This window comes from Pygocentrus nattereri, chromosome 18 (genome assembly GCF_015220715.1).
Source record: "Pygocentrus nattereri isolate fPygNat1 chromosome 18, fPygNat1.pri, whole genome shotgun sequence".
Classification (NCBI taxonomy): domain Eukaryota; kingdom Metazoa; phylum Chordata; class Actinopteri; order Characiformes; family Serrasalmidae; genus Pygocentrus; species Pygocentrus nattereri.
In genome coordinates this window covers 33,454,567-33,515,514 of record NC_051228.1, presented here as the reverse complement: position 1 = coordinate 33,515,514, position 60,948 = coordinate 33,454,567, and the positions used below count along the sequence as shown (strand labels likewise).

General features: G+C 40.0%; 3 protein-coding genes across 5 annotated transcripts in view; 1 reads left to right on the top strand and 2 right to left on the bottom strand.

Moving 5' to 3' along the window:
* Positions 1 to 961: 961 nt before the first annotated feature.
* Positions 962 to 36,604, bottom strand: robo4 (roundabout, axon guidance receptor, homolog 4 (Drosophila)). 3 transcript variants are annotated; one of them, XM_037547561.1, is made up of 19 exons: positions 36,224 to 36,604; positions 25,400 to 25,726; positions 23,298 to 23,455; positions 22,887 to 23,007; positions 22,067 to 22,205; positions 21,809 to 21,936; positions 21,378 to 21,493; positions 20,037 to 20,268; positions 19,357 to 19,478; positions 17,344 to 17,515; positions 15,518 to 15,712; positions 15,385 to 15,427; positions 15,010 to 15,119; positions 12,264 to 12,587; positions 11,551 to 11,649; positions 10,226 to 10,364; positions 7,477 to 7,713; positions 5,614 to 5,948; positions 962 to 3,352 (listed from the first exon to the last, which is right to left on the bottom strand). In XM_037547561.1, the coding sequence occupies exons 1-19, from the start codon at positions 36,432 to 36,434 to the stop codon at positions 3,126 to 3,128; spliced, it is 3,435 nt and encodes a 1,144-aa protein (XP_037403458.1). In that variant the 5' UTR covers positions 36,435 to 36,604; the 3' UTR covers positions 962 to 3,125. The 3 variants fall into 3 exon arrangements, with proteins under 3 accessions (XP_037403458.1, XP_037403459.1, XP_017546824.2); XM_037547562.1 differs by having other exon boundaries at positions 962 to 3,349; positions 36,224 to 36,603; XM_017691335.2 differs by lacking the exon at positions 36,224 to 36,604 and adding an exon at positions 30,537 to 30,786.
* An 8,765-nt stretch (positions 36,605 to 45,369) lies between these two features.
* tmem218 (transmembrane protein 218) lies at positions 45,370 to 56,423 on the bottom strand. The gene is made up of 3 exons (XM_017691288.2): positions 55,984 to 56,423; positions 53,940 to 54,042; positions 45,370 to 47,027 (listed from the first exon to the last, which is right to left on the bottom strand). The coding sequence occupies exons 1-3, from the start codon at positions 56,091 to 56,093 to the stop codon at positions 46,893 to 46,895; spliced, it is 348 nt and encodes a 115-aa protein (XP_017546777.1). The 5' UTR covers positions 56,094 to 56,423; the 3' UTR covers positions 45,370 to 46,892.
* Positions 56,424 to 58,391: 1,968 nt separating this feature from the next.
* Positions 58,392 to 60,948, top strand: part of pknox2 (pbx/knotted 1 homeobox 2) — a 134,609-nt gene continuing 132,052 nt past the window's right edge. Inside the window, exon 1 of the mRNA XM_017691334.2 lies at positions 58,392 to 58,414. The gene's annotated coding sequence lies outside the window, so the exon portion shown is untranslated. The remainder of the gene's footprint in view (positions 58,415 to 60,948) is intronic.

Genomic DNA, 60,948 nt, shown 5'->3' with positions numbered 1-60,948 from the left:
TGATGTCCAGCAGACGGCTGTGCCCCACATCACTCCCCTTTTCTTCCTGCTGTGGGGAGGATGGACCCCTCCTATTGGGCATTCCAGCCCCAGACCCCATGCTCAGCTGGACGCCTATCCGCAGAGAGGAGCTTTATTTTAATTTAGGGAGGTGACAGATACACTGGAGAGAGATGATTACACAGGTGTTGCATGCTAATGTCCATTTAATGGCATCATTTGTAGCTTTGGCTTATCACTTCTGAGACCTGCTCTTGTTTGGCATTCATAACAACGGGCAAGTTCAACAAACCTTGTCTGTTTAAATGATAGCACGGCTTTCGGAATGAACTATGAACGAAACAAGACATTGCATTGTCGCTTTCATCAAAGGCAAAGCGAACCGGAGAATGGTATCAAGCGGATTTGCGAGGTCAAACTAATTGTTTCATGTGGTATAAATCCCTGAGGACAAATTGCTGGGCTGCTGTGAGAAAAAGAATAGGAGCGAAATGAAAACAGTGGTGTGTGTGTGTTTGTGTGTGTGTGTGTGTGTGTGTGTGTGTGTGTGTGCATGTGAAAGAGTTGCGAAGTGCTGTTGCATGATAAAGTGGGTCAATGGATTACCAGCAGGCTATAAAAAGATGCCTTTTTGGCCATGTATGTGTATAAGTGTGTGCGCATGTAAGGGGGAGGTGTCATTTTGTGCCAAGCATATGGCCATGGGGAGTGAGTGAGGGGGACGGAGGATAATCCCCCCAACAGCCATGCCACGGTTGCGTGTGTGTGTGTCAAGCCAGTGCTGTGTGATCCGAAGCTGTTTGTTTGTTTGTTTGTAAGAAGGTTTAGAAGCCTGTAATAACATTCGTTGCCTCTAAACTGACCGCACACACACTAACACACACACACACACAAACACACACACTATGAGCTTGCAGGCCAAACAAACTACTGGTGTGATAAGAGAGGACAGCTACCAGCCTTCGCTATCACCAAGGCACACTTTATTTGTATTAAAAAAGCTTTAAGGGGCAAAATGTGGAATTAGTAAATATAGAAAAAGTCAAATAATATTTTAGTAGAGCAATCTATAAAAAAACAGCGAAGAAATAAGGATAAGACTTTACTGTAGGGCAGTGGTCATAAGGCTACATGACTCCTATATAAGCCTGCCATAACGTCATCTATAACCATATATACCATTTATAAAGGCTTATTCCAATAGACATCATCTATCATAAAGCCTGCTCTCATCAATGCTGATGTCAAGTCAACATCTATATCAAATGACAGTGATGTTTTCAGACATTGTGTTGTGTCTTATTACTTTAGTTGAGCACATAATAACAAACTGTGTAGCTTAGTGTATATCATGGCAATATAACGCTGATGCTCAACTAGACATCAAAACTGGCTAATTCAACCCTGATAACAAATGACACCCATGGAAATAAGCCTTTATAAATGTCAGCTGTCATAATGAGCTTATGTAAGTGTCATGTAACCTTATCAACACTGTCTTACAGTAAAGTCTTATTGAAATAATAGCTGTCAATCTTAATATAATAAAAACAACAGTTAAACTGGGACACTACAAGTTTTAACAATTCAAATAACTAATTTTGCATCAATCTCAGGTGGCGAAAAAAATAAACACAACTACAAGTGTTTCTATATATCCAAAGAATTCAATCGGAACTTCTCTGACAAAAACAAACACATAAAACCTTGTAAATTATTTCCTGTGCTTTTCAAATGGCTATTATATAACAGTATTCAATATACTGCATATTAAATAAAAAGAGGTTTATTTACATGAATAGCAATTCGTTTTCACAGTGCTTTTCATTTTAGCTTGGCCGCTGTAAGCAACCTGAAATACACTGCAAAAACCTCACCGCTTATGTGCTTATATACTTTTTTTCATTTTATTTTCTGACCTTCCTAAAATATCCATCAGAACCATAACTGAAGGTGCATTTGGACGGGCATCATGAATTTGAGCTCAGCACAAAAATGCTGGCAAAGTTATAAGCACAAGTGGCTTAGAAGTTCTATAGCTCCAGGTTATGAGCAAAAACCTTTAATAAAATTGGCAAACAGTGCAGCAAATATAAATATATAATGTCCTGTCCCTACACGCTAGGCAGGCTGTATTAATCAGCGAACAATAAAAATGTTTTTGCAGTGAGAGATGCCATTGGACCATAAATACACCTCTCAGTTTGTCAGTTTGCTGTTCCCATGAGCATTATAAAGCATTTTCTTCAGTTTCTTTCAGCTCTGTTTTTGGGTTTTTGATTGTAGGCTCTCCTTATGTGTAGCCGCATGCTTGTGTGTTGATCTCAGCTCTGACTCTAAGTGTTGAAAGCCCCTTAATACAACTACTCTGCACATATATCCTGCTGACCTGTTGTTTTTTTTTTTAAATATCATTTTAAAACACCAGCCACACTTTACATGTGTAGAACATTAAAAATGATATATATATATATATATATATATATGTATGGGTGAATTAATGAACAAAAGTAATATCAAAATATAAAGCTACAGTTCCCCTCCAGAGCTAAAACAGAATCCATGAGCTGTTTAAACAAGAGTGAGAAGCTACAATCATGAAGGAGTTGTAACCATTGACTGTATATATCATATACAAAATAGCATGATTTCCATGTTCAGGTTCAGGTGAACCCTGAGCTCACATGATGACAGTGCTTGAAATATTGAAAGCAATAAACTCATCCACTCATATAGCTGTAATAAAATGCACTACTTTTAAAATGGAAAAAACATTTTAGGGCCGAACTTGAGAAAATAAGAGAAATAATTCATTACCATTAACTACACAACCTAATTTGGTTCATTGCAATGAATAATTGTATCATTATGACAGCGCTACTAGTGCATGATACATTTACCAGTTGCTGATGACCACCAGAACAAGCCGGCAGTTATGATTTAGTGACATGACAATTTACCAGCTTGTTGAGGACCGTCCGAATGCACCATCGGGTGAGAAACAGAAGCTGCCCTAAGGGACTATGGGAAATGTAGTCCCAATATAAACAGTGTTCTGAGGCTGAGGGAACTGTGAGAAACGTAGTCCAGTGTCTGACTCAGACACATTTTTGTGAGGAATGTGATCATCGCTGTGAGTTAGTCTTGTGGAGGCCCAGCTTGCTGTGTGAGAAATCTCCCCAGTGCTCCTGTCTGGATGATCCAGTGGCTCCTCTGGATGCTCTGAACTGGGCCTCCATCTCCTCCACCCAGGTTGTGCTCCAGTCCCACACGGGTAGGGGGTCCACCTCCCCGAAACAGTCCCGCGGGGGGAACAGCATGCTCAGAGGAGAGCCCGGCGGGGAGAAGTCTACTGTCACACACACGCACATTCACACACACACACACACGCACACAGACACACACACACACAGCTTAAAAAACAACCTAGAAAATTGAACTTACAGCTTAGAAACTTGAAACATCATACAGTTTAAAAACAGCCCTGAAAAGAAATAACACCAAGAAATCAAACCCACTACCACACTGGCCAGTAATTACTCTGCATTTGTAAAATGACACAATCCTAAATAACTGAATACATTGTGTGACTCGTCAATATCTCGTTCCTCTAAAGCACAGTGGCCAAAGCCATTTAATTTTGTTGCGGCACTCATTGAGAGAAAAAGGATAAAGAAAAACAATTTAGTAAATGGGGAGAGAGGAAGTTAGCGTGACCTCCTGTTGAGAAGGGTGATTGATTTCGTGACGCAATAAACAGGCCACTATAGGAGCCAGTTCAATTTCCTGAGAGCATCTATTGTTCCCATAACCCCTCATCTCTACACGTCCTTTAGCTATAGAGTCTACACGTAGCCGATGTTATTAGCTAATTATCTCTCATCTTTAATCTTAAACTCTGTGGCTTTCTGTGCTTCTTCTGTATGACTCAGCATGTGGACTATATGTTGTGTAGTCTTTTTACTTTGGCTTCATGAAGAAATGGTTAAAAACGTGACTCAGTGAAAATCACCACAGACTCAGCAGTAAACTGTCCAAAAACAGAAGAAGAATGAGTGCTGCTCTGAGACTTTAGTGCCACAGAAACCACCTGAAGTGACTAATTCACCTCTACATAAAAAAACTGATGAAACTACCCCATCTAGTGGGCACAAAAGCTACACACCATGTCCTACCTAATAATAACCAGAGGGGGTCAGTAACGTACAGGTAACATTTTGATGGGCTTTTACTTTTATAAGTGAGTAAAACTTCTACTTAAACCTATTTGTTATTAAGGTAACCCACACTTTATTATATTTTAATTGTTAAAATTTAATGCAGATTAAATTAATTAATTAATTCATATTTTCTGTTTATTTTCATGATATTGCAGCGGCGACAGCGTCTGTAGTGTTTAGTGTTTGGTCTCTGACTGTTGAACTTTATTATTTTATTTTAGACCGAAGAATCCCCAAAAAAGAGATAATCATTTCATTATTTCATTGAAGTTTTACTTGAGTATAAGTTTATGCTACTAATAATATAATGTAATATAATGCAACCCAATTCCAAAAAAGTGGCGACACTGTGTTGCTGCCATCAAGTTCTAAATGAGTTCATGTTTTTCACGAAATCTGATATGTGTTCTATGTTCTACTGCGAATAAAATATGAGTCTATGAGATTTGCAAATCATTACATGTCACACACGTCCCAACTGTTTTGGAATTGGGCTTGTATAAGTGTAGTGTAGTGGTTAACACCTCTGCCTCTACCTACGCTGTAGACTAGGGTTCAATCCGCTGCCTGGCTTGACACCCTACACTATACCAATAAGAGTCCTTGGGCAAGACTCCTAACACTGCCTTCACCTACCTGTGTAAAATGATCAAATTGTAAGTCGCTCTGGATAAGAGCGTCTGCCAAATGCCGTAAATGTATAATATAACATCATGATGGAATATTATTATACTAGTATGATTATTGTTAATGTTAATATAGAAAGTGCAGAGAGGATGTGTTTTATATATATATATATATATATATATATATATATATATATATATATATATATATATATATACACACACACCATTTGAATGTTGAGTGATGTTGTTGTTATGTGAAACTAAAGATGATTAGGTATAGTAACTGTCTAAGGGAGACCTAGATAGTTGGCGGAGCTCACAGTGGTAACTTAGTGAGAAAGGTTCTTTCAATACATATAAACAGAAAAGGTAGTGCACTTATCTTGAGAGATAAATGTTCAGCAGTGAGAATACCTATTCATTTGCCACTAACTTCGGAAAGATAACTAGGCAAAAATATTTTTAGGCTGTCTTGATGCACATCGCTGCTGACGGAACAAAACCTTGTATGTCCATTTTTGTCATTTTTCAGTTTTTCACATAATTTTAAAAAGCATGTAGTTTGTGCATTTCATGAAGAATGGACCAAAAGAAATGACCCAAAACAGTTTGGAAAAAAGTCTGGTTCCTTTGACTTACATTAAAAGTGAAGTAGGTTTTTTCATTTCTCCTGCAAAGTTACTATTTTGGAGATACGAGGTTTTCTTCCGACAACAGTGACATACAGATACAGAGTACAGACTGGGTTATAGTTTCTGTCTTGCCTGATAACGTTCCATTCATAGACTCTGATGTCATGGCCAGGACTCGAGCGAAGTTCGCGTCGTTCATGAACGAGCCGTCTGAAGAACTGATGATGCTGGTCCGTGCACTCGGCATGTTTCCCTCAGAGACGGAACCCCACCCATTCCACAGAGACCCCTCCCATTCGCTGTAGGAGGACGAGGGCGTGCTCCTCAGGGCAGCGCTCCTGAGCCCCACTGACAGAGACTCATCATCCACATCCACCATCTCCCGCTCAGAGGGTCCACAGATGTAGCCAAACGTTGGTGTGGGGGAAAACGGACGGGGCAAGGAGGGGGGCTTCTCAGACAGGGAGCTGATGAGGGAGAAACATATCATCATATGGTGAATATGGGATGGGATATGTGACGGTAATTGATTAACACTGTGAACAGAGCACTAGGGCCAGATTCCTAATGTTGAATTTAATGAGCTTTGAACAGTAAGTTGACTAAAAATAGACAGTTTCTGGCTGAATATTTTTCAAGTGGTGGACTAATCCACGAAAACAAATGATATATTTCTGAGCTCAATAAACCCAGCAGCACTACACTTTTGAGCTCTCTCAGTCCAATATGCTGGCAGCTGCTACCCTATCCTAAGAGTTTCCTTTTGTCTTGAACAATTAGGGCCAGATGTATGTAGAAGATGAAAACACATTATGCTACCACAACACATTGGAAGTGAACACTCAGTCCACTAAGTCTTCACCTAATCACGCCAACTGCTCATAGCATCACCATACTAATTGCACTATGCTTATAAGGTACAGGGTTTAAAGGGCCCATGTCCTACATTTGTCTTACCAACTGATAGACTACAGACTGGTATATGTAAATGAGTTCTAATAGGCTGTTCTGTATTGTTACTGCTTCAATATGGACTGAAACACTCCTTGTAACTTCAGAGGAAACGGGCAGAGCTAAACTGTTGGAGGCTGAATAGGCGAATTTATGGAAATGCACATGGACTGTATGACTGGGGGAGGGAATGTATGTTTTGAAACTAACAAAATTCACATACTACATTACATCACTACTTACGTTTAAATTATGACTACATAAAAAAGGGAATGAAAGTTAGTTTGCTGTGACATGGGCCCTTTAAAAAACTTGCAGTGACATAGGAGCCATCAACAAACTTGAAAGCTCAGAGATGAAAATAATGTATTATATATATATTTACATTTAAAAAAAGGATTTGGGGAAACAATAACACACAGATTTCTTTGTATATTCATATTAATGTCATCATGAAAGGCTTCTAACCATAGTCACTGATTTTGTTGAACTTGTGGTTGATCTGAAATATTACTAATATTAATCGCTGGTTATCATCGGTTAATTTAAATACTTCTCTGATCAGTTTGGTTGTTCTGAAAACTTCTGTCCAATGACAGGCTTATTTCTTTTCTTTAAAACATATTGACCATTGTACACTCATTGTCAATTATGTATTTATATTGCTCTTATTGTGTTTTGCTATCCAGCCTTGCCCAGTTTTTTCTTGCCACCGTCACCCTTGGTTTGCTAATTTGAGGCTTGTACGTGGATTTCTCTTAAATCGCTGGTTTTTAATTTTATAATTATAAATTTAATTAAAGTCATAATGTCTTATGAGTCACTCAGCAAATTCTACACATTACACAATACATCTTCTTGGGGCAGACTGCATCGTACTTGTTCCTGAAACCAGGAATAAAAGGCTGAGTACACCTGGCTTGTGGCATTTGTTAAAGAAATGGCTTCTCATATTTAAAAATTTTGATACAAACAAAATCACAAGCATAAATATCTGACTACAGTGGCTCCTGCTCTCTCTGTGTGTATGTGTGGGTGTCTCACCTGCATCTGTGTGGTTTGGGGCTGAGCTCCAGGTACTCGTGGGCTTGAGTGCTGAGCGTGGAGTCATGGCAGTCATCAGTGGACAGGCAGAAGGAGGCGGTGGAAAGGTGGCTGTAAGAAGCGCTTCTCTGAGAGGGGCAGCCGGTTGCAACGGTAGCAGGCCCCTGCAGAGTGGACGCAGCGCACACAGACTGCAGAGAACCTGCGTCCACCGTCAGCTTAGTGGATCGGCTGGACCTGATAAAAGAGATTTAATTCAGGATTGATGTTTTTTTTTCACCTGAAATCTAACTAAACACTGTGATTCATTTCATACACGACCGTTTCCAACCTCTCTTTATTATTACAACTAAGCAGGCAGGTTCATTGGATTGGATTGTACTGTGTATTCAGGAATATTAAAAAAATTGAACTTCAAAGCTTCTGGTTGTTTTGTAGGATGTAATTCTTTCCCAAAGTCAAGGACAGTGTAATATTTTATAATTAACTTCTTATTTTCCACATTAATTCTGTTACAGACTTCCTCCAGGAACAACACACCTCACAGGCTAAATAAGATGTCTGTCATTGCCAAAAAAAAAAAAAAAATGTATCTTCATTACACATTATTTGACCACAGCAGCTATTCATTACATTCTGTAAAAAATTGTGGTGAATAGAAATGTTCCAAAATCACTTGGAAAAAAACTCACTACTTTAATTTACATTCAAAGTTAAGTAAGTTTTTGCTCTCCTGTACTATGTCACGATTGGCCCCTCCCAGCCTTCCATGTGCTTCTGTTTACCTGTACATGTGCTTTTTTTTATTCTTCCCTGTCCTGCCCCCTTGTTTCGAGGCCCTGCCCTTGACTGTTTTCACCTGTGTTTACCACCTGTGTCTTGTTTACCTGTTGTATTTGAAGCCCTCAGTTTTCCCTAGTCCCTTGCTGGTCTTTGTTTGGTACGGTAGTGTTTGGTATTGTTTGATATATTATTTGATGTATTGTTTGAAGTATTCTCGTGTGGTGTTTTTGTTTATTCTGTCTCTCTTTCTTTATGTCTGTTCCCTGTTCTCTACGTGTTGGCTCTCTGACCCTGGACTGTCTTGACCCTGACTTTGGGTTTGCCCAAAATAAATCTCGCTTCTCTCAGCATTTTCGTCTGTCTCCTCATCCCTCCACACCATTATATAATATTAATATTTTTTGCAAAAACATGTTTTTCTATGAAAAGAGATAATATGCAAATGTATGCAAGCTTGTGACATCACACCTACAGATTAAAGAAGCAGGCCAATTAACTGGCTGAATGTATGTGTGAGTGAATGGTATGTTTTGAATATTTGCATAATACAACAAACTCCTTTATTTAAAAATAAAAATGTTAAATTTGCATATTACATATTTTGTTTATATGTAAGTTAAAAATGTGTTGTTTTTATGTAAAAATGTATTTATGTACATCACTGCTGCCGGAAAAAAACTTACTTTTAATGTAAGTCAATGGAACCAGCCATTTTTCCAAGTCATTTTGGATCGTTTCCTTTGATCCATTCTTCATTAAATTTACACACAGTGTACAGGGCAACAGACATTTTCAAATTAAGTCAAAAACTAAAAAATGACAAATTACGAGGTTTTGTTCCGACAGCAGTGTAATATTAATTTTTACATTTACGGCATTTGGCTGAGCGACTTACAATTTGATCATTTTTTTACACAGGTAGGCCAAGGCTGTGTTAGGAGTCTTGCCCAAGGACTCTTATTGGTATAGTGTAGGGTGTTTGCCCAGGTGGGGATTGAACCCCGGTCTACAGTATGGAAGCCAGAGATGTTAACCACTACACTATCCCAACCACAATAGAATAGAAAGCAATAGAACACTCATAGTCATGTGATATCGCGACCAAATCACAGCCGTGACGTTATTTCACGATAACACACTCCCTCTTATGTCCTATTGTTTAAATATCTTTGCATTAACTTTATTGCAACTTTTAAACATTGTAATAGCTTTGATATCTGGGCTGTTGTTATGCAATGTAAGAAAGTTATATAATATAGGCTGCATTTCATTCTATATAAATGAATGTGTCAAAGAATCACAAGTGAGAACTGTGATCTAAATTCTAAGCCAAAAACCTGAGAATCATCATGATTTCTGCAAGAATCATCCAACCCTACAGTGTGGCAATTTGTCCAGTATATACTGACCAGAGTGGCCTTTACTGTGCAGTACATTTGCTTTATAGTTGTTAGTGAATCACTTAAGGCCCCATGCTGTTCTTGGACATTCAGAAACAGATGGGTTTCTATCCATCTCTGCAGTGTATGAAGGTGTGTTATCGGTCCCACTTCCCTTGCATCTAGTCCCCTAATGTCTGTGGTTTCTGGCCACAAGGCCACATTTTAAACTCACACACTTCCAGACTCTCTAATGAGGGAGTCCCTTTTGCACTCTCTCCATTAAAATGGACCTCAAGCTGAATAGGCTTACAGGGACTGTGACTTGCTCTCCCATTTCTGCCTGATGACAGGGCCTGGCTATAGGGAGTCTACAGCTCTATTATGGTGTATGGCCAGCTGTGGGGTATGATAGTTATAATAAACCCCTACTGATTTGACCTGTGACTGAGAGCTGAGGTGTGTAGTTTAATCCCATGGAGAAGGAGAATAATAAGAGACAGTGAAACTGTTACAACATGTCTTCAGTCAGGCTGTCCAGCTTTAAAGTAATGCCCATGTGTTAAAGGGAGATATCTTCTGCTCACCCTTCCTCTGAGCTGACACTCTGGCTGTCCTCCATGGGCAGCGGAGGAGGGCTGGGCAGCATGTCCACCAAGTGCAGCGAGGCTGAGTAGTGCAGAATCCTGGGAGAACCGAACGGCTTCACATTCTCTGATGCGCCACCTACAGTACAACAGTACAGAGGGATGTTTTTTACCTCATTCTTCAGATATGACTAAAATAGCACACTTTGATAAATATATTTAGTCCAAGCTCACATAGATACAGCTTTTACAGCTTTTACTATTAAAGTGAGTATGTGGTGAAAAAAGTAGTTTTCCAAATCTTACATCAAATACAATCAATAAACCATGACATATTTAGTGTCTAAAACTTGGCTTCTTTAGTTGGAAGTACTGATTTTAGCAATATGACATGGACTTTTGCCCATATCATATTGCTTGATGGTATCAGTAAGTCACACAATCTTAGAAACCAAAAAAAAGCAGGTCTTTTTAAAGTTATTTAAAACAGAACAGTTTGATTTAATGATCTAAATGGTCAGTTATGCCAACTGGTGATCTTAATCTTGCATTATTTTAACAGAGTTCAGACAACAGACGCCTCTTGGCTGACAAACTGCATTTGAATTAAAGGGAAATTATTGGATTTTCTCTTTAACATTATTTTGATGACATTTACTGTTTGAAAAATGTGTAAAATACAAAGACACAAAGTGTCATTGACCCATATTCTACGTATCAAATTTGTAATATATTTGCACATATAGTTGCCATACATTTAAATGTTAACATTTTACATTATTACATATATTTCATCCACATTTTTAAATATTCCAATTTACTGACATACATGTGGATATATTTAACTATTTTAAAATGTCATTATTAAATATATCACCTGTATTTTAAAATATATGTTGTGCATACATATATTACACTATGTTTTAATATAAGCAAATGTTTGTATATATCGATGCTGTCAGAAAAAAAAATGATGTATAGAAAAGGTCCAAAATTACTTTGTAAAAATTAAATTTTTTTCTTCTCCTGTAAAGTAACTATTTTGAGAGCTTTTGTTCAGACAATAACAATATTTTTCCTTCCATATGTGTTAACAGCACCCCCTTGTGGAGAACATTTAGCCTGCTAAACATGAGTGAGTGTGTGTAAAGTTAATGATGAATGGGCAAAAACAAAAAAGGCCCAAATTTTTCTGAAAAAACATCTGGTTCCATTGGCTTACAAAAAAAAGTAAAGTATGTTTAAAGTACCCTGTAAAGTTACCATTTTACCAACAAGATTTTGTTCTGACAGCAGCGATATACAGATGAGTGGTTGGGACGTACCTGGATGCTGGCTGAGCCTGTGTTTATGATTGAAAGGGGCATTGCGCACCATCAGGGCCTGTTGATGCACTAATGGAGCACTGTTCACTGCATGTAGCTCTAGAGAGAGATGCAGTCAGACTATTTAGGCCATCAAACATACAGAACCATAATTTTAATTCTTTCTTTCATTAAAAAAAATGCTCACTTACGTAAAAAGAAAGAAAGAAAGAAAAAGAAAGAAAGAGAAAGAAAAGAAAGAAAGACAGAATATATCCTATTATGACAAGCATATCGCTGCTGTTGGAACAAAACCTCGTATCTCCATTTTTCAGTTTTTGACATCATTTGAAAGAACTCATCGTGCTATATATTGTGTGTAATTTTCATGATGAATGGACCAAAATAAATCACGCAAAATTACTTGGAAAGACATCTGGTTCCATTGACTTACATTAAAAGTGGAGTATGTTTTTTCCTTCTCCTGTAAAGTTCTCATTTTGGAGATACAAGGTTTTGTTCTGACAACAGCGATATGCAAAAAGTATACATATACATCCATGCTAACATAAACACTCCAAACGAATAAATACAAATTGCTAAACAAGAACTATTTCACAAATTCACCTAAACAAGACAGGTGCGGAGGGGCGGGGTCAGGGTAATGTTGAGTATTATGAAGGGGCGGAGCTAGGAATGAACAAATGTAAAAAAGCTTTGTTTATCTCTCTCACCTCTTTTGCAGTTCTTCTCCCAGGATTCTTTTCGAACTCCCATATTGGGCTGGGCTGGGAGGGCCCGTTTCCATGGCATCACTTGCCCCTCCTTGGTTACAGGTGCCTTGGCGACAGGCTGACAGATGCGTATGGTCTCTGAGTTCTGATGCTGCTCTGTGTTGCTGTGGGGCATTTTGGGGCGCTGGGCTGGACTGTTAAACGTTTTCAGATTGTTACTGGTCAGATCCACGTAGAAGGTGCCGTAGACGCCACGGTTGTCTGGTACTATGGGGACAGCTGCCTCCAGAGGGCTTGAGTCATTTTTGGCTGTTATGGGTAGAGCTGTCAGCACAGGGGAAGACAGAGGACACATTTACATAACATCCCTCAACATTGATGCTAATTAGGAGTGATGAGGACTGCAGGGATGAATCAAGCTTTAGGAAGCTGAGTGCTATTCTGAGGACAGACATCGCCTGAGAGATTGAAGAATTCAAGGTGAAGATTAAAGGTTCACTCACTTAACATTTACGGGGTTTTGCTTGTTTGCTGGACACATGACTTTAAAGGTTTACAAGAAGACTTAGGCCCAGTCCCAGTTCACTCCTTGCTCCTACCTCTTAGCCTTCTGTTTCGCACGTTCAAATCCAGGGTTACTATGTCCCAATTTTTGTTGAGATAGAGGGGTAGGGCGAAGTCTTAGGGCTACATGGCCCTCCAAACAGAGGTTTTCCAGAGGCACACTCCAAACAGAGTGTAGTAAAAAAGAAAAGAAAAACCAGATGGCTGCACGAACGACCAAAGAAACCCACAAATGTGAGAATTTCCTCCATTAGAAAAATAACAATGACCACTGTATTATCGTAGTTTAATGTCGTTTCAGTGTATTATGGTCGTTTTCTACCTAATGCCTCAGTAGCTAGCTAGCTAACTTTCCCGTTTCACCTTAAATAACCCAGCAGTTCTGGCACAAGTGCCAGTACATTACTGCTGATCCATTTAAGGTGGATTGGGAAAATTCAAACAAGAAGTGAATTACTGACTTCAGCTTCGTATCACCAATGAATTAGCAGTGGGTGATAATAAATAATTGCCCCCCCTCTTTGAAAGCATATGATGCCCTAGATGGAACTAAAGCCCAGCAGTGAGGAGCTGAACTTTACCCTTCTCTACTATCACTGAAGACAGCCCGGGTCGCCTACAGAGCACCGTCAGTAGCCCTGTAAATGAAACAATTTTAAAAAAAAATTTTAATTTGAGGATTCTCCCATTTCATAGGGCAAGATTTCAACCACTACCCCTTGTAACTCAGTTAGGGTGACACTCAAAAACAAGGGGTAGTGGTAAAAAGAAGAAATGGGACTGGACCTAGAATATAAAACAAATATAATAATTAACCACAATAATTCAATTATGTTTATTTTTTGTCACTTTTCCATCAAACTCAATAGAAAGGTTTGGTCAGTTAACCCGCCTAGATCCTGTTCTTTTCACACTTCAACACGCTGCTTAATCACTTCTCACTCAGATATCATTAAAAGACATCTGTAAATTCGCACGTCCTTGAAATGTTCAGTATTGCTCTATTTCGATGTTTGAATGCTGCTGTTTACCTGGATGGACGCCTGAAAGAAATAGTTCAATAGTTGTCATCAGCCTTCAAGGATTGACATTATTCATGCATGAAAAGGTTAATTATTTCTAACCCAAAGCTCATTCAAAACGGCTGCAAATAAATCTGGACAAAGTGCAGATTCAACTTACAGCCAATTCCACAGATACCGTCGAGATGTGTATTATTACTTGAAATTGACAGACAGCTATTGTTATGTGTACAGCCTTGGTTTGAGGAAAGAAAAAGATATTTTACTCCTTCGGGGAAATTGAACAATACTTGCAACAGAATGATTAACAAATACTGTTTGATGTAACCACTTTTAATTAGGTCATTATATAATCCCACATAAAATATAGTTAGGTGTGGGTTAGGTGCGTTCAGATGAAGAGGCATGTCTTTAAGAAGACAGCTTCTGATTTGAACCCAGAGTGGAGGCAGGAGTGAGGCCTAGTAACAGTACATGTGGTGGGGCAGAGGAGCACCCAAATGCCCATCAAACAAGTAGGGAATTGTTACATCCTACTATTGTGTCTATTTATCTTCCCTTTTGAACCTGCTCATCTCAATGCTTGGGTTGTCCAGCTTCACAGCTGGCACTTGGGCAGGCCAGTGAACCCCTTAACTGTAACATTAGGTTGAACACCCTAGACAGGTTGCTTTGTTGTGGTGGGTAGCTGGATCATTCAGGTAAATCAAATGCATAGCAAAATAACAACACCTTGAAATCTAAGGGCAGTGGTGGAGGACTCGAGTCTCCAGATCTCAATCCTGTCTTGATCTCAACATTATTTTGACTGGGTCTCTGTCTACAAAGGACTTGTGACTTTTTCTAAAGACCAGGCAGGTGCAAGGCCTCCTTTGTTTCTGTTTTCCGTTTCTTTTTTCCCGTGAGAACTCAGTGTTTCACATCACAAGTCATAACTGCTGTGGGACTTGCTGTGCAGCGGCCCTTACCTCGTGCACATGTGGCAAACCCTCCAACAGCAGTTATGCGCAATTAATTCTTTGCCACTTAACTATAATACTACCTAAGGCTTAAGGATAATTAGCTACAGTTCTCCATCAGTATATATGAGAAAATGAAGATGAGCACAGCACTAGAAATGCTGTTGGTCAGCGCTGCGGTGATAGCAAATTCAGACTCACTGGTTCTCTTCAAGCCTTGATTCTCCTGGGCCCAGAGGCTCCGGTACTGATCACTGCTGGTGTCTGGCTTCCAGCCTCCAGAGATCCACGGAGAATCTGGAGCTGCCATCCTAACCAACAGATAAGGAACCAACACACTATTTCACACCGACCAGATTTCTTAACAAGGATAATTATTCAGCGATTAATATTAAGACTTTATTGTTATGTTAAATAACTACTATAACTTATTCATACTATGTTCTATAATATACTTATTTTTTACAAAGGTTTACAATAACTCTAATCTAATATTCATTTTCATTAAATTAAATTAACATGTAATAACGGGATTATTTTAACCTAGTTTTAAACATAATCAGTAGCCCTTCATACCTGTGCTTGATTATCAAATCCTCACTAGCCAGTCGGTATAAACCTAAACCAAGAAACACAGCATTGACAACTTTAATCTCATAATATAAATAAAATGCAGTGACAAATGAAATGTCCAGAAGCTGATGCTGACCTGCTCTGTTGTGATGTCCTCCTCCCAGATTGGCAGGTCTGATGTGTTTTCTATACAGACAAACAGCTGCAGCCATTAGTGCGCACCACAAGAGGGCACCAACACTGCCAATAAATATGGGCTCCCTTATTATTGCCAACACATCAGACAGATTCAGCGCATTTTTGTGATATGACGTTGATGGCTGCCTCGACTCTGATAGAAAGAGAGATAGAGAGAATGATCATAGCATTTCTGCTATACTTCGTCTTTTTGTTTACAATAAATGCCAAAAGTGCAGATTCAAACCTTCAGATACAGAAAGTTAATAAAATGTTATAGGTTAATAAATGCTATGTATTTATTGTGTTATAGGAGATCAGGGATGTGCAATGTGACAAAAATGATAAAAATACATAACACTTTTTCATGACACATGATAAGAATTATGATATTTAATTTCTTAGTTTTGATAAATATACGCGATCAGGCATAACATTATCCTTGTTTCTACGTTCATTGTCCATCTTATCAGCTCCACTTACTGTATAGCTGCACTTTGTAGTTCTACAGTTACAGACTGTAGTCCATCTGTTTCTCTGATACTCTGTTACCCTGTTCTTCAGTGGTCAGTACCCCCATGGACCCTCACAGAGCAGGTATTATTTGAGTGGTGGGTCATTCTCAGCACTGCGGCAACCCTGACATGGTGGTGGTGTGTTAGTGTGTGTTGCGCTGGTCTGAGTGGATCAGACACAGCAGTGCTGCCGGAGTTTTTAAACACCTCAGTTTCGCTGCTGGACTGAGAATAGTCCACCAACCAAATTATCCAGCCAACAGCGTCCTGTGGGACTGTAAAAGTATAAGTGCACCTATCTGGTAAGTGGAGCTGATAAAATGGACAATTCGTGTAGAAACAAGGAGGTGATCATAATGTCAAGCCTGGTGGATGTAGTTATGGCAAAAAAGTACCAGCAGTGCCAAAAAAGAGAGAAAACATTGATTTTTATTCAATGCTTCACATACTGCAACAACACTCAATCCAATTTAACAGAACTAATCATGCTGTCTTTCTAATGAAACACAGAGTTGTTCAGGGTTCTTTAATGTACTGACATCCACAATATGATCAGAAAAGCACATTGTAATGCAGTTTGATATAAAACCGATTAATGGTAATAACATTCAAAACCGTAATACTGTCCACACCTAGCCTAGAATTTATAAGTGACTTCAGAATAAAAGCATGGGGTCAGGTGTGATACCTGTCCTTGCCACCAGAGGTCAGCCTCACCCGAATACCGACATTCTCCCTCGTTGCACCCTGACCCCTCACCTGCAGCTCATTTCACCTGACTATTTAAGGACCTTCAATCCACTACTCAGTGCAAAGTGTTGCCAGTCTATTGGCATGCCAAGCCTTGGCTCCTCATTGTTTATGGTTTTGGATTGCCTTGACCCTTTTCTGTACTCTTTGTCTTCTTCTGAATCTCCCTTTGGTGCTTTTGCTGGTTTTGGACTTTTCTAGTGTTTTGGCCTCTGGACTGTTTTTGACTTTGACTCTGGTTTTTGGATTAAATGGGAATGTGGATTCTAATCAGCCTGGAGAGTCTGCCTCACACATGGCTGTATGCGTAGCACAAACCCTGCCCCATCCCTGCCCACTTTACTCTGATAGATGCTTTCCACAAAATATGTTTAGACTTCTCAATACTGTGCTGGAATCATTACACATGTATGTAATCCCATTTGAGTAATTACACAGGGTTAAGATTTGGAGAGTATGATTTTTTAATTAATTTTTTAATAGACTTTTGAATAAATAGATGTTTGAATAATCTGTGTACCTATGAGCAGTTTGTATGGATTGCTCTGGGCTCCAATACCGGCCCCATTGACCGCTGCCACTCTGAGCCAGTAATGCTTGCCAGGCTGCAGTGGGCTGATCTCCAGACTGTGCGTGCCACTGTCAACTGTCCAGTTCAGATACTGCTGATCCTCTTCCTGTACACACCACACCTGAGAGAGGCAACACACACCACACATGAGACTGAGACAGGCAGTTCTTTATGTAACAAGACAGAATGACGCAGATGCTCGCAGGTAAAAGTAGAATGAGAGGCTTTACTAATGAAAACACAACACAAAATCGAAGTCAATAAACAAGCATAGGTCAGATCCAAGAAGGCCGAAAAAACACAGAAGCAAAAACATACAGGCAAACAATCCGAAAAAGGGTCAGTCAACAACAGGGCAAAAAGTCAGCACCAGAAAAACAAAACGGATATGAATGCTCATTAGCTCTATATACAAAAACAATACATTTACGGCATTTTGGCTGAGGCTCTTATCCAGAGCGACTTACAATTTGATCATTTTACATAGGTAGGCCAAGGCGATGTTAGGAGTCTTGCCCAAGGACTCTTATTGGTATAGTGTAGGGTGCTTACCCAGGTGGGGATATAACCCCACTCTACAGTGTAAAAGGCTGAGGTGTTAACCACTAGACCATACCATACCTCAGACCAAAGAACCTAGCCTTTGAGCTGCAGGTGGACATGATCAGTACTCTGGAGAGCTTGAGCCCTGATCGGAGCGTGAGAGTGAGGCAGGAGTCATGTGATCCCCCAGGGGGTTCTGGAAGATGGACTCTAAAGAGACCTCAGAGCCAAAGGGAGTCGTGACATTTGTTGAGTTACCCCGAAATACCAGAATTTTACTTAAATGTTGCGAGTCTAATTACTTTCAACTAGGGTTTGTATGATAGACTTTTATTTTTCATTACTAATATTGAAACCTTGAGTACTGGCTGTACTGGTGTACAAGCTTTTTTATTTTTTATTTTAAACCTGCTAAGCTTTAAATGAGCTAGTTTTGAAGACAACATGACCGCAGATTCTTATTCTCTGTTCCCAGCCCACCGGCCAAAAAAAGGAAATATCAAGTACAGGGCAAAAGTGTCCAAAAGTAGATCATAAAAACTATATTTGCCACATTATGATTGCTGGCACTCAGCCAACCACAATCGTCTCTAAACTTTATTAAACAGATTAAACAGAAATCCCTAAAACAAACCTGCAGTGAGAACGGCAGTGAGTAAAACATCTGACTGAAGCTGTCCTCATCATCTGGAAGATGCTGTCATTTCTATCTCCTTCTTGCAGACAGGTGAACTTCAGGTGAACAGGTCAGTTAGCTAGATAGTTCATTAGCTTAGCTTCTTTATGGTTAGCTTGATAAATTAGTCCGATTTATTACAGTGCTTACATTTGTAAAACGTAACGTGCAAAGACAGAATGCATTCATACAAATGCCATGCTTTGCACAGTTTAAGGTTCTTTATAAAGGATCTATATAGAACAATAGATTCTCCATTAATGAACCATTTCACCAGGCAAACATGAAATGGTTCTATATACAACTCATGATTCTGAAAAGAACCATTCCCTTTACTGAAAAAACCCATGAAGACTCATCTTTTTTAAACATATGTGCTACAACTTAAGCAACCTGAGCTGAAAGCTCAACAGAGGCAAGACTTTCTCTGTCCTGGTTCTATAATAGTACTAAGCCACATGTTCTTGTTCGGATGACAAAGCTAGGCTACCTGTGACTGATGCTGTCATGTGACCTGCTTTATTTTGCTGAAATTTCAGGTTGAAATTGTAACAGAATCTGATCAGATACTAGAATCCGTTTTGACTTAAACTGACTCGCCAATCTGTCTCTGACAGACGCCTGTTATAGAATGGGCAGCATGAAAATGGGACACATACGACTCGGTCAGAACAAAAGTTAGTTTTCAGTGTAATAATAGATGTAGGTTTTAGTCTGTGTGTGTGCGTGTGTGTGTGTGTTACCTGATATCCTTGAATAATCCCATTGTGAGCCTCATGAGGTGGAGGCAGCCAGCTTAGATGGGCTGTGTCGTTACGGTCCGTGGACACCATTATGGACACTTCCTGAGGAGGAGCACTGGGAACTGTGGACAGTGAGCGTAACCATCACTTCATGACAAGTCATTTTCACATCGAGCATCATCAGTTTCATCAAGACGTCAGTCAGTGTGGTCACAAAACGCTAACTAAGCAGATGATTCTATGCATATAACCTAATGTAATATCTTTCACTAATGTGTGTTTTTATGTGACGGTTTGAGCAAAAATCTTATTTATTGTGTTAAGTCATGTAACCACAATAGCAGCCAAGACAGATTTACTTCTTTAGCTTCGAACTGAGACTAATGTAGCTAAAAAGAAAAGTAATGGAAGCTTGTAGTCTAGTTAAGCAATCATAAATAGCTGTGCTTATAATCACCGCGCAACAAAAAAGCATCTCCATTTTTTTATTGTTGAATAGACCAATACAAATCCAGTTACTATTTTGGAGATACTTGTTTTTCTTTGAACAGGGACATTATGTAGCTTCTGAGGCTGAATGACATACCAGCATACTAAAAGCTCTGTAGCATAGTTTTCATTTACCAATAGTATGTTATGCGAATTTAGTCACCACTAGTGAGTCAGTTGTGAGAACTCACTCGTCTCTGGAACTCTCAGGTGTCTGGTGTTGCTCTCTCTGCCGTATAGATCACCCCCGTATGGGCGGACTTTAAACTCGTACTTGTAGCCCCTCTTTAGAGGTCCCACATGTGTCTGGAGTGCAGGCTGGGGCACTCTCTGAGCAGCCCAGTCTGAACTGGCAGGCAGCAGGGAGCGGTACAGCACCTCAAAGCCCTCCAGGTAGTGCGTTGGAGAGGGTGGTGACTGAAGCTGGTGAAAAGGAAGAAAAAAGAACAAATAATATCATTCAACACAGTGTCCATTAATGGAAAAGTGGAACATGATGGAATCACAAAAAAAAGATCTTGCTGGGCTCACAGAGCCAAGTCATTAGAAACTGAAACGCATAGTGCACAGTTTAAAGAAGAAGAAGGAGAAGAAACAAATATAATCTTCTTTACAGTTTATAGTTCACTGTTAAGCTTGTGAAACGCCAGCTGAAATCTCAATTGAAGTCTTCAACTGCCAATAAAATACAACACACTGGAGCAGCTGCGGGACCCTGAGCTCACCATGCCAATAGCCAAGCATTGGCTAGAGACTTATAAAGACCCTCAGCATTGGGCTGTGGAGCAGTGGAACTGTGCACTCTAGAGTGATGGAGCACAATTTAATACTTTTGAGATGAGTCAGTGTGGTGTTTGTGACCTAGAACTAATCATCCAACATAAGTACCAGACCTCAACAATGTTCTTGTGGCTAAAAACCATCATATTCTCACAGCTATGTTCCAACATCTATAATAAAGCCTTCTCAGAGGTGTAGAGGCTGCTACTACAGCAAAAGGAGAAATATTCCCAATTAATCTCTCCAGTTTCAGGAGAAATTCTGGGACAGCAGGTGTCTATAAACAATAATGATATTCAATGTATTTGTCATGTTTTATTCAAAGTTTTATGTTTAAGCGGTTTTTAGTCAGATGGGCTTTTATGTTTGCTTGTTTGTTTGATTACAAATGTCAACTTGTCCGTCATTAAGGTATTTCAGTTTGAGCTAAGCCTGGGAATCTGAAGTAAACAGTTTGACAACTCACAGTGCCATACATATCCCACCTGTGGTGTTTCAAAAACTCTGTGTAATCCATTTTAGCAGAGAAATAATGCTTGTGGAAGGAAAGGCAGACAATTAGATGGTTCCGTATTTCTTCATTATTAAATACAGTATTTAATGACATCTACTGTGGTTAAGGATAAAGCAGGCTATGAGATCTTTTACATTTTGCTCTGTTGTCGCATCAAATGGAAAGATAATTATGGTTTATACAGTAATCTCTATGCTTGACACTTGCTGTGTAATCAGGAATACAGTCTGCAAATTACCTTCCACATGACCTGTGAAACATTAGACGCAGTTCTCAGAACAGTGACGTTCTCCAGACTGACCCGTAGAGCAGAAAGCTCTTTATGCAGCTCCCTCTGGCTGCTGCTGCCTGCATCTGGAACATACAGCACTCAAGCTTAGCCAATAGTAGCTTTTCAAACTTACATATCATCACTAATTATTTCCAAAATGGAAACTCTACAGGATAATGAAACTTTAATATAATGTACATTAATATAAAAAGATGTTTTCCAGTTTTGGACAATTTCAATTGATCCATTTCACTATGAAATCTTGATATAATGTAAATGGCAGCATTTATGTTTAAATGGTGCTAAAGAAAAATGTGAACTACACATTGAAAAAAACATAGCTGTCCAGTTTGGTTTATGATGCTGGGATACTGATTGTTATTTCATTCGTCTTTTACCTTCAACAAACAGCTGAGCGCTGGCTGTAGCCACTCCTACGTCATTGACCGCAGTACAGGTGTACCTGCCCGCGTCCTGCAACGTCACATAGTGGATCTGAAGACTCTGGTCTGGGTTAACCAGATACCTAATACCATTACACAGGGTAAAGAGAACTCTTAGTCTAACAAGCATTAAAATAAGAGCTACATTTTGCCACAAAGAATAACAAAATGCACTGGACTGAGTGGTAGAATGTGTGGGCCTGTGTCTCTGACCTGCCGTTGGGTAGCGCCCCCTGCTCTCTGCTCCACTTCACCTCAGGCGTGGGGTCTCCCTGAGCCTTGCAGTAAAACCGAGCTGACTCGCTCAGCCGCACAGAAACATCCTGCGGCTCAATCAGCATCACAGGCTTCTCTAAGAAGGAGAGGTGTCATGCATGGTCACTTTAAGGGTCTGTGGTCACTTGGATAAAACATCTTAAGTGAATTTTGTGAGCTGAATAAAATCTTTTCATTGAAACGTTCAAGTACAAAGTGAAAAAAAAATCCATAATTGTAGTTTAAGTTTTGGACCCTAAGTTAAAGTCAAAGTTTCAAGATGTCAAGAATTCAACTGAAAATAAATACTTTTAAAGATGATTTGTGCAAGCGGCCACTGCTTTACTACAGCACTGGTTTGATGTCCATTTTTTAACTGAGATCACTGCAATGTGATTGCAGTATTTATAGATCCATACCAACATACTGTAATAGAAAGCATTTTAACCCTTGTGTGGTGTTGATGTGTTTGGTCTGGTGGACCCACCGCATTATTGTCTTATTAAATCAATACAGCCATAACAATTTATGTAAAAATCCTTTAGCAGCTGTAGCCAGTCAGCAGCCTGTCCATGTTGTCCACCCTCACACACACACACATCTATACAAACACATACACACACAGACACACACATACACACTAACAGCAGGCCATATAGGAGGAGAACAGAGTCAAGGACACAGCACCTCCACACTTTTACTCCCTGCAGGTTCAGCCAACACCACATGCAGGGGGTGACCAGTGTGAATGCAAATAGAGAACTATAATGTGGCTTACCCATGACTGACAGCATGGCTGCATTGCTTTCTCTGACTCCAACGATGTTTGAGGCCACACACACATACACTCCGGAGTCCTGCTTCCGAGCCGGAGCTATTATCAACTTCCCATTGAGCTCCTGATCATTAAACAAAGATAAGAGTGGGAAATGATCGCAGGAATAGTTTTGCTCCCCTGCGTTCTCATCACAAGCCAGTGAGCTGGATCCTCTTTGTGACAGACTGTGTATTAGCACCCCCTACTGATAAATCCTGCAGGCTGGCGGGGCATAACCCAACACTCGGATGACAAAATCAGAGAAATTAGCCTTTGAAAGTTAATTGGCGAACTATTTGCCATCTTCATGTATTTTATAACCTTGATATAACAGCAGACACAAATCTAAATGAGTACGATGTAAAGTCTCACAGTGTAATGCTCGTCTGTGGTGTTGATTAGGATGCCATCTTTCTTCCAGAAGACATTGGGTTCAGGATGTCCTACAGGTGGGCTGCAGTTCATCACTGCCACCTCACCCACAGCTACGTCCACATCACTGGGCTGCACACGAAACTCATCACGCAGAGCTGCAAACCAAAACAATCTCTTCAGTGCTCTGTTCTATAGGAACACAAGCATTTCAAGGGCTTTGGAAGTAAACAGAAAATAAAGCTGGCAAAAAACAGTTCCAAAGGAGAACTACTTCTGTTTCCCTAAAGAGTTTTCCAATGAGAGGTTGTTGAACCCGCTACTGTATGTTGCCCTGAAGTTTCCTCAACTTTACAGTGGCAAAGAATCAATCAAGACGTTTGAATAAATCAATAAAGAGCCTGAATTTAGTCATGCTATCTCCTGATGGGCTTTTTTTTTAGGTGGGTGGCAGTTTTTGGGAGCGTGCTTAATTATGTATGTTGCCCTGAAGCAATACTGTGCAACAGTGGAATGCATGGGTTTTTTTGTGTGTGTGTTTATTTGGGAACACTTACATGTTTAGTATTCAATGGGTATGAAATATTAATGACCAGAAGGCCATTATATTATTATCAGTTCGGTCTTTTAGCATAAATATTTTAGAGTATACACTTTTACTAGTATCAGCAGCTTTGTTTAAAAAATGAATCCTGGTTATTTATGAAATTACTTTGATTCTTTGTATATTTTAATAACTTTAATGGCTTAAAACACCATTGATAATGCATTCGATAAAGGGTTGAAAATCTTTCAGTTCATTCAGTTGAAAGGTTCTTTAAGGAATCAAAAGTGGCTTGGCACTGCCCCAAAGAATCCTTCTTGGCATCTTTTCATAGAATACAGAGTACAAGTAGGGCACTTTCCTAAATGAATGCCCTGTCACGAAGCTGCCTTGTTCCCAGAGCAGGATAAAATAGTAGGCACTTAAATGTAAAAGTATCATAATACATGACCTTAATATCTACAATAACAATTAAAGGGTTTTAACATTTGTTTCCTCCTTGTTGCGCATAGTAACCGAGTACATAGCATTTGATTCATTCGGCACACAATTCAGTGAAGAAAGGTCTGCCCTCGTGTGCTGGCAGTGGACATTACTTTGATGTCTCTGTCGGGTGTGTGCTGTGGAATGCAGTGAGCAGGAGTGTGTTTGAGCTGCAAACACAGCACGCAGTTACTGCTCAATTAGTGCACTGTTTGCCCAAGGAAGCAGGGCAAACGATGACCCCAAAATCTTCTGACCCCAGCTAATCTCACAGACTATCTTGATAGTCTTCCGCATGTCCCGGCCACCTCTGACCTTCTGTTTTAGTGCCTGTTTGAATAGTAAGTGATACTGCTGCGCTTCATCGACTTCTGTCTCAATTAAGCAGAGGAGCACCAACAGCACTGATCTCAGAGATAGTCTCTCAGAGAGGGGACAACCTGAACGGCGCTTTGGGTTCCATGTGTATTTTAAACCTATGAATAGCAAATTGGAATAAAACTAAACTTTGTTTCTCCATAATGGAAACTTTAAAAGAGAAGGAAGAACTTTCTTAGCTTTAATGTAGGTTATTGTGAAAAACAAGCATTTATTCCGATTCATTTGTCATAAAATGGTTACACAATGCAGTTGTCTTCGTTGTTTTTTTTCTGTTTTATTTCATGAAATACAAGGAAATACTTGTCTGTGGTAATTAACCATACAGTTTGAGGTTATTATTCTTAAGACTTAATAAGCATCATCTGCTATGAATTATTAAGAAACTACTATAAAGCGTACATCATGGCAGCCCAAAAAAGTCTATCCAATTTTTCTGTTTCTACATCATCACATGCGCTTTATATTGTATGCACATTTTGTGATGAATAAACCAACAGAAATGTTTCAAAATTGCTTAGAATAAAATCTCTTCGTACGAATTTAAATAAAAAATAATATTTTGTATTTTTTTGCCTTTTTTTTTGAACACTGATATATAAAGTTTGTAGTTAGAACCTGAAGCATGGGCCCACGTACTGACCCTTTGAGATCAAGCCGCTAAAACAGAAAGAACTGATGTAGAATTGAAGCCCACCTGCGATATGCAGAGAGGCATTCCTGCTGGTAGCGGTACCAGCACTGTTTCGGGCAACACAGGCATACACTGCTTCATGTGACTGGCTCTTCCTCCCAGGGACCACGCTGAGGAAGAAGAGGCTGCCCTCAGGCAGGATGATGGGTCGTGATTGCCCTTCCATCTTCTCTGGTTCTAGGGGGACACCATTGCGGAGCCACTGGATGGAGGGTTCGGGGTTGCCCTCGGCCCGACACGACAGCGTGGCGGGGCTACCCACCCGCACCACCACATCTGAAGGGTGGTGCACTATTTGGGGGACCTCTTCGTCTGGGTGTGGCCTGGAACCTGAAGAATACAGTGAGAGGTAAAAGATGTTAGCCCAACTGCACAATCAAAAATAGAGTGGTTTAATCCAAAGTCTTACTTTTTCACATACATAAAAAAATGAATGGCATTTTCACACTTAAAAAAACTCGGTCTTTTTTTTCTTTAAAGCTTGTACAGTTGCTATGACAGAATGCACTTGTAGGTGGAGCATAGATTAGTCATCCAAACCTTTGCTAAGACTGAATAATACACTTCTATAACCGAGTAACAGCTCTACCAGTTTGCATTGACGTCCCTGTAGTTGCTGAATAATAAGCCTTAGTATGTAATAAGCCTGGGATATTAAAGGGGAACGCCTTACCAAACTTTGGAAAAAGTTCCACATTTTTAAATGGTTAAAATATAAACAAAGTAATTCAGAGTGGTTTGGTGTGAAATGCTCCATTGTAGAGAAACTCAACTCACCATTGTTCACAATGGGAGTGATAGGAACCAGACATCTGAAGAGTCCAATGCCTCTAAATGCACCCTCACAGAAAGATAATACATGATAACTCATAAATGGTTATGAATATGCTGCGTGATGCCTGAAACATTTTTAATGATAGTCTTGTGCTAAAGTTTTGGCCTAAAATGTCCCGTTAATCCATTTATTTTACTCAATTCATGGTGATGGGGTACAAGCAGGGTGTTTTAAAGCAATAGAAACCATAAAGAAATGTACAGTTTTCAGATTTTCTACTATTTTACCTTCATCAGTATCACTTCTAAAACTTTGACGTCAGGTGTAGGCTCTCTGGTGGTTTTGGGTAGTAAATTAAATGGCTATATATTTGTGCTAAACACATGCCCCTGGTTCCTATCAGCACCACTGCAAAGAAAAGGATTTCCCTGCTTTAGTCTTCATTTTGCTAGCTTGATGATGAGTGAGGGTGATTTCTGTGGCTGTTTAGTGAGGTTTCAGTGTTAACAGTACTCCTGCTATTTTGTAAACCTTCACATACAATATTAGCCGTGGAATAATGTATATAACTGTATATTTTTAACTGGGTTTATGCAAACCATGTGCATACATGGTGTATGCAGTTTTGTTATTTATCTAATTATTTTTTGTTGCTTCCAAGGTAACACATCTCTACAACAAGCAAACTCAAATCATATTAAATATTATATATTATATATCATATTTATCTACAGATTTTAGTGCACAGATTTAGTGCAGGATTAAGTATAAAATGTTCCAAAAGTTCCACATTTATGTTTTCTGATATTAAATTCAGCAAGTACACAGTAACTGTGCATCACATTGTGCCAAAATGTGCTTCTGGTAGAAGATGCAAACTTATTTTCAAAATAACCAACATGTAATTTGACCAGGGGTGGCCCAAACATGACTGTACCTGCATATCAAATAGACCACACTTCTGGTTAGCGCCATGGCACCTAACAGAAACTGGCCTACAAATAGTGCAATCATTTTAATGACAATAACAAAATAAAATCAAAAGCTCATTACTGAACTAAAGTATGCATTGAAACAAATCTCACTGCCTCAAAAAAGACGGTTTCTATAAATAAGCCATTCTCTATGGTAAATAATAAGCATGTTGCCGTGTATCGTGACATCATGACATTGCAACTGCAATATCGCATAACAATGTGCATCATGGCCAATCCTCCGGTTTGACTCATATAAAGTTGATTTGAAATATCATGTAAATACCAAATAGTAAACCCAGTATCATGAATCACATCAAGTCATGTGCTGAGTGTGTTTACACCTCTAGTCATGAACCAAATGTGACTGAGGTTAGATAGAAAAGGGCTCAAGTAAGCTGCACTATGTAAGATTTGGGGATTTGGAAACCTCTCTGGTGAAAATGTGTAAGAATTTACAATACGCTGTAGAACATTTTGTAATGCTGGTTGTGCTTCGGACCCCTTCCCTTCATCCGAACAGATGAGTCTGATGACTGTGACCATGCTGAATGAGTTTTCAATGAATCGAAACTTGGTGAACAGCATGTCTTCCGAGGATGTGATAAGTACTATTGTCATAATATGTTTACCACTATAATGTTTGTTTTTGCATTTGAGGCCTAAACATCCCTTTGAGCCTGTGTGTGAAATGTTTATAGGTAAAAAATGTATGACTTGTTTAGAAAAAACAGAACCTGACGCCTCTGACTTTTAAATGACTACTTCTGGCTTTTTTTCACTTGACTCCTAGTACTTTTTAAAATTTGAGCAGAAGCTGTTTTAAGATTTAAACAAAGGCAATTCAATGGATAGATCAGGCCATGGTTTTCATGACTGGTCTATATGTGGAGCAAAAATACCCCATGGGTCACACTTTATTTGGATGGTCCCCTATAGATGCTCTACTGATACCTAAATCACTAATAAACTTTCTGGTGATGTTCAGTTGATTAATTATCAACAACAGTATGGTTATGGTTATGGTTAGGGTTAGGAGTAGGTGTAGATTTTCACTTGAGGTTAGGATTAGGGTTAGGATTAGGGTTAGGATTAGGGTTAGGGATGGATTTAATAAAATCTTTCATACTGAACTTGAAGTTCACTTACATGTGATAGTTGAATTGTTACTTACAGACAGACTGAGCATTTACAAAGCATTTACAGTGGACCATCCAAATAAAGTGCTGCCCACCCATGCTATATAGAGATTCTAAAGATATACAGTACATCCTCCTTTGAACATCAGCATGTCATCTGGGCCACAGCTCAGGGGACACCACCATGCGAACAATGCAGCCAACCTAAACAAACAATTCCTATTCTTGGCTGGCATGAGAATTCTATCACTTGACATGGCCTGCTGTTGATGAGTAAAATGAGGAAACCTGGAGTTTCCTGTGTGGAGCGGGAAAAGAGTGAGTCTTGGGGTGTTTTTCGGCATGTGTGAGGAACAAAGAGCCTTTACTAACAAATACAATCAGGCACCAACAGAACATCCGTCACCTGTGCACAGAGTCCACTCTAACACAGTCACTGACTCGGCCACTGCTATTACTGGCCTACTTACAATGGCCTCTTTATGTGCTCATGCCAAAACACGCCAATCACATCATCAAGGGAGGGACGTTCTTGAAACAAAGCAGCGAACACTTGATCAAGTTTTGTCCATGTGATCCATTGTCCGGCAGAGCCAAAGGTTTGCTAATAAAACAAGTGTCACATACACTCTTTAAAGTAAAGATGCTAAAAAAAAGGCTGAAGTGATTCCATTGAAGAACAGCTTTTGGGTCCCTAAAAATCCTTTGATGGGACCCATATCATACATTTTGTTTCTTTTTTTTTCAACATTTCTGTAGATTTATGTGCCAAAACAGTCACAATTAATTTCTATATAACCATTTTCCAAACTCTCTTTATCCCTTAGAGATAAACAGGCTATTTTGGTTACTGTGCCTTTAAGACTGATATATGTAAATGAGCTCTCTTCTGATCAGCTGCCCTGTATTGTGTCTCATTCAAAAAAGCAGTCCATGCTGAAACTCTAACTTCAGTGTGAATGGGCGGATCTTGAAAATGGGACTAGACTGAAAAAGTCAGTGTGTTGGCTTTTGTGACATCACAAAAACAATACATTCAAAAGAGGCTGTGATTGAGGCTTAGTTTCCATATATATGGACTAAATAGACTGTAAAGTGAAAGTTACACTTGAAAGTCAAACTTTTTGATTTAAAAAGTGAGGAGGTTCTGTTTTCCACAATACAGGCCCTTTAATGACCTGTGTTTGTTAATGAGAATTGTCAAAGTGAAGAGTCTCCACATACACAGAGGTTCTAGGGCAATTAAATGCTTTATCACCAAACCGCAAGTCCAAGAACCATTTAGGAACCTCACCAGCTGACATGGTCCACTTCCTGTAGCGCTGGTACTTGACATGAAGCCTTGCATAAGACTCTGTCAAAGAGTTCAGCTCTGTCCAGGTCACTCAGGCCAAACGAGCAGCTCAGCAATGTTGATCGGAATGAGATACACATTCTTGGCAAAACTCTCATCAACTATAAAAACATTTCTATTGTCTCGTGGACAGCAATTTCCTGAAAAAGCGGAAACTAACGGTTTATATCACTTCTGACCATTTTATGGGTTGGAAGAATTTCACAACAAAAAAAAAAACAATGCACAACAGCTGAAGAGCATTAAAGCATTTTACACACTATTGAGAAACTCTAAAAAAAACATTAAACATTAATACTAACACTGAACAACAACTCTGTGTTGCGGGAGCTCATACATTTGCATACGTTTTCCAAACCCAGTCCATGTCATACTTGTCCTTCAGACCTCCCTAGAGACCCTTATTCAGCAGGTGGCTTCCCACACTAAACGAATTCACATTTCCTAGTGGAACCAAGACTTAAAATAATGGGGCTTTTATCGGCTACCTAATGAAAAGGGCCAATTTGGCCTGTCCTTCTTTCTACTGTTGGGCTACATTAACTTTGTTTTAGCTGTATTAACGTGATTTCTGTTACATGTGGAAATCAAACTATACGTAAAGTTATTATATATAAATAGTAATAGACACATAGCAGTAAAATGAGTTGACTATAAATCGGTCAAGTACGACTTTATTTTAAGGACACCCCATATAATGTGTGCCATTCACTTTATATGGGACTTATTGTTACTTATGTTGTGAAAATCAAGCCAGTTAAAAAACAGAAATCAAGAGATTCTCACTACAAAAAAGGTTCCAAGAACACAATGAAAAGCAGATTTCCGAACATTAAACGAGTAAAACAACGACACACACACACACACACACACACACACACACACACTTAACTCTTACCTTGAATATAACGGACCGCTGAAAGAATCCAGTAGATCCTGAGAACGAGTTCTCCTCTCATCATGTACTAACAGTGATTGATTCCAGAGAACCATCTAACATCATTCAGCACCTACACGTGGCAGTCGGTGGTCATTTTAAAACAGGGAGATGATAAAGGTGCGTTAATGTGAAGTTTCAGGCTCCCCTCTTTAGTTCCTCAGGTTAAACGAAGCGCCATCCGGATTCGGGACACTCCCCGATAAACTCGGAGCACCGGCGCTTTTTTTCCCACCTGTTTTCCGCCAAGCCCCGCCCCGCGGCGCTAGGATTGGCTGAAGGGTTCCATTCACACTGGTCAGAAGACGTGAATGTGAGCAAGAACCAGCAGCCAATCCAAGCAGCGAATCGCAGTGCAGGGGGCGGGGCTTGACTCAATACAGGTGGGAACAGAAGTAATTCCAGAAAAGGTGACATGCCAGTGGTGGGTTTACTCTCTCATCTGCCAATCACACAGCTAACTCTCAGCTTTGAATCACCAGCTCAGTAGTGCTGTAGCTTCCAGGAACTGTTTGTGAATCTTCCACACCGAATAAATCCTAAACCCAGACCCTGTAGTAAAAGTGCACCTCAGCAGGGCCTCACTTTGTTTGGAAATCCATCCAGATGTAATCACTTAAAATCAAGAACCCAAATGTCATCATTTAATTCCAGGGTGTTTTCCTCAGTTTTGAAAACATGACAACCGTTTACTGTGCCTCAGAAACAGGAAAGCCTCAGAGGCTCTCAGCTCCAAGACAATACATGGAAATGCCTTCAGCTCCTGCAGTGACACAAGCTGACACGTCATGCGAAACAGAGTCACTGCAGTATTTATGGTTCTCAACAGCAGCCTAAACACAATCTTTAAAAAATTCTGTAAGTTAGAAATAATGACTCAAACAGAAGCAAAAGTAGTCTAAAAATGAATCCTCTGCTCAATTGCATTGGATCAGCAGAGGAACTAAAGTTTGCTCTTTCATACGCTTCTCTTTTTGGTTACTTTTGGTCTGAGAAAAGAAGCTTAACCTTGAAAGTGAACATGGCGTGCGCTTGCTGCTTATTACTACTGTATTAAACAGTGATTAGGGTAAATAAAGCATTTATAGAGTACTTGCTTTGCATTATGAAGAGAGTATTTAATAATTAACCATCAACTTTGATTTGTTTCCAAAAGTCAAAATGCACAGTTGAACTCTGGGTAATAGTATTTAATCATTTATTATTATGACCACAATGCAATTCCAAAACATGAAGAAATGTCAAACCTATATTTCATGGTCTTGGTCTAGACTTGGCCTTAACAAGGCTTAATAAGAGTATTATTACTATTGGCTTTTATATTTTATATATCCATCCATCCATCCATTTTCTAAGCCGCTTCTCCGTCAGGGTCGCGGGGGGGGTGCTGGAGCCTATCCCAGCAGTCTTCGGGAAGAAGGCAGGACACACCCTGGACAGGTCGCCAGTCCATCACAGGGCAGACAGACAGACAGACAGACACAGACAGTCACTCACACACTCACACCTAGGAGCAATGTAGCATGTCCAATTGGTCTGACTGCATGTCTTTGGACTGTGGGAGGAAACCGGAGAACCCGGAGGAAACCCACGCAGACACGGGGAGAACATGCAAACTCCACACAGAGAGGACCCTGGCCGGGGAATCGAACCCAGGCCCTCTTTGCTGTGAGGCAACAGCACTACCCACCACGCCACCGTGCCGCCCTATTTTATATATATATTTATATATAATTTTATATATATATTTTTATATATTGGCTAAGGGCACAATAATGAACGCTTAAATGTTGTGCAAAAGATTATGATACATAATGCAAGTGCCCTAGTTATTGCTGAATAATGCAGCCAGTTTAATACCAACTACCGGCTTGGTAAGGCTTAATTAGTGCATCACAAAGACATTATAATACCCTATATATGTCAAGAATTAGTGATTCAGTGTGAATTGCTAAAGTGGAACCAAGCAGAATCAGAAATCCATCAAATCCATCAATGTCCAAATGTTTATAGACACCTGCTCATCTTATGTGCCTTTATAAATAATGGGTATTAAAAAGGGGTTTTGCCTTTACTCTTCTGGGAAGGCTTTACACTAGATGTTGGGACATTGTTGTGTGGATTTGACAGAGGTGGACGAAGTACACAAACCATGTACTTGAGTTAAAGTAGAGATACCCAAGGTAAAATATTACTCCAGTAAAAGTAGAAGTCCTTACTCTAGACCTCAAGTTGAGTAAAAGTGCTAAAGTATTTACCTTCAAATGTACTTAAGTATAAAGTAAAAGTACTAAAAGAGTAATTCTGGCTCTGATGTCCTACTGCTGGCTTCATGAACTCATTTCAGGTGAAAGTCCTCCAGCGTCTCTCTTGGTAAACCAGTCTTTTAATAGAACGTCATTAATTAGTGACGCTGACGTCTATTAAAATGATCAGAAGCACAAAACACTGAAGGTAAACAGTTTCCATCAGGGAGAACCGAGTGGCTCTGAAATCACTTTTTACACACAAGCAAAGTTTCAGTTTCAGATTTATTTACAACTTAGTTCCAAGTTTAAGTTGAATAAAAACTGGCTTTAAACTCAGGATCACAGATGAGCTCCTTTACTATGTTGATCTGTAGGCCTCTGTTCATAAACATAAACCAGCCCAAACTAATTTACTATAAAATGAAATGGTGTTTGTAGAAATTCAGAAAAAAAGAAACAGGCCAGTCTCGACTGCATATGTGGTCTACATTGTGGTCTATTTACACAAAGTTAGGTTAGTTCATCATTTAGGTGACGTATGTGCTCCCAAATTTTTACGCTGCTGCGCTGACGTTGAACCGTGTGCTGCACTGGGTCGGTATGACCAACAGGTCAAAACAAGCTCAGAACAAAGTGACCGCTGGGCCCTGATTGGTGCTCTGGCTTTGAGCTTCTTTTGTTTTGACATGTTACGTTTTTATACACACAGAAACCAAAAGGAACGACAGATTTCTCAAAATGTAGCGGAGGAAAAAGTCGGATATCAGACTCTGAAATGTAGTGGAGTGAAAGTAAAAAGTCGCCCAGAATGGAAAAACTTAAGTAAAGTACAAATATATGAAAAAACTACTTAAGTGCAGAAACTAATTACATTTACTTAGTTACTGTCCACTACTGGGATTTGACTGTGTTCAGTCACAAGAGCATTAGTAAGGTCAGGTACTGATGTTGGATGATCACAAGCTCAACTTATCCCAAAGCTACTGGATGGATTTCCATCACTTCAGAGAACACAGTTCCACCAAGCTAGCCCTTAGCATTGGGTAGGGTGGCCTAAGACTCCCCAGTGGCTCCAGAGTGTCCCATTTTATTGGAAACGCTGTTCTATTGAGATGATCAAGCTGTGTGGACTGAATGCCTGTGTCAGTAATAGGTGCACCTTAAGGAGGAATTTCCCCAGTTTTTTCAAAAACGTCTTACAGTTCAAGCGATGAGATGTAAACAAAGCCATTCCAAGTGGACTGATAAGAAGGTGATTTGGAGAGAAACTTACAGACTAAGATTTCCTTGAAATGGTGGTGATAAGGACCGAGGGACCCAGTCAGCGGTCAGTGCACCTACACGTGTCTTCGTTTTTGCATGTAATGCTGAAAATGGCAGTAAATCTGAAAGGTTGCATTTATTTAGGTGCTATTTTGCCTTGTAACACCCTGCGTGCAGCCCTCTGCCATGAACATATTTAAAAATATATGTTTTAGGCCTCTCTAAATGGCTATTATAACATATGAATTATTTCATTATTTAGAAATTTGTGATGACTTAGAATTTAGAATTTTCGACGACTATTAGACTACTAACAAATAATTAGGGAGGATGCCGTTGGACATAGTTTACATGTAAATATAGTAAATTGTACTCCTCATACTTCTCACCTCTGCCTTCTAGCAACAGGACAAGACCGTAATGCAAAAAAAAAGAGAAGAAAAAAAAAGACTTAAGCATGACAGAAAGCTGCAGTATCTCTCAATTGAAGTCACTAACAAAAAACATTTAGTAAAGACCCTAAAAGTTTGCTACAGACTGTTACTAGCTGACCCTGGTTACTTTAAAGCCTATGTAAATATGCCGTCTCAAGGGAATAGCAGGAGAGAGAATGGAGGGAGAGAGAGAGAAAAGGGAGAGCAAAAAGAAAGGAGGAAGAGAAAGACAGAGGCAGTGGCAGTTCATTTTCCTTTAAGGAAGCTCTAAATAAAGTGACGTTTAGTGAAGTGTCTATTGTGAGTGTAAATGGCCTCAGCTTCAGTGATAGACGCGTATTGATCCCGAGATCACTGCCCCGACGGCCCGCACATCGACCAGCCTTCAGACGCAACAAAAGACAGAGCAGCGGATCGGACGGCATTCCACCGCACAGCCACTCAACGAGAAAGAGCAACAAAGGCCTGCGAGAGGATTTACTCAATAGCAGCAAAGAGCAAACCGAATGATTTCTGCACACAGGTTAAGTCTAGTCAGGAACTAAAAGCAATTTTGCTTCCACTGCTTCCAAATTATTATCCAAAGCAATGTCTAACTTTATAGACGACAGTACTGAGGTTTAATATACCAATATTGATATAGATTATATATTTTAATATATATTTAATATACCAATATCCTTTTGAAATCATTTGTTGTGTAGCAAGTCTTCCAAATATCAAGTACTTTGCTACTTAAAAAAGGCTTTGTGTACATTTGACTTTACACAAGAGAGTTGATCCAAAGAATGGTTGACTTAAACCTTTGTAAAATGACTTTATATCCTACTTGGCTTCAAAACTAAACGTATTATCTAGGATAACAGCTCCAAAAATTGCAAATATCAGCTGAAAAAAGTCGGTACATTTAGCTTTATATGTACAACATTTTCCACAGAGGTCAATGACCCAAAGTTAGAGAAGCTTAAATCTCACCATGTACTTTTCCAATGATTCTAATACAATTTTTGCAGTTATATCCCAACATGTGGCATAATCCTCAGCAACCACCTAATACACACACACACACACACACACACACACACACACACACACACATATATATATATATATATATATATATATATGTGTGTGTGTGTGTGTGTGTGTGTGAGGTTAGGGTTACAACATCACAGCTTGCATTGTATAACTGAACCATGATAACTACTACAAACTCTTCAAAGCAGTGATAATAAAAAGAGAAATCAGTGACCAAGCGCAAAATCACTCTGTTGAAAGAGTTTATCTATAATGCTGATTTCATGCACTAGCCCCATGCCTACACACCGAGAGGTACTCTCTTCAAGCTTTTGCAAATGCAGCCGTGACATTGCCGTCGGAGATGGGAAAACGGAATTCTCTCAGATCACAGCGGAAACAAGCGTGCAGAACCTCATCCATGCATAACCAATCATCTTTTCAATCTTCCTATTATTAGAAGCGCCGAAAAGCCATGTTTTTTATGTAGATCACCTGAACACATCGCCTCGAGCTACAACTTGAAACTTTTAAAGAGGTGCCGACTAAAATAATGATCGGCTCGGGTTTGGAAAACATCTTCAGAAAGCCAGTGTAACTAATAAAGCTGTAGAACCTGCGGGGCCCCTTGCTTAGAATCCAAAGAAATGAGTGAAAGTCTTTAGAAAGAAACAAAACGTTCTACCTTTCCGGCGATGACCCCTGTCTTTCCGTGACGGACGCTCGTGTGCCAGGCGGCGGTGGTCACGCCTTCTGCCATCTGACCTCTCTGACCCCTGTCCCACCTGTAGCTGCTGCTCCTCCGGCGAGCAGGTGCAGCGGCACTGGCAGCGGCCAGAAGCCTCCACCCAGGTGCACAAGCATGCCGCCCAGAAAAGCCATGCTGAGAGATGCATCTTCAGATGGAGTAGCTCCTCTCAGGAACTCCCTTCTCTTCCTCGTATCACGTTTAGACAAGCATGTGAGGCGCTGGCTTCCCCTCAAGCGCCAACCCAACAACCTAAATCTGCAGCACTCTGTCCCTCAGACCTGTGCTAAGTTATTCAGAGATTGCTATAAAGAATGTGTTTTTTTTTTAAGAATGTTTCTTTATAATGCTTTGCGTTCACATTCCCTCCCTCCCTCCCTTGCTCTCTCGCTCCCTCTCTCTCTAACCCTCTAGCCCTCTCTGTTTTCTCTTTTGGGGGGGAAAGAAAGAAGTTGGAGGAAACAATGATTGAAAAACAAGTTGGAGACCCCATGCTGGGAGCGAGGGAGAGGAGGAGAAGGAGGAGAGGAGGAGAGGGACGGGGGATGCTGTCTCCTCCAACAACATCTGTGTCATTCGTTCTGCACGTCCCACAGATAGAGAACAAGGCCAGGACTTGGGGCCAGGAGCGGAGGGGAGGGGAAGGGAGAGAAAGGGGGGGACGGTTGAGAGGAGAAGGAAAGGGAGGGGATGATGGGTTATTTCCATTTCAGTTCCATTAATCAAGTGTCTACTAGTTGACTGATCAAATCCTTCACAATGAGAAAGTTTCTGCTTCTTAAAACATCAAATACCCCCCAAACCCCTTGCATCCTAGTAGTATTTTGGGTCTTAGGCAAGTAGGCACAGGCCAGCCTCTGCATTTGGAAGATCTAGAAGTTTAGCCCTAGTATGTAGGAGCGTCGAAAAACTTTGTTTTAATCAAAATGTAAGACCTTTATAAGTTCCGTAGCTCAAGCTAGGAGAGACATAATTTTATAATGCTTATGCTTAAGCAATGGTGATGCTTTACTCATGATAGACTGCAGAACTGAGTTCCATATTGTCGCTCTTGTTATGATTTACCTCCAAAATTGTAACTTTCTAAGTCAGTTTGCCATGCAAAGTGGTGATGATGATAGAAAAATTGGGAGAAGAACTGAAGCAAAGTTCTTTGGATGAAACTAGTCAGTACTTGTTTGATCAAATCCTTTACGATTACAGTTTCTGCTTCTTAAAACGTCAAACCCCCCACATTCCAGGCACATTCCAGTGTGTTTGGAGGTTATGAGGCAGTGAAGAATACGTTATTTTGTTCAGACAAAATTCAAGACCTTTATAAGTTCAGAAGTAGCATAAGATAGAAATGAAATTATTGTTAAAGCCATACCTAAGCCAGGAAGATGCTTTAGTTATCACAGACAACAGAACTGCACTGTGTTCCATGTCATCGCTCTTGTAACTTCTTCTACTGTTACTATAAAACCAAGAACACTTTCTTCTTTTTTTCTTCAAATTTTCTCTTAGTCAGCATGCACCATGTAATGAGTGGCCGAAAAAAGGGGGTTGTATGGTTTTCTTATACAGAGACAGTATAAGATTAAATAAATTTAGCAAAGTTCTTTGCATGAAGCTAGCAAGTGCCTCAGCTGCTGTTTGTGTCTACTTGTTTTTTGACCAAATGTTTTACAACGACATTTCCCCTGTTTATGACATGAAATCTTGCGAGAACTCTTGGTCTCAGACACAGTAGACACTCTCTAGTCCCTGCATTGCTGCAACTTGCTGCTCACTCAAAGGCCTTAGAGAAGCAGAGTGGGTGTGTTTTCAAACAAAACTGACCTTCCCCAGCGCCTTTAGCAGCCTGCCTAGCGTGAAAGGCCCAGCTTTTGTTGCGAGGCATTCACAGTTTCCCAACTCAGGCTTTCTATCTCGCACTCGCCTTTTATCTTCTCAGGGCCGATGAAAACGTTGCGCCATGCAGCTGAAATCGTTAATGCAACTGGAACATTTTCGATTGTTACCCAGAGGTTGTTCTGCTATAAGTGGACACAATTTTAATTTTCACACCCAAACATATCAATTAATCTGACAGCCGGCCTCTTGTGGCTTTTGATTGTGGAGAGGAAGAAGAGCTTGAAAAAGGGCACAAAAGAGCCATATTTAATTTGTAAAGTGTTCATCCCAGTGCAAAAAGAGAGCCAGGAGAAATTTGTTCTTGCCTGTTCGCACAGTATGAGGCTCATACATCATCGTGGCTGAGTGGTCAGAATCAAACAGGAGAGAGAAAGCGATTAGTCTCATACCGGCAGGCCCAGTGTCACTCTCTCCAGGCCTGCTAGTTCGCTTCAGTGTGAACACAAGGACCATGCTGGGCTAACAGGCCTGACCTGCTCTGGGGTTTAAAACCCATAACCTCCTGACTAATTTCAGACCTTAGCCCACATAGTGTGTTGTTAAAAGTTACTTTAAAGGAATTTGAGTGTGTCCTATCATATTGTTGATATGACAGAATACCAAAAAGACAGTTGCCTTTTACTTCAGGTCAACATTTCATGGTGTACCCACCAATTAAAATGGCCTAGAATTTCTTGCAATAAAACGTCTTTACATTAGCATTACTACAACAGCAATAATATGGGAGCAAAGGGCCTGGGAGGGAAATATTTTTCCTTGTTTTAGAAATTTTAAGACCTTTTGCGGCAGAAACTATAATCATCATACCCGAGCACTATATATTTTGCTCACAGACTGATTCAAAAAGATTCGTCCGATTTCAGAGTCATATTTTCATAACTGTGAGGTGCCAAAGAACCAATCACATACCAATTGAAAGAGGAGGCCATAGAGTTGCTGACTGGAAGATGGCTCCACTCAGTCTGAGAGGAGGTGAGACCCCTGAGCGAATCTGTCATAACTGTATAACTTGATTTTCATCTGCATTGAAGCTCCAACAGCTCAGAGCGTTCGTCGTTGGTTCCACAGCACTGGATGATCTCTGAAATCGCACTGAAAGAGCCGTGAGTGCAGAGACACCTGACATGCTCAATCCAGTACGGGGTGAATTTGACTGTGGCGTTGATGTTGTCCATACAGCTGGAGGAGGTTCAGACTGAGACCTTGTACAATTACATAATAAGCTTCATGCTCATTAAACCATTTGTAGTTTAACTGCATTGATCTGTAATGAGTGACAAGTGTAACAAGTGAAAAACAAATCAGATTAATCTTTTTGAATCGCCATGTGGATCAAAGCATTGTCTTATTCTATATCATAGAATAATGAGTTCTATATCATTGCTGTCTGCTGATAAGCTTGTATCTCCAAAATGCTATATGTATGTGAAAAGGAGAGGACCCTCAGTGTAATATCCAGTGTTACTTACAAAAAAGGTTTGCTCTTCAAATCTCTATGTAAAAATAACTTTATCAAGCATGTAAAACAATGAAAAAACTGTCAATACAAAGTTTTTGTTTAACAGCGCTGATATAAAAATTGTGCCAAGCAAGTTCTCCGCACAAAACTAGCAAGTGCCTCAGTGCCTATTAGCATATTCATACATCATCTGTGATTCGTGCCCTGACCACCCATATCATCGCCTCACCAGGGGTGACCCCTCTATTCAGCTCTGCTCGCTTTCACGCTGTGCCCCCTGCCTGGCGTAGGTACCGCTGGGGTAAACATCCCCCACAATGCACTGCTTCCCTGTTGAGAACCGAAAAAGCCACGCTTCAACCCACCACAGGGCGTCAGGGCTGGGCAGCGAGGGTTTATAGCTGCCTCTGCTGACCCTCAAATATGGCCTTGATCTTTAGCCCAGGAGTATGAGCTATCGGGGTAATCCTCTCTGTGTGGGGAGATAGAGATAGAAAAAGAGAGATGGTAAGAGAGAGAGAGAGAGAGACAGAGAGAGAGAGAGAGAGAGAGAGAGGGAGTGATGGGGGGTGCATGAGGCTGTGACGACACCTCAGGTCTCACACAATGGGACTAATGGTGCAGGGCTGAGAGGCAGTGAGAAAATCCACACTTCTATTGCCCAAAATACATCAGTCGTTGCCTGGGCAACCCCTGCCTGCCCATCTTGAAAAACACATTTCCAAGCCTTAAGCTTTAAGTGAAGGAATGTCACCCAAAGTAATAATAATCTTGATTCCCTCAGACAGAGAGTGCTGTGTACTCCACTTAAACCTCACCTGTCCTCACAGACAGCACTTAAAAGTGACATCAGACATCTTACATTAGCTGTCGGTGCAATCTACAGTGAGCTTTCAGTGACCAGAGGAACCGATGGCAACACTTGAGTCCACTTTTAGATGTTTTTAGATGACCTTGTCTTTAACTAAATCCCTAAATTCAACGTAACTTTCAATCCAGCTTTAATATTCATCTCAACACCTAAAAATAAGCGAAGTCCTGATTTAAATGCTGCTAATCAATTATGTAACACTTTATTCCTGCACTTTTCATGCTTTGTAGATGCTTAATACATATATATATATATATATATATATATATATATATATGTGTGTGTGTGTGTGTGTGTGTGTGTGTGTGTGTATAGGTTTACTGCATAGATTAAGATGCACAATTATAACACATTATCAAAAGCAAGTGTTAGCTCTGACCCCATACGTATCAAACTCAATCGAATTAAAGTCAAACGACCGCTGAGGGTATTACTATCACTTCTCACTGTTAGTGTTTAATTTACTGGGCAACAGATGGAAAAGATTGACCCTAGATCTGCTCGTTTACTCTTCATAGCGTGATAGACCTGCTCCCCTGCTCCGTAAAGCATGATACATGATTCTCGGGGCTCGGGTTAAGACTGAAAAGGTCTTGGGCAGGCCAACAGCCTGCTAAGATGCAGAGAAAAAGGAGGTTGGGGGTGTGGGAGCAGGAGTTCTGCTTGAGTGGATCACAAAGGAGGATCTACTCTTCCCTTTCCCTCCTTCTCTCTCTTGCTCTCTGTCTCTCTCTCTCTCCCTCTCTCTCCTCCTCCACTGCCCCGAAGCACCCACACCCACCACATCCTGAGCTAACACCCTTCTATCCCTGCACCTCTCTCTCTCATGCTCTCTCTCTCTCTCTCACGTCTCTTTGTATGTCCAGCTGGCTGCGCCACAAAGGCTCCCGCTCAGACTCCCAATGAGCGCCGGTGCCCCGGACGCTTTGTTCGCCCCTTTTTCCCACTCCCTGGAGAGAGAGGGAGAGAAGAGTCACAACCGGCATGAAAACCAACCAAGACTTGAGAGAGAGAGAGAGAGAGAGACAGCGAGAGAGAGAGAGAGAGAGAGAGACGTCGTCACTCCGTCTATACTGGAGACTCTGGAGTCAAAAATTTAAAGATGGTTAGAAGTAGAGATCATACTCATACTCAACTTTCAATAGGAGATAATCAAACAAGATGTTTCCCCACATACTTTTAGAGCATTTCTATTGGTCCATTTATCATGAACTTTGTACTACAGTTTAAATAGCAGCTATTTTAAAATGTTGTTAAAAAACGAAAAATGGAGATATAAGGCTGTGTCTTGACAGCAGCAGTATTGAAAGGTACATTATGCCGCTGTGGTGTTATGAACAGGCATTGGCCAGTTATGATGTCTGTATTGGACATAGTAAACCGGATCAGCGTGTATAATACATAACTGGGGTTTTGTGTGTGGTAATAGCTTTCTAGCACTATGTAAAACAAGCATAAGGTTGCCTCTGTTGGTGGATGCACTGCGTTGCTAAGGGAGTGTGCAAGAACATTCAAACTGAAACTGGATCAGTAAGTGCTTGTTATCAAATATAGAAGTATTAAGTACTCTGAACGTTCATCAGAGCAATGAGCAAAGAATGGTAGTTTTTTTCCAGATATGTGATCAACAGTCAGCAAATTTATTAATAATTTTTGTCAATCTGTATTGCAGATTGTAAACCCATACTACAGCCTATGTTGGCTATAGCCAGTTGGCTCTTACTTTTGATTTTGCGCTTTATTTGAGACATTTTATGTCATATTTTATATAATATTACATATAATATTACTATTGTATATCATATTTTTCACATACCTGTACAAAATACCCATTAACCCATTTAACCCATTTAAGAACAAAGTTATCTATATTGTAAATAGAAAAGTACTGGAAATATGTGTTCACTTAGTCCTTACATCAGTAAATCAGTCCAATTTGCTGTGACAAAATTGGAATCAGCCATAAAAATTCATGATCGGAGCGTCCCTACGTATGACATTTCATGATTCCATGATCACGAAGGCTGGTCAGTATAACAGATATCCCTTCATTCCTCCATTCCTCCGTCCATCCATCCATCCAAGCATCCATCCGTCCGCCCTACACCCTGTTTCTCAAGCTCCAAGAGGTCCAGCAGAAAGCCTCAGTGTTGAGATGTGGGCCGGAACTAATAGGATTGGATTTGATTCATTAGATTCTCTTTCATCACACTGGTTGGAATTTCACTGCACGTCCCACTGAGCTCCCCCATTCCTATTCTTTTTTTTTTTTAAGGAGGTTGTGAAGACTTGGGGTGTGAGAGATCACATAACTGAGGCCAAATATTATACCCCCCCATCCGCTTCATCTGATAAGCAAACAAAACCAGCACATGGACTGCATGTACTCACATATACCTGATAAAATGATTGTGTAGAGAACAGAGGAGAAGCATTTGCATGGTAAACTGATGTACAGTTACAGTACTGACTCATATTTGAAGTTATATCCCACACTGCAATTCATTAGATTCCAATGTCTATATTATTTCCACATGAATACCACAAAATGATTCAATTCTTAAAGTTATTACTAAAATAGAGATGTGATGTGTTGTATGTGTGCGGAAGTGACGCACACATTTGCATCACTTTTCAATGTTAAACACAATCTCACCAGAACTGGAAAATGCCAATAAGTAGGAAGGCTGATGCTTTTGCTTGGAAGAGCCTGGAAGTTTAGATTCTAAAGGTGCAATCTTAGATTTCACTGTTTGGCCATTTTTCTGTTTCATTCAAATGGAATGGAACTATATTCTCTGAGGACCCTTTTAAACGCTACCCTAAAAACATGTGATGATGAGGATAATTCCATCACTGATATTGCATTTTGTCGCTGTCCAAAAAACAAACAAACAAAAAACAGCAACAACAAAAAAACAAGTAACTTCAAAATAGTAACTTTACAGGAGAGAGCAAAAAACACTTTTACATTTCAATGCAAGTTAATGTAAAGAGATTTTATTCCAAGTGATTTTAGAGCATTTCTATTGGCCCAGTCATCATGAAATTTTAACATAACCTAAAAGGCAGCTGGTGTGTTGAAATGATATAGAAAACTAAAAATCGCTAAAACTGGAGATACATGCTTACTTCGGACAGCAACGATTTACAAATATATATGTAAAGGTAAAAAGACATTTTAAACATGGGTACAGTGTCCTTCATAACAGCCTATGTGCACAGATAGATAACTTTAATTCATATTAATAAAACATATCTAGAACACATAGATGTGGGTGCATTTAACATACCATGAGTTCTCCAATACAGTAGTTCATTCATTTAAAAAAGGATGAGGTCCATGTATGACGTTACGTACCAAAACTGTCATAATTTGTTTTAAAATGACTATTTTCCACCCTGTCATTAACGGTTAGAATTAAATAGGCTGTTTTTGTTGCTACATCTTTAAGACTGCTCTATGTAAATGTACATCATGCTGCCTGGCTATGCATCCTTCAAAAAGCAGTCCAGACTGAGGCTAAACCTCTGTATAGGTGGAGATACGTAATTGTGATGAGGTAACGTAATGAGATAAACGAACAGATAAATTCGCTTTTTTGTTTTTTTAGATTAAAATTTTGAAATATTTGTTTAAAAAAATCAATAAGTTCACTTTTTCAAAAGTTACAAGAGCTAAATGAGGCACTGACCCTATCATCTCCCAGAAACATTACAGCACAATAAGGAAAAAAGAGGCCAGGTTGGCTTTACGTGGTCAGGTTTTCATATAATTTAGGTTGCATGTAACATAATTTCCATGCAATTATAAAGCTACACAAAGCAGTACAGTGTCACATGTAACAACTTATTATCTTATTAATATCTTATTATTCCATTTGTCAGCAAGACTAGCACCTTGTAATCTTTCTAGTCTATCAAAACATGCTGCCTATTTAAAACCATCCACAACATCAACTCACGCTCACCATTTGTAATAATTTTCACTCTTTAGGTGCTAAAAGAACGTGGAATAAGTTTGATAATTGTTATAACAGCGAGATAACTTCTTAACCTAATTGGTTATAAGCATACAAGCAATGTTACTTCAATTGAAACTAGAAGAAGAAAGATTATGAACGAACTTGTGGCTTTAAAACCACTGCTACGGTGTCCCAGGTGCTTGCTATGATATTCCAGGTTGTTGCTAATGTGTTGCTAGGGTATCCAGGGGATGGTTAAGTTGTTGCTAGACCATTACTGCTAAGACGTTAGTGGTAGGTAAGGTGTTGCTAAGCCAGTGCTATGGTATCCCAGGTGGTTGCTAAGGTGTTGCTTGGCCTTTGCTGTCATCCCAGGGGGTTGCTAATATGTGTATATATAATGAACAGTACATGCAATCAATCCCAGAAGCACAAGTGCACTACTTATGTGTGTGATCCTGCAAAGTTTCAAGTTTGTAGTTTTAAAAATTGCGACCTGTGAAACTGGTTCAAAAAAACCTTGAATAATTAAACGAAGAACAGTAGGTTGGCTTTGTCAAGCCAACTTAACTGCATCATTTGAGATCAATGCATGGTACATTATCACCATTCAATGAAATGTATCTCACAAATTTGAGATGGTTACATCTGATAAGGCCGTATTAAATTTCAAGCAGATTGCAGGAGGCTGTGTGAGGCGTCTCTTTTTATGTCAAGCCACTTTAGTTGCATTAAACTTTGCATTAAACTTTGATCATGTAGATCACCTTAGAGTCTCTTTCAGACTCTGTCTATAAATGAATCTACTAATAATGTTTCTGGCAGTTTGAACCAAGTCGTTACAACAAAGAGACCAAATGTCCTTTCAGTGTGTCTCAAGGGTGTGAACGTGTTTAAGGTGAGACTGAACAATCTATCTTTTATTTACTGCAAGCTTCCTAATGTCTTCAGCATGCAGCAACGACACTACACATGCAAAACATTTCATGTGAAGAAAGCACTATAATGATGTTCATCTCCAAGTGGGGCTTCGTTTAGAGACTTATGAAATTGAAGGCAAACATCTGATACAACAAAAACCCCTCACAGAGCTTTGCCTTGTTACGATCAAAATAATCAACTTGCACAGCTTGAAGTTCTGTTGACGCGCCCAACTTTGCTCCCTGCGATTTTTTGCTGCATTGTACTGAGAGTGAGACGGTCTCTTAAAGAACGCTTCCACTGGGCCAAATTAGCATGTCAATATGGTGCAGAGCTGATGAAATTTGTGTGGTTTGTGTTGTCAACAAGCACAATGTGGCGTTGTAATTGATCAGTTAACAGAGAGCCCCATCAGTACAATCCACAAGTACATCACAGACATACAAGCTACTGTGCAATTTAGACACAGTAGTGGTTTTATTCAAAAGACTATTCGAAAACGACAAATAAAACCCTGCGACATTTTCTCAAGATATCTGATATGAAAAAAAAATACACACGGAATGCCTTTTCTGTCATTTAACAAAATCATTCAGTGTTTTGATGTGAAATGGTGCACGGATTCAAATGTTTTTTACAGTCATGGTGATAGGAACCAGGGGTTACGCAGTCTACAATACAAATAGAGTAATTTTATTTACTATGCCCCTTACTGGTAAACGAGTCTTCTGAGCTTTTATATGTAATGCTGATTAACTTCTGAAATAATACAATTGTGGGTACTATCTTTCCTTCATGATGCCTGGATGTACGTCACTGCCTTGAATGGACTTAAAATTATGTTGTATGCCAAAACTCTATTTCAAACCATCATTAAACAAAGTCCCAGGCATCATGCAATGTATTCATAGCCATTTAGTGGAATAACTTTGAAAGAGGGAGCTTTCAGAGCCGTTAAGAATCAGAAGTTTTGTTATAAAACTAGTTTTGTAAGCTTCTTGAAAACGGCACATCACATCAAACCCAGCTGAATGGCTTTGTTTACATCCTAAAGACTTAACTAGGCAGAAACATTTTTTGTAGGTACAAAAGCTGGAAAATAACCCTTAAAATCAATTAAAACAATATTTACACTGACAGTGTTTTGCTGATTTACTTTGCTTTACACACAAGAATAAAATATTATTTTGTCTTTCAGTTTGCTTAACATTTGCAATAACTATGCTGGTGTAATTAGTACATTCAGTGCATCACTTTTTCAATGTACTTTAGCCTTAAATCTTGAATGCACATCATTGTTTTCAGCAATGTAATTAACAGTCCCCCTGTGTTCTCCACAATCGGACATAAGTCGGTGCTTCTGATTTGGACAGCACTAGGGGAACACTGGAGGCTCTTGTAGGACCCTCTCTTCTAAAGCTGGGCCCATTGACAGTGGCTGAGCCAGACAGGCCCTCTGGGTCCGTTGGGGTTTAGCATGTGCCAGTCTCTGTTCTAGTGGGCTCTCACAGGCTTGGCATACACCGGCTCCAGGAGGTGGAAGGGCAAGAGAGTGAACAGAGCTGCCAGGAACATCACGCTCACTATAGACAGCAGGACATAGCGGCCAATAAAGAATGTGTCCACTATCTGAAACAAAGCAGAGGGAAGGTATTATACATTTATAAATGTGTTTCCTGAATAACCTGAATAGGACAATGCTACAACAGAAATCCTTGTATAGAAGCAGGGGAGAAAGTCAGATTTGTCCACTAGAGGTCAGCAGAACTCCTTCATGAGGAGCAGGAAGCAAAAAGTATCCCACTTTATTTCTAATAATCTCATAAAATCTCCGAGATGTAAGCTTTGCAAAAACATACTATAGATACACTTGGCTTCTGTTTAGTTGTTTGTACAGAAAGAACATATGCAAGACCCTCTTTTGGGAGTTGCTGTATTGCACAGTACGGCAAACAAAGAACAATCGCTTTTATCTTAAGCTGAACAATATTGAGCATTGCAAACTCTACAGGGTCCAACAGTCTGAGACCACTAGTGAAAATGCTTATAGTATGCATTCTGTTTTTTAACTGAATACAAACCTTGGAGCAGAACAATCTGAGTGAGAAGCAGAACTGAAATTTTAACATGAATTGCAGAAGATCTTAGTACAAAATATGTCCCCCTTTTGTTTTAATGACCTAGTCATTGCCAGCGTGAGTACACAAATTTGTGTAGAAGCCTCTAATGAGTAGATCAAATCCCACTGAGAGACATCCGACCATGTGTTTTAATGGAAGAAATAACACTAATAAGATAATAGAACTTTTCATTACCTTGAAACTTTCGAAATTCTAAACAAATCTGTTCCAGACTTGAATGGAAAAAAAAAACCCAAACATTCCCAGATTCTCACTGCAGTCTTGGACATCTGGACCCACTCTGTTTATTTCCAAATGAATGTGAAATATGAAAGTGTGTCCATGTGTGCAACAAAATAGTTCAGGTTAATATGAAAGTCATTTTGTGCACAGCGAATGTTATGCAAATTTTACACTGCTATACATATTGCCATTGGCATAAAATGTTTTATGATACAGAATTAAGATAGAAAAGCTAATATAACCCCTGCATTTATTTATTTTATATGTATTTACTCATCTTTTTTTGCGTAGATCCTATTTTTTTTCCACCCCCAAAAAAGACAACAGTGCTTATATGAGGGATAACTGGCATAATATTAAACAAACAAACAAGAAAACTATAAAAAGTAATAGAAACAAAATGCAAGGTATATATTACATGAAAAACTGTGCGGACTACAAGGCTACATTTCTAAATTGAAGCTTTCATCAAGTTCATTTACAGCAGTTTAGAGGCAGATCCTATGCGTCTATATGAAGTGCGGGACCCAACGTTTTGGCTGAAATGAGTGCGAGAGGGAAGTTTTTACAGCTCAGAGTGGAGTTATTTTTACATTGATGGTTATTCCTTTCAGGAATATCATGGATTGTGTTAAATATCACACATTTGATAGCATGAAATCAAACTGTATTCGATTCACAGAGCACATCATTTCATTAACCCTGTCTTGAAGAAGAAAAAAAATAATTTGAATATTTATATGCGCATTGTCACAAGTCTAATACTGTGTATGATGAAAATTTCTTGAAGGCCATGCCGCCCACCGCTACAACAAAGCTTCATATATTCCGAATCTTCCGCCTTACCTTGCTGAAATAAAGCTTTACATGGTCGAGAGATGAATACTTATGGCAGCAGCAGTCCCTAAAGGCCTGGGCTAATGTATGTGGGCCTGATCATAGGAAAGCTACCTTAAGAACTGTGCCAGGGAGAAAGAGGTGTGAGAATGAAACAGTGACTGTTTGTGTGAAACAGTCGGAGTGGGGGGAAAGAGAGAAAGAGAGGGAGCGAGTCCGTGTCTGTTGTGTGTGAAAGAGAACGAGAGAGAATGGGGGAGGGCGTCGTCTCCAGTGAATGCAGTGTTCTCTCGTTTAACGCATCTCACTTTCTAATTTGCCAATTAGCCGGCTAGCGAAGCAAAGAGCGGAGGCCATGTTTTATTAATGCGGCGTTGAGTGTGCCGTGCCCAGCTCCTGTTTGGGGCCAGCCTAATTGGCACTGTGATATGTTTTTGTACAACAGCAAGGGCTTAGCCATTTCTTATACAGCAGACGGCCACTTATCAGGAGAAGCAGACGATCTGCTCAAACGTACTGCAGCCAGCAGAAACAGGGCTAGCTTCAGTGTGGCTAGCTCTAAAAAACAGAGCTCTACAATAAAGAACCAGTCTAAAGAAGCATGTTATACTGACTCTACACACAGAACTCTTTGTGTTTGTAGCTGAGATCTAAACGCATCTGTTTAAAGCCCATCACTCGTCTACATCCAAAGCTTTTGAGGTGTCGTCTCTTGTTCTTTTTACAGTGGAAGCACATAAACATCGCAGTAGTGATGAGGAAACAGAAAAAAACCTGACCCAAATCAGCATCACCACAGCAAAGTACCCTGTGGATCTTACAGTATGGGCTAAAGCTCAGTGATGAATTACAAATGAGCCGACGCAACCGCGTGCCGAGACCCCATTGGCTGCACTAAAAAGAAGTCGTGTTGTTTAGGCCTTGTGAATTTTTTTTCAAAGCTTTACAACACTTTTTTTTTTCCTTCCAGTTAACAATATTCCACTGTGTTTTCTATTCTAATCTCAGGCTGAAAGGCTGAAAGGTAAACTGTGTGATTTGTATGTGTGTGTTTGGCAGTGAGGTGCAGTGGTTTTGGCAGAAGCACACTGGGGGAAAATGCTGCTGTGTGTTTGTGCTACTCTGCTGCTGGAGAGAGATAAACCACACCAGGTCTTTTGTGCAAAACACACACACACACACACACACACACACAAATTACAATGCCAGCAGCATGACAATTAGAGAACCTTCAACACTTCAAACCATGTTTGATAAAATTCAACATTTTTACCATTCAAAGAAGAATTGTGTGGAACATCCGAATGCTGGCACTGGCTGGTTTTGAGGAAATAAAGAGTGTAATCCCATTTTCAGTGTGGTTTACATCTGTGTAAATATTGTGGACAAATCTGGAATGAGGTCATCCTCTGTTTTTTGCACTATTGCCCTTCATGAGTAACAGCAGAGCTTTGTGTAAGGTGGGTAAAGTAGCCTAAAGCCACACTGAAGTAAAGGTATTGTTACTCGTGGTGAAGTAAAGTAACATTCTCTGTCTCAACATCCTTTTATCGCGGTCTTGTCTCGGTGTAAGTTGGACTTGGAAGTTGTTCTCGAGACTAGCGGTTTGCGATGCCACTGCCTGAGGTCATTATAAACTGAACTTTTTCCCCCTTACTGGGAACTGGGAACTGATTAACTGGGTATTATTTGTCTGCTGACGTTCATTGGTTCTAAAATTCCAACATCCACTGAGAGCAGATTATTGTATGTCTTTATTTTATAATAAATATTGAGGTATGTTGTGTGGTCTATATTCAGTTAACTTTTACTTTCATTTACTTTCAAAGTTACAATGCAAATTTGCACTAAGACTATAATATAATACTAATTAATAAAATAAAATGCTTAGACTATGTATTGTTACATTTTACACAATATATTATAAACTTGTTATACATTTTTAATAGGTGGATAAAATTTAAGCACATAGCCTTACAGTCTCAATAGACAAACACTGGCAGTAGTAGAATGGGTCGTACTGATGAGCTCAGTAATTTAAACATGTCCCTGTCACAGGATGCCACCTCTGCCACAAGTCAATTTGTGAATTTTCTGTCCTGCTAGATCTGCCCCTGTCAACTGTAGGTGCAATCATTGCGAAATAGAAGAGTCTGTACAACAACAGCTCAGCCACAAAGCGAAAGACCACATAAACTCAGAGTAGAGCGGCAGAGCGCTGAAGAGCACAGTGGCCATCCTCTGATGAATCGCTCACCAACGAGTTCCAAATTGTCTCTGGAAGCAACATCAGGAGAAGAACTGCACTTTGGGAGCTTCATGTAATGGGTGTCCATGGCTGAGCAGCCACATACAAGCCTAAGATCTAAATGCACAATGCCAGGCATGGGGGGGGGGGGTAGTGTAAAGCGCCGCCACTGGACTCTGGAGCAGTGGAAACGTATTCTGTAGAGTGATGAATCACACTTCTCCATCTGGCAGTCTGACGGACGAGTCTGGGTTTGGCGAACGCCAGGAGAACATTACCTGCCTGACTGCACTGTGCTGACTGTTAAGTTTGGTGGAGGAGGGAAGATGATATGGGGCTGTTTTTCAGGGGTTGACCTAGTTCCAGTGAAGGGAAATTTTAATACTTCAGCAGACCAAGACATTTTGGACAATTGTATGCATCCAACATTGTGGGAACAGTTTGGCAAAGGCCCTGTTCTGTTTCAGCATGACTGAGCCCCAGTCTACAAAGCAAAGTCCATAAAGGCACGGCTGGGTGATCTTGGCATGGAAGAACTCAACTGGCCCTCACAGAGCCCTGACCTCAACTCCATTGAACACCTTTAGGATGAAATAGAATGGAGATGTCAAGTCAAGCCCCTGTCATCCAAGATCAGTGTCTGACCTCACAAATGCTCTTCTAGATAAATTGGCAAAAATTCCCACAGACACACTCCAAAATCTTGTAGAAAGCTTCGCAAAAAAGAGGAAGGTGTTATAGCTGCAAAAGGGGGACCGGCTTTATATTAATGCCTATGGATTTAGAATGGGATATCATAAAAGCTCCTGTAGCTGTAATGCATAGGTGTCCCAATACTTTTGTCCATGTCTTTTTTTTTTTCTTTTCCTGTAAAAAATCATGGTTTTGTCTCAATCTTGTCTGGGCATTGGCGCGCAGAGCCTTGTCTCAGACATTACTGCTATAAAGTAAACAATAAAAGTAAACAAAATGTGTAGACTATGAGGCTACATCCCCAAATTAAACAAACTGAGCTTTATACGTTTATTTTCAGCGGTTTACAGTCAGAATTCGTGTTTCTATATAAAGTGTGGCACTGACTTTCTGGCTGAAGTGCGTGAGAGGTAATATTCTAATATGGCTCAATCACTCATCAGAATCTAGGAGTCGTTACAACCCAGTCAGAAACTATAAACACTGTGTCAGGCTATTTGTTTGTAAATCACAGGTTTTTACTGATCTGAGTGCTGCACAGTAGAGTCATTTTTACATTAACGGCTCCTTTAGGAATATCATTGATTGTGTTAAATACAACAACAGCAACCACTGCCTGTAGCACACATTTTAAAGCATGAAATATAACTGCATTTGATTTCCATCAACTACCAAAAGGCCACAATTAAGAGATGAATACTAACCTGCCTTGAATGATCTGGACAACATTAATTGTTACGTCAATAAAATAATGACCCAAGTAAACACAGCTATTAGAAAAGGCACAATAACGCCTTTTCTTTTCCTCTAACGGTTGAAACACGGCCAATTTTTGTTTTTTTAAAACTACTATCCTTTAAAAGGAGCTAAGCTTAAATGAAACACAGCCAACACTCAATTAAACTGTGTTGCTGGAACGAACTGCCTGTTTGTTACAGGATGAGACAACATTCCTTCATTTTTTCCTCTGATATCTAATCCAACATGCTCTGCTGATTTTGTCCTGATGCCGATATCTCGTATCAGATCTGTATCATCTCTAGATTCAGCATCTATCCAGTGGTAGATGAAGTACACAAACCATGTACTTGAGTTAAAGCAGGTACCCAAGGTGAAATATTTCTCCAGTAAAAGTAGAAGTTCCTCCCTTTAGACCGCCACTTGAGTAAAAGTACTAAAGTATTTGCCTTCAAATGTACTTAAGTATCAGAAGTAAAAGTACTAAAAGATTAATTATGACTCTTATGTCCAATTACTAATTTTGTAACAAGACTGGCTTCATGAACTCATTTCAGGTGAATGTCCTCCAGCGTCTCTCTTGGTAAACCAGTCTTTTAATAGAACGTCATTAATTAGTGACGCTGACGTCTATTAAAATGATCAGAAGCACAAAACACTGAAGGTAAACAGTTTCCATCAGGGAGAACCGAGTGGCTCTGAAATCACTTTTTACACACAAGCAAAGTTTCAGTTTCAGATTTATTTACAACTTAGTTCCAAGTTTAAGTTGAATAAAAACTGGCTTTAAACTCAGGATCACAGATGAGCTCCTTTACTATGTTGATCTGTAGGCGTCTGTTCATAAACATAAACCAGCCCAAACTCATTTACTATAAAATGAAATGGTGTTTGTAGAAATTCAGAAAAAAGCCGCGTCAGTCTCGACTGCATATGTGGACATATTTCTATATTGTGCTCTATTTACACAAAGTTAGGTTAGTTCATCATTTATGTTGAACAGACTCTCCCAAAGTTTTACGCTGTTGCGCTGACGTTGAACCGCGTGCTGCACTGGGTCGGTATGACCAACAGGTCAAAACCAGCTCTAAACAAAGTGACCGTTGTGCCCTGATTGGTGCTCTGGCTTTGCGGTTCTTTCATTTTGAAATGTTACATTTTTAATACACACAGAAACCAAAAGGAAAGACAGATTTCTCAAAATGTAGTGGAGTGAAAGTAAAAAGTCACCCAAAAATGGAAAAACTTAAGTACAGATACATGAAAAAACTACTTAAGTACAGTAACGTATTACATTTACTTAGTTACTCTCCACTATTGCATCTATCAGAATAGGAACTAAAGTTTGTAGGTGCCTCTTTTTTTGGCACTTCAGCAACTTTAAAGCTATCATTTCAAACTTCTTTAAGAAGTACACATGCAACAAAACTTAAGTACGTGGAATTCAGTAATACTAACATTTCTGGCTACCATAAACACCTACAGTCTAATGTAAGGTCATTGTCTTAATAAACCAATTTAAATGAATAACATTCAAGACACAATACATTCTGTTCTATGCCATTAACCTGAAAGGCTAAATGTTTGAACACAGTTTTAATAGGAAGGACAGAAGAGCAGCCCTTACGCATGTCTTCTATCTTTAAATTCAAAGGCACTGACCTGCATTTCTTTTACAGGGGAAGGGACCTCAGGAGCTCGTGGGAAAAAGACGAGGATCAAGGTGACGGTTAAGGCCAAAAGTACTATGGGGATAATCAACAGTCTGATGAAAGAAAAAAAAAAAATAGTATTATTAATTTTAAAAAATACCCACAAATTCACACAAACGTGAATGCTAGCAAGACTGCATCCCTAGCCGTACACGGAGTGGAGAACAAGCAAGTGATTAAAGAACCACATAAACATTCATTTTCATAAGTAGACACTTTAAATTAATGACACTGACAGCATGAAACGAGCTAAGAAATTAACAGCATGGCACCTACTCTCCTCACATTTTTCCCCCAAAATGCAGAGCTAGGAGCGGAACAATTAAGACATTTAGCCTCCTGTGAAGAGAAATGTGAGGTATGTGTTAAATCTACTACTACTAAATTACTTATTAACATATTAAGCTGGAAAAAGTACTAACTCTTTAAAAATGGATACATCTATGTGTTTCATTCACCATTAAAATGATGTCTCATTATCTTTATCCATGTTTGGTGCCCCTTCATATTGACACTTATAAAAATAAGTGTTCCACAACAATAATGTGCATATGAAATGTCTGATGTTACATGTTAACGCTAAGCAAAGCTTGTTCTGCTCTGCACTTTAGGCCTCAAACAGCTTAATGGCCGTGTTTCTAAAAACAATGAAAATGTTCATAGAAATGTCTGAAAGTGCCCATTTTATGGCCACACTTTTAAATAAAAGGGGCAGTCATGAGCTGGAGGTTAGGGAACCGGCCCTGTAATCGGAAGGTTGCCAGTTCCATCCCCAGAGCCGACAGCACATAACTGAGGTGTTTTTGAGTTAGGCACCTAACCCCCCAACTGCCCCCCTGGCGCTGCGAATAGGGCTGCCCACAACTCCGGGCAAGTGTGCTCACTGCCCCCTAGTGTGCGTGTGTGTGTGCTCACTAGTGTGTATGTGGTGTTTCACTTCATGGATGGGTTAAATGCGGAGGTGAGGGTCACTTAATCTTAATCTTAAAAGCTTGATTCAGCATATAAACAAAACTCAACCTACAGTCCATACATGGAAACTAATCTACCATGAATGTCGCCAAAAACCAAAGCATTAACATCAGGGGTCCCCAAACCTAACCATGCAGAGTTGAGCACCAACCCTAACCTCACACACCTGATCCAGGCAAGCCGTCAGTGGAATCTGAATGTCAGGGGTGTTGGATCTGAACTTTACAGGGTGAAAGAGCTCCAGAATCAAGATCGGGCACCTCTGATAGACATATATCTGCATACAGCCCACAGCAGTTCAGCTCTGCTGATTCACATGATTCTCAATGACATTATAAGGAGTGTGTAAGACTGAAATGCTTTGTGGCCAATGAGACCAATCAGAACAGAGACAACTCACGTATATCAGTATTAGCTGTTTCTTCTAACGGATGAAGAGGGGTTGGAAATTCATCATGTAAAAATGATGAACTATATAACGTACATAAACCCATACAGATAGTGGAGCACTTAGCTGGCAGTGGGGGATTGGGATATTGTCCCTTCAAAGGGTTCACTACAAAGCTAGAACCACAATTTGTGATTTGAAAAGAAAAAAAAAAACTATACTGGTCATCAATCTTAAAAATGATGGTTCCTCAAGGATTCTTTAGTAAAGCTAATTGTTCTGTTTAGAGCCATGAGTTCTGTACAGGACCATTTGCATGTTGTTTTTTTTTTTGCATGGTGAAACAGATCTTCAGCTTTATGGAGAAGGTATATGGCTTTTAGAAAAATCTGTTGTTATGATATCAAGCTTGTACCAACAGAAGAACCCTTAAAGAACCATTTAAAAAACGCAACAATACGTTCTCCATCCGTCTGAAGAATCCCATCACCATGCAAAAAACCATTTAAGCATGGGGTGGTTCGATACAGAACTCGTGGCTATAAAGGGACCCATTCTCTTTAGCACATTTCGTAGGATTGTGGTGCCTCTGTACTGTGTAGGATGGGGAGCGGTAGCCGTTTCAGTAACTCACTTCGTTGGAGCGGAGGCTCGAGACAGAAGGAGGCCGAGAACCAGAGCCACGATCCATATGAGGGCAATGAGGAAAACTCCGGTACCGACACCCAGCACCGCTCCAGCCATAACACCTTACCTCGCCTCACCTCACCTGCTACACGAACCAGGTTATGAACTAAACACTGTTCAAACAAGTCCCATCCAAAGCGAGTGTGAACAGCTGGCTCTATGTCAGCGTTACGTGGTGGAGAAATAAGTAAACTGAACAGCGAGCTAGCCAGCCAAGCTAACCTAGCTGATTAACCGCCTTCTCGTACGCTCAACTAGCCACTTCTGCTTCTGTCTCGTTGTCTCTGTACGAATTCATATTTCTGTGAATCGAAGCCAAAAAAAGTCCATCTTAACAGTTTCTCCCTGGATACAAAGCGGCGTCAAGCAGTACAGCCACACTTCCTATGTTACACAAACAGCCAATCAGAGCGTTTCTTACTCACATGAATAGGATGCTGGGAGTTGTAGTGCATTTTTTTCCTTTCACCACCACAGAGGTGCAAGAGAAGCGGAGTAGTGATGTCCGATCATTTTTATTTACTTCAGTTGTTTATTAAAATATGAATTTGTATCACACCAAGCAAATATCAAATCGGGTTAATGTTCAAACATGTTTTAATCAACAGTGAAAGCGTTCAGGCGCCTTCCACAAGGTCTCTGAAACAGTGTGGAATTAATGGCCTTTAGTCTGTAGTAATGCTGTTTGAATTTTTTTAAGGATACCTATCAGGATCTTTTAGTAAATTTGCACAGTTACTGTTTACAGTTCGCTGCAGGACATTGCACAAGTATTAAAACTTAATATAAGATACGTCTTGTATTAAATTTTATACAGAGGCATCATTAGAGACTTATTAGAGACTAGTACATTAAACAGCAGTATAATATAGCACTATAGAAATCTTGTAGTTCCTTATAGTATTACTATGGTATGGTATTTTCTTAGCCTTCCCTAGACTTCCCTAACCTTACCCCAAGGTTTTGTAACCTCTCAAAGAGATCATATCCTGTAACACATCTTATTGCATTGTATTGTTTCATAATATATTATATTGTATTGTTGCATCATAGCTAGCCGTTAGTCTGTTAGCTACTGTGTGTGTGTGTGTGTGTGTGTGTGTGTGTGTGTGTGTGTGTGTGAGACACCAAAGTCCTTTCTGTTTGAAAATTGCAAGTTTAGCCCTATTTTTGCGTGGGTCTCCTCCGGTTGCTCCAGAGGGCCAACTGGAGATGCTAAATTGGCCCTAGGTGTTATTGTATATGTCTGTATGTCAGCACTATGATGGCCTGTCCATGATGTGTCGTGCCTTCCACCCAAGGGTACCCACACGGGGGCAGTCGCGGGCTGGAGGTTAGGGAGCCAGCCCTGTGACCGGAAGGTTGCTGGTTCGATCCCCTTGGCTGACAATCCATGACTGAAGTGCTCTTGAGCAAGGCACCTAACCCCCATTTGCTCCCTGAGCGACGTGGGTAGGGCTGCCCACTGCTCCGGGCAAGTGTGCTCACTGCCCCCTAGTGTGTGTTCACTAGTGTGCATGCATGTGGGTGTTTCACTACATGGATGGGTTAAATGCGGTGGGCTGATTAAACAGTGTGCAAACACAGTTGGCTGATAATTCACAGGCTTCAGCATGAGTGGCTGCACATACAATTATAGATTAATATAGAGTATATTATTATAGATATACTGTACAACACTGAATGGATATATATATATATATATATATATATATATATATATATATATATATATATATATATATTATACAGCGTGCAATACTCCTCTTTATATATATATATATATATATATATATATATATATATATATATATATATATATATATATATATATAAAGAGGAGTATTGCACGCTGTATAATAAATAATCGGAGGCAATGAATTACAGGTCATCCCAGATGTACTGTACAACATTAAATTATGTATTATTACATACACTATATGATATGTATTGTGTTAGAAGTCTGGTTCAGCACTACAGCTCAAAGTGTCCTAAAGTGTGACTATAGATTTAGGTTTGTCAGGGTAAGAGCATCAGAAGCAGGGCTGTCTGCCTTCTCGGGCTCGTCACTGTCACATTTTCAGCGCGCGCCGACAGGGGGCCAGCGGACTCCACACGGCGGAGCAGCGCGAGACTGGACTGAGCGCTTTCCGTACAGCACCGAGAGAGGAGCCGCGGAGGTGCAGGAAAGGGGGGTACGGGAGGCAGAGAGAGAGAGAGAGAGAGAGAGAGAGAGAAAGAGAGAGGGAGGAGAAGGAGGAGGAGAAGGAGGAGGGGGGTGGTGGGAGGGGTCTTACATGGCAGACGTCACTAGTTGTGTAGGGGAGTATAGGCTGTGTTGTCAGCCTGGTGTCAGTCTGATGAAGATTGGCATTCAGGTAAGCTGTCATTCATTTTCAATGTCAGACCGCAGAAGCTAACACTCCAGCATCTTCTCTCTCTCTCTCTCTCTCTCTCTCTCTCTCTCTCTCTCTCCCTCTCCCCCTCTCATTACAAAAGGCAGGACATTATTCATACAGACAGGCCATGGATGAGGGAGAGCAGGGGCGAGAGAGAGAGAGAGAGAGAGAGAGAGAGAGAGCAGAAGAGAGGAAGAGAGCAGGAGGGAGGGAGACAGGGAGGGGAGGAGGGAGAGAACGAGTGTGATAGAAGGAAGAGAGGAAAGAGGGAAGCGAGGGGAAGATACGATATTTGGAGGCGCGTTAGGATTCTTGGATGCTTTTTTTGCTCCTTGAAGCGTGTGGACTTGTGAAATGTGGTAATTCTCTGTGCGGCTGGGCTGTCAATAACAATCCTTTGGTCATGAGGCTATTGGACTGATAGCGGCATGAGGCAGTCGTTTCTAACGCACTGTGGCACCTAGCAGAAGGCTTTTTCATTCAGAACACTTTTATTATCTGTTTAAGTCCTTTTTTTCCTTCCTCCCAGTCACTAAAGCGCCGAATGTTTTGCTGTCGAGTCTCACTGGGAGAGTGTTTTGAATAAGAGTATCGGTGGGCTAGTCGGTTAGCTAGGTTAACTCACTGTTTTAGCGCAAAGTTGATCGCTGTCTTTGCCTTATTTTTGTGTTTTCTGGCTACGGTGCCTTCGCCCAAGGCTTATTCTTTGTTAGTCTAATTGTGTTTGGTTTAATATATGGTGAAAATATCGCTATTTCGTTTTTTTTCTTTCTTAGCTCTTTTTAACGTGAACTTTTTTTTTGGCCACTGATAGTAAATAACGCCATGACGAGGGAGACGGTTGGTGGAGTAAATCCATACGAAAGAGTTCAATGAAGCTGTTTCTGTTTCTGTTTCTGTGTTAACTGAACATTTAATACGCTCGGTTTTTCACTAATTTACAGTAATAATGGACTTGACGGCGTGTTGAGTTTCTAATGACGTTTCTTTTCCTTCTGTGTTGATTTGTCTTATGGTTTCTCATTGTTTGCTCTTCATTAGTCTTTGGGGACGTGTATTCATTGCTTCTAAAGGGCTTCACGCCTTTGTTTTGAACTATCTGTGTGGAAAAGGGGGTTTAACTTTATTTTAGTGAAACTGGTGAAAGTCCACCTGTACTGTAAGTTCTCTCTTCAAAAAGATGGTTCTTCAAGGGTTCCTCAGCAAAGGGAATAGTTCTGGTCAACCCAGGGCTTCCCCGTAGAACTATTTTATGGTTAACAGTGAAACCGTTCTTCAGATTGGTGGAGAATGGGTTGTGTTTGGTTCTGTGTAGAACGTTTTTGAAAATGGGTCTAAATAGCATTAAAAGGGCTCTTCTGTTGTTACAGTGTCAAGTTTGTAATAGCAATGGCAGAATGACAGAGAACCATTTTCAAAAGTGTTATACGTAGAACCATATACAATACGATTCTAGATAGCGTCATGGGTTCTCATGGTTCTGAATAGAACCGTTCCCTTTTGCTACCTTTTAAAGAACCATCTTTTTAAGGGTGTAGAAAAGTTCTCTGGTCAACTTGACACTTTGTACTACATTAAAACACCTCTTAATGAAAAAATGGCTTTCGTGTGATTGATTAGGGTGCTTATGACTTAATAATTGAAGTGTTTAATATATAATACATTAGAATGAATGAGTTAGCATTTATATATATATATATATATATATATATATATATATATATATATATATAATAAACTCATGTATAACTCATATATAATAAACTCAATACATATGTATATGTGTAGCATGTTTCAGGCCCTTTGCGTTTTATTGATTATATTGGATTATAAGACATTTAGACTGCCCCCCCTCCAAGACCCTCAACACGTATAATATATAAATATATTCTAATAAATACTGCCATACGTGTAGTTTTGAGACGACACGGTTTTGTGAGTTCATGAGCTTCATTTCCGCTTGCAGTTTTCAGTGTGAAATTATGCCGTGCTGTTGGGTTCAATGTATTACTCAGCAGTAAATACAGAAAAAAAATAAATCAACTCTTCCACGTCCTAACATCATGTTTTTGTACTTCAGCTGCAACCCAGACGATATCCTGTGTTTGGTAACCATGACAGATGTTATAAAAGCTATTAAAGAAGCATAATTCTGTGTTACTGTCGTGGAGATTGCATTGCGCACATAACCATGAGAGTCTTCCCATGCCGTTCAGCATCTGACACATGGGTCCATGCCTTCTGACTGTCAGAAAAGCTGGATGAGGAATTTCTCACCATGAGAAGGAGAGAGGGTGCGTGTCTGTGCGACTCTATGTCCCTTTGTCCTCTCAAAGGCAGGCCTCTGGTAATCAGGTATTGTGTTTCAGTGGTTTGGGCTATCGTGAGGCTGTGATATTTTGGGTGGTGGTTGGGGGGGTGGGGGGGCTGGGTGGTTGCTGTTCAGTGCCAATTTAAATGCTGAGATCCCCGCTGTGATCTTAATTGATGATACGTGTCATGGGACAAGCCAC

Excerpts from the sequence above, each read along its gene's own strand:
- tmem218 (XM_017691288.2), bottom strand. The coding sequence starts at position 56,093 with ATGGCTGGAGCGGTGCTGGGTGTCGGTACCGGAGTTTTCCTCATTGCC. Across the intron at positions 54,043-55,983 it reads CGAGCCTCCGCTCCAACGAA|ACTGTTGATTATCCCCATAG; the intron begins GTGAGTTACTGA and ends TTCTTTCATCAG. Across the intron at positions 47,028-53,939 it reads CCCCTGTAAAAGAAATGCAG|ATAGTGGACACATTCTTTAT; the intron begins GTCAGTGCCTTT and ends GCTTTGTTTCAG.
- robo4 (XM_037547561.1), bottom strand. The coding sequence starts at position 36,434 with ATGCATCTCTCAGCATGGCTTTTCTGGGCGGCATGCTTGTGCACCTGG. Across the intron at positions 22,206-22,886 it reads AGCCATGCTGTCAGTCATGG|AGAAGCCTGTGATGCTGATT; the intron begins GTAAGCCACATT and ends TCTCCTTCTTAG. Across the intron at positions 15,428-15,517 it reads AGGACATCACAACAGAGCAG|GTTTATACCGACTGGCTAGT; the intron begins GTCAGCATCAGC and ends TTCTTGGTTTAG.